Source organism: Zea mays, chromosome 8 (assembly GCF_902167145.1).
Source record: "Zea mays cultivar B73 chromosome 8, Zm-B73-REFERENCE-NAM-5.0, whole genome shotgun sequence".
NCBI lineage: Eukaryota > Viridiplantae > Streptophyta > Magnoliopsida > Poales > Poaceae > Zea > Zea mays.
In genome coordinates, this window is record NC_050103.1 from 124,738,176 (window position 1) to 124,809,456 (window position 71,281).

Sequence of the window (71,281 nt, forward strand, 5' to 3'; positions counted from 1 at the left end):
CCCCGGGGGTCCCTGGACCGACGAGTAAATTGTCGCCGCGTGTCCCAGCCCAGATGGGTCTGCGCGAGACGAAGCACGAAGGGGGGCAAGAAGGAGACAGGCAAAAGGGGGAACCCGTGGCCTTCGTGTTGTCCTGCGCCCAGGTCGGGTGCGCTTGCAGTAGGGGGTTACAAGCGTCCGCGTGGGAGGGAGCGAGAGGCTTATACGCGTCGTCCCGTTCTCCCGCGCGGCCAACCTACTCGTACGAGAGCCCTGGACTTTCCTTTTATAGGCGTAAGGAGAGGGCAAAGGTGTACAATAGGAGATGTAGCAGTGTGCTAACGTGTCTAGCAGAGAGGAGCTAGCGCCGTAAGTACATGCCGTCGTGGCAGCCAGAGAGGTTTTGGCACCCTGTTCATGTGATGTTGTGGCCGTCGGAGGAGCGCTGGAGCCTTGCGGAAGGACAGCTGTCGGGGCTGTCGAGTCCTTGCTGACGTCTCCTTGCTTCCGTAAGGGGCTGAGAGCCGCCGTCGTCATGGAGCACGCGGAGCGCCATCATTATTTCTTTACCGGGGCGAGCTAGATGGGACGCCAGTCTTGTTCCCCATAGTCTGAGCTAGCTAGGGGTAGGGTAATGATGGCCCCCCTGTGACGTGGTCGGTCCGAGCCCTGGGTCGGGCGAGGTGGAGGCTCCTCCGAGGTTGAGGTCGAGTCTGTCTTCCGAGGTCGAGGTCGAGTCCGAGCCCCGGGTTGGGCGAGGCGGAGACCATCGTCTGAGGCCAAGGCTGAGTCCGAGCCCCGGGGTTGGACGAGGCAGAGTTCGTCGTCTTCCGGAGCCGAGGCTGAGTCCGAGCCCTGGGGTCGAGCGAGGCGGAGTTCGTCGTCTTTCGGAGCCGAGGCTGAGTCCGAGCCCTGGGGTCGGGCGAGGCGGAGTTCGTCGTCTTCCGGAGCCGAGGCCGAGTCCGAGCCCTGGGGTCGGGCGAGGCAGAGTTCGTCGTCTGAGGCCGAGACGGGGGCCGAGCCCTGGGGTCGGGCAAGGCGGAGCTTCCTATGGCGCCCGAGGCCGGACTTGGCTGCTGTCAGCCTCACTCTGTCGACTGGCACAACAGTCGAAGCGACGCAGGCGGCGCTGTCTTCTTGTTAGGCCGGTCAGTGGAGCGGCGAAGTGACTGCGGTCACTTTGGCTCTGTCGACTGAAGGGCGCGCGTCAGGATAAGGTGTCAGGCCATCCTTGCATTAAATGCTCCTGCGATACGGTCGGTCGGTGTGGCGATCTGGCCAAGGTTGCTTCTCGGTGAAGACTGGGCCTTGGGCGAGCCGAAGGTGTGTCCGTTGCTTGAGGGGGCCCTCGGGCGAGACGTGAATCCTCCGGGGTCGGCTGCCCTTGCCCGAGGCTGGGCTCGGGCGAGGCGAGATCGTGTCCCTTGAGTGGACCGAGCTTGACTTAATCGACCCATCAGGCCTTTGCAGCTTTGTGCTGATGGGGGTTACCAGCTAAGATTAGGAGTCTTGGGGGTACCCCTAATTATGGTCCCCGACAAGTATACTTTGTCTCCGAAGTTCTCAGTTTATCAAAGAAAAACTATACAGAATTGGAGAAGGTGCTATATGCTGTCTTAATGGCCTCCAGGAAGCTTCGACACTACTTTCAAGCATACCATATAATTGTTCCTTCATCACAGCCTTTGAAGGATATAATGAGGAACAGAGAAGCTACTGGAAGGATTGGAAAGTGGGCTGCGGAACTCAACGAATTCAGCATTGATTATGTGCATAGATCCTCAATTCAGTCCCAGGCGTTAGCAGACTTCATCGCTGACTGGACGCCAGGGGCTCAGGAACAAGAAGCAAGTAAAGATGCCGAAGCTTGGACAGTGTTATGCGACGGTTCCTGGGGAACCTTCGGGGCAGGTGCAACCGCTGTTTTAGTTGCACCTTCCAAAGTTAGAACATGCTATGCAGTGAAACTTGATTTCAGCTGCACAAATAATATTGCTGAATACGAAGCTTTGCTTTTGGGGCTTCGAAAGTTAAAGGCAATGGGGATAATAAGGGCGGTTCTCAAAACCGATTCCCAGGTTATTTCTGTTCATGTTGACAAGAGTTGTAAAGCAAGAGATCCGAAGCTCGAGAAATATTTGGATACAGTTCGAAGGCTTGAAGCTTCTTTCGAAGGGTTTTCTGTCAAGAATATTCCACGAGGAGAAAATGAGCACGCTGATCTGCCTTTACCTTCGGAAGTATTCTTTGAAACAATAGAAGCACCTTCGATGGAACTTCTTGAAAGAGCAGTGCTCAATATATCTCTTGTTCATAGTGAAGATTGGAGAACAGAGATTATATCTTTTCTCCTGGGCAACTGCCTTTCAGATAACGAAGCTTATAACAAGAGAATAGAGGCAAGAGCCCGACCATATGTAATAATAGAAGGGGAGTTATATAAACATGAAGTATGTTCTCCATTGCTCAAATGTTTATCCAGAGCTGAAGGTATAGAATTGATGAAGGAAATACACGCAGGCCTGTGTGGATCTCACATCGGATCTAGGCCCTTGCTGGGAAAAGTTTTTTGTCAAGGATTTTATTGGCCGAAGTCAGCTTCGGATGCAGCAGAATTAGTCCAAAAATGCGAAGGTTGTCAAAAATGTGCAAGGGATCAAAAACAGCCTTCGTCTCTAACTCAATTAATACAACCCACTTGGCCGTTGCAAAGGTACGGCCTTGATTTGCTAGGCCCACTTCCACCAGCACAAGGAAATTTAAAATATGTTGTGGTGGCGGTAGAATATTTTTCCAAATGGATTGAGGAGAAACCTTTAGCCACAATAACTTCGGTCACGGTTCAGAAATTTTTCTGGCAAAATATTGTTTGTCGCTTCGGAGTGCCGAAGGCTATTATTGTGGACAACGGAACACAGTTTGATGTCAAAGCTTTCAAATAATTTTGTGAGCAAATCGGCACGAAGATCCATTTTGCATCTGTTAGACATCCGGAGTCAAATGGACTTGTCGAAAGAGCTAATGGCATTATAATGACAGGAATAATGAAGTTAATTTTCAATCAGCCCAGGGGAAAGTGGCCAGATGAATTGATCAAAGTGGTGTGGAGCCACAACACAACGATGTCAAGGTCAACAGGCTTTACACCATTCAAATTACTGTTTGGTGACGAAGCGATTACCCCGGAAGAAGCTAAAGCAGGATCGATAAGAACAGTGGCTGCGGCAGAGGACGAAGCTGATTATTCTGTGGCAAAAGATGCTATAGAGGGAATTAGGCTTCAGGCTGTGGAAAACATCAATAAATATCAAGCCGAAACAATAAAATGGCGTGATAGAAAAGTTCGATTAAAAAATATCAGGCCAGGGCACTTGGTACTTCGGAGAGTTGCCAACCCAGATACAGTAGGCAAGCTACAGTTGAAGTGGAAAGGACCTTTCCTAGTAGTATCTTCGTCAAGACCCGGTTCTTACAGATTGAAGGATATGGACGGCAACGACATTCCTAGATCTTGAAATGCGGATGAGCTTCGGCGATATTATGTGTAGCTTGATGTAATCTTTTTATTTTTACTATGGCACCCTTTTCCTTTCCAAAGGGGGAGAAAGGTTTTTAACGGGGCCATAGCATGTAATTTCTCTTTTTCTTGTTTCAGCTCTACAAGAGCAATATCCCCCAAAAATGTAAATGTAAAAGCTGAGCATGCACCATCAAGTGCAAAGAGAAAAGAAAAAACAGGGAGAAGCTCGAAAGACGTCCCTAAGGGGATGCAGAACACGACGAAGCTACAGAAAAGCCGTTCCTAAGGGAGCGTAGCTTAAGTTTTCTGCTCAAAAGTCGTTCCTAAGGGAATGCAGAGCTTACAGCGAAAAGTCAACGGTGATTCCTCTAAATATAAGGCGAAGCGCAAAAAGTCAACGTGATACCGCCGAAATAGAAGGCGAAGAAGTTCAAAAGACGTTCCTAAGGGAATGCAGAACTTACAGCGAAAAGTCAGTGTTGATACACCGAAAAATAAACGGTGAAGCCGAAAAATAAACGGCAAAGAGACTTTGGTTGTTCCTAAGGGAATGAAGGCTTTGGTTATGGCTTCGTATGTGTGGGTTTGGACATTCATTTGCACGGTACATTACATCATATATTTGCATTCATAAACATTCATTTAGACATACATAGGATCGTCATCATCATAACATAGACAGTTACTTCGGCTCTAAAGAGAAGGCTTCGGAAAAAAAAAAAAGAAGCAGTGTTATGCTTCGCTATGTACGAAAAGAAGGGAAGGTGTTTTTCGCCTTCGGCTCAAAAATGCTAATTTCGTTCACATCAAAGCACTTTATACATTGATGGAAAGGTAAGAATATATTACAAGGTATGGACAAAGTCCACGAAGTAAAATTTAATTACATCATTCTTTACACAAGTTATTACAAGAGTTTTTAGAGCTTTTTCTACAGACTATTCAAGCTTCGTCAGTATCCATAGAGCTTCGTCTTTTTACTCCTCAGCTTCGGCCTCGGCTTCGTCATCCTGTACGTATTAAAGTATTGTAAGCAAAATTCAATTTCGAAGGAAGAGGTGAGTACAAGGTATGATTTTGTTACCGACTTAAGATGACTCCGAGCCTCATCACCAGCTTTGCTTCGTCCATCCTTTGTCCATACCAATTTTATAAATCTATTTGCTATGCTTCGAGCAAGGTTGGGAATGTTATCCAAATCTGCTTGTGATAAGCTGAAATTGGGTCTATTGATAACCTTTCCGTGTTCGCAGCCAGACTTCAGGAAGGCAACAGCTGTGCCCCGAGAAGCTACCAGGGCACAGAAGTCACCATGTCCAGCTATAACTTCGTCAAGGTCATCAATTTCACCTTTGATATGTTCGAAGGCCCCTGGCAGGTCTTCAGACGAAGGATTAAATTTTTCGCTGCTGGCTCCAACCGAATAGAAGACCTGCTTCAGCCGTTGAACACATCGATTACTGAATTCCAAACATTTGTTTTGAAGGCTTGTCAATGATTTTTTCAAATCTGAATTTTTCTGGACTTCGGCCTCAAATTTTGCATTAAGCTCTTGCTTTTCTTGTTCAAAGTGTTCTGATTGGCAGAGAAGCTTCGAACTTAATTCTGCTATTTTAGCATCAGCTTCTGCCAATAAGCCTTCGATTGTCTGAAGCTCGAAGTCTTTCTTTTCAATAGCAGCTGATTGCTCCTTTATTTTGCTCTCTAAATTCTCAATTATAACCTCGTGTTTTTTATCTTCCAAATCATGCTGCATTTTCAAAGCTTTGCTCAGCAGCATACTCTGCACATAAACAACCTTCGTTAGAAAACATCTTCGTTATTAAAAACAATAAAAGTCAGAGAAAAGTCGTTTACCTTGAAATTGGATTAAAATAAACTACTGACGATGTGCTGCCGTCGGTAGCGGCTGATATCTGTTTCGAGCTTCGGGAAACCGATACTCTTTGATAGAGTACCGATAACCTTCGCACCGGTCTAATCCCGGACGCAGCTCAACCTTTCGTCATCAATGCCACCGAAGAGAAGTGCTCCCGGCCGATATCCACAAGATATAGCATATTCTTTTAGCTCTTCTTTTTCAGCCTTTGTCAGTTCCTGACCAACTAAGTTTTGAAAGTTAAAAACTTCATCTTCCGAAGTGTTTTCGGCTATTTCTTTCTCCTTCTCGGGCTCTGGGGCCGTAGTCTCTTCGGTGGCTGCGGCAGATTCTTCTGCGGCCATGTCTAGCAGTATTTTATCTATATCAGCAATTGTGCTTTCTAAATGAATATCTTCGGCTCTGGTAGCTTTGGCATTTGTGGCTTCCGAAGGTGCAGCTTCAGTAGATGTCGTGCTTTCAACAGCCGGTGCCTTCGGAGCTGAAGCTCCTGGTGGTGTCCCTTCGATGGCTTCTGTCACTGTAATGATTCTTTGCTTTTTTGGCCTAGATGCCTTCTTCGTTTTCGCGGGCTCCTTTTCCTTCTGAAAAAGCTTTGTCAGATGTGGCCCGAGTGGACTTAGATTGACAAGCAAAGATTCAGTCATTACCTTTAAGATTTCCTCTACTTCGGTAGCAGAGGGTGTTGCAGCAGATTCTTCTTCTTCATCAATTGCTTTCTGCTTCGGAGCTGTAGCTTTTCTCTTCTTCGAAACACCTATTTTCGGCTCAGGCTCTAACTTTTTCTTCTTTGGTTGTTCTTCATCGTCTTTATCCAGAGCATCCATTACTCGATTTAACCTCCGCTTTGGACGGGTGCCGAAGGCCGCAGTCATCAATTGATCTTCTTTTTTAGAATAATTGCCGAGTATTTCATTGCACATTACTTCAATTGTGTCCAGCCACTCTTGGCAAGGCACTTTGAAATGTTTCTTGAATTTGTAATGGTAAGGCAAACGAACAAATTCCCCCTTCTTCTTTTCCCCCTTCAGCTTCGGCATTTCCCATTCCTTCAAAGTTGGGAACACTCTGAAGGCCAAAAACTCTTGCACTACGTCCCTAGTGCCGATATGATCTGCAATAACTCGAAATTCAGCAACGGCGATTTGGCTCGGACTCCCTGGTGTCATGTCGCACCGGGGTCTAGTCTCTCCGAAGATCAATTCCAACGGACTCTGGACTAGCTTCTCCTTCTCTTCATCAACTTTGACGTAGAACCACTCAGACTTCCAGCCAGCTGGCCACTTGCTTCGGTAGCTAATCACTGGAAATTTTGTAGTCTTGTGATAGGCAAAGTTGTAGCAGCCAAAATTTTCATGTAGTCCATCTCCTCTAGCTTTCGTCTGGTAATGGAGCTCGTGCACTCGGCTGAAGCCTTCACCAATTGGCTCCACCCCTTGGCTTCAGAGAGCCCAGATATAAACATAAGCCTAACGATAGCGTTAGGAGTTAGCTGATGAAGGTAGATCCCAAACTTATTCAATACATCAGCAATCATCTTGTTCAAATGAAATCTCAAACCAGCCTTAAAGAAACTTTTAAAGACCACTACTTCATCCTTTCCTGGCTTCGGAGTAGTCTCTTCCCCACCAAAACGAACCAGCTCTTTCTTCGCTTCATTGAAATAGCCCAAATTTAACATCTTAGGCAGATCATCTTCGGAGATGGTGGATTTCTCGAAATCTAAGTGGCTCGGTTTACTTGGCACTGCGCTGTAATCATCTTCAGACTCAGTCTCCTCAACATCAGCTTGTTCTGCTTCAGTGGCAGGTGCTTCCTCCGATGCTACCAGCCCTGAGCGCTTCATCACTTTGGAGATTGGGACAGTTTCTGCACCTTCGGCTTCTTCTCCGTCGCGCGTAACCCTAGCTGTGGAACGCACTCTGGCCATCTGATGATTGAATTTCTTATTTTTTGAATGAAGTTGAAAATTTTTCTTTACTTTGCCGAAGCTTTTTCGTTTTACGAAGCTTGAGCAAAGTAAATAGCTTCGGCTTTGGTCAATATTTTGGCAGCAAAACAGTGCGATAGCAATGAATGCTGTGGTAACTTCATACCTACCCGTCTGTTTATATAGTGCCGCAGGTGGGAAGGTGAATCGTAAAGGTTTTCCGCACCGGACAAACAGTCACTCGCACTCACTGAACGGTGGGCCACAGAGTCCAAGAAGGTGAATTGCCAGGGCGCGCGTAACTGCTGCAAGATGGGGGCACTCCGAGCGCGGAATATTTTAATCGTTTCTCGCCAACGAGCTCAGGGAAGGTGTTTTTCGGATCTTCGGCATCCCGAAGCCTAGAAGACTTTTTCACGGATCAAGCTCGTTACGAAAAACGATCTAGCACCGCGAAGGGGCTACTGTTGGGGGTATGCTTCGTAGCCGAAGATCCTAAAGCAAGAGAACATCTTCGGCAGATTCTCTCAGAAGCAGCGCCGAAGCTATCACCTATAAAGCTTCGGCATAGTGACAGATCTCAAGACGAAGGGGTGAACCGACTTAAAGATAAAATGACTTAAAGACCCATGATGTTTTGTGTCATTATTGTAGTCGATTGTAAAGGGCATAAATGTAATTTTACACAGGCTGCGCCTTGTGCCTATAAATAGATGAACAGTACCCCTGTACTGTTCACGCAATCTTGCAATCGCCGACACGTTACGCCGGAATTATTGTTTTCTGCCAAGACGAAGGTATAAATGTACCTAAATATTATGTTTTAATATTTAGGTTTGTGTAATAAAATATGTGGATAATATTACCTGTTTTTGGTATATCTTTCTCCAATGTTTCATATTTTTTATTTCATTCTTCATTGTCTTATAAGTCTGACCACGAAGGTGTGACCTTCGTGATATTTTGTTTATGGCTTTCGTCCGAAGTTCATTAAATCCTCGGGGAGATAATGCTTCAGCGGACGAATGACATTAACATTTAACATTTTATGTTGCCTTGTTCTTGATTCATAGCATTTGAGAACAAGTCCCCAACACTTAGATTCAATTTTTGAGAACCGAAATGATTTCAAATAAAAAAGTTGTTAACTATAAAGTTTCATAACTTTTAGAGATCTACAACTTTTATTTTGATGGTTTTAACATACGAGGTCGTTTGGAAAACTCAAAAAATTAAGGATAAAAATGATTTATAGTGGCGATTCCTTAAGAAAACCGCCACTAGAAATCATAGATTTTTACAAGCGGTTTTCTTGAGGAACCGTATATAGAATACGATTTTTAGTAGCTGTTTTTTTAAAGAACCGTCACTAAAAATAGTACAGTCGGTTGATAATCGAATCTGTGGGTAAAAATATATCGTCTCGCAGGCTTTGACCCTTTTTCTACTGGTGCCTGACGACGACGCATGGCTGGCCTTAGCGCTGTAGCTGCTCATGCGAACGTCCGGTCCAAAGGAGTTGGCCACGCAGAGATCAGAGATGGATGGATGCCGGATCAAGGGAACTAGCTAGGGAAGGGACCGACCGATCGGGGACAAAGGCGCCGAGCTTTTGCTCGTGACAACAAGCTAAGGGGGCTAGCCTATAGAGGCTAGGGGCGCTAAGCTGCTGCCTAGCTAGCTCGGACATGCATGATTGTTCCCTTTGCTGCCGTTTTAGCCAACAGTATCTTTCTTGATTTCGCCTAGCGGAAAGGCGCACTATCTCTCGATCTATCTTATTGCTCGATCGCCTTCCCTTTGCTCTCTCTCTCTGTCTGTCTTCTGGCTACCAGTAGTTTGCTTCCCATATCTTTTTTTTATGCACTGTGAAAGAACAGCTGCAGTATCTATCCCATCCATTTATATAAGCAACGTTGTCGCCCCTCATCCTAAATGACCACCAGAAGAGAGAGAGAGGGATGCATACTCCGTACTAATGTTCCAGAGTTAAAGATGCGTGGAGCCAATGTAAAAGCGAACACGATATAGGCACTAATGCACTACTGGAATCAGGTGCTTTGCCGAGTGCTTGCTCGGCAAACCCTGAAAAACACTCGGCAAAGCCTTGCCGAATGTCACACTCGGCAAAAGAGGGTTCGGCGAACGGTGATGGGTGTAAAATATGTGGCTAGATGGATTGGAACGTGATGGCCTTTAACTCAAGGTTCAAACCCCCCCCTTCCTCCCCACGTGTACAAACGTGTGTGAATTTATGTGATTACCATAAACACCGAGTAGACGTGGTATTCATGATCGTAAAAACTTTAGGTTTAAGCGTAAATAGTGTTAAAATATAGCGTAAGTGTTGTTATAATATCCAACGCAATGTCACGTCGGGGTCTCTGCGCACGGAACCGTCTGCCTCGACCGCCTCTTCGCCCAATCCTTGAGCCACATCACCCGATTCGGTCGCCGCGGGACGCCTCCTCGCTGGATCAGTCCGCCACCTCTCGTCGAGCCGCTGGGGGGTCTGGTCCGGATCGGTCCGCCACCTCCTTGTCGAGCCGTCAGGGGATCTGGTCACCGTGGGATGCCGCCCTCGCTGGATCGACCCGCCACCTCCTCGTTGAGCTACCTAGGGTGACTGGCTGCGCCTGCCATCGTCGGGTATACATGTATAGGAAGCACAAAGCCCGAAAGGCCGACTCGAAGCCCATTTTTGTGGCCTGGTAAGAGCCTGACCATGCCCGCTTTATACGGGCTCAGGCACATCAGTTACGAATAAGCGGACCATGTCCGGACAGAAAAATGAGCCCGACGTGTTGGCCTGACCCGTTTAATGCTAGGGTCACATAGCCTGCCTTTTGGTCCGTTTAGCCCACTTTTTGGCCCATTTAGCCCACTTTTTTCGTGCTCGGCTTGACTCGTTTAGGACCGTACCGTGCCCCGCCCATGCAAGAAAATGGACCCACGGGCTTGGAAGGTCTGGCCCAGTTTTCCAACCGTGTCTGGCGGGCCGGGACCAAATTGGCTCGGACGACTCGTTTGTACACGTATACCGTAGGGGGCTCAGCTCAGGCTCGCCACTGGTCACTGCACGCTCGCCCGTGCTACAGTTGTGCCTGCCTTACCGCGACACCGTTGTAGCTCACAGTCGTGGTTCTTGCCCTATATAGATAGCATGCGTACAAGTTACAAGTCGGTCATTGTTCGGCTGCCCTGCAACCGCAATTAATGCAGCTGTAATCCATATAGACAAAATATTATAGAAGTCGCATCCGAAGTCGGATTAAAGCCACAGCAAACCATAGCGAACAAGCCGAAACTCCGACAATATCAACACATACAAGGTCACGCACGATCCTACGACCCCTTTTGAAGTGCCCGTTCGTTTTAATATATGGATTGGAGAGGGTTGGATGCGTTTAGAGGGGGATTGAGTGGTATTTCACGATCGCCTTATTTCTGACTCCAGATATATACGTGCAGATATATATTCCTTAATCATGCATGCACACCTGCAGGGGTGGTGGGTCACAGCAGAGGTAGCCGTGCACGCACGTGCAGGAGGGGGAACATGTGGGGTCTAGGCCTGCTCATCATCCCAGCAACCATGCACGGGCGGTAGGGAGAAGAGCGCAGTGTCGTCGTTAGGTGATGCACGCACGCATGTCGTCGTCGTTCCCGTTTGTCGCGAACCAACGTCCAGCAAAGCCCTGCCCATGCATGTCCGCGGTTCACCCTTCCAAAGTTCCAATCTCCGGTCCGCCGTGTCCATCAGCAGCTGCAGCTGCATGCATCGATCGGACCACCCTCCTCGCTACAGGTGCATATACGTACGCACAGGCACAGTTCAGTCGACACGTTCCTCCGCCGCATCCAACGACGACAGTGCACGCGCGCGTGCTGCTAGCTAGCTAGCTCCACCGTACGTACGTGCACCAGCAGTGGTCGCCTACACAGCCCTACATCTGCATGTGCTTGGCGCGTCGCTGTAGTGCACAGAGCAGAGCAGAGGTGGTGGTAGGACTTGCTGTCGCGAGTCGCGTCGCGACGCACGGATAGATGCTTGCCGGCAAGCGGTGTCGCCGCGTAGCCCGAGGAAACGAGAGGGGAGCTAGCTATAGCGCGCCCCGTGCGACGGCGACGGCGACGCGCACGCGCCGGGGGACATTCCGATCTCGCCTGGGGATTCCCGGCCGTCGCTGGGTCGCCACAGCCCTCTACTAGTAGCCCGGGCGGCACGCGGCTGCCGCCGTTTTGCACGCGCGCGGTCTGATCGATGATGGGGATGGCCGGCCTGCAGCCCAGCGACTGCACTGCACTGCACTGCACCGGCGTTTTCTTCAGGCCGGCAGACAGCAGGCGCTACTGCTACTGTTGTTTCCGTCTCGTGTAATAAATTTCAGTGTGACAGGGCGCGACGCTGTGCTGTGCGTCCGGACTCCGGATGGAGGCACGCACAGCGGGCTAGTTTGTCGGGCTACGGCCTGTAGGCCGCGGCCAAAGTCGTCGGCCGGGCCTCGAGACGTCGCACGTCAAGTTGGGCCCAAAACATTCGACCCAGTTCGTCAATGCCGAACAGTCCGGCTGAACTGACCTGAGGTGACGGTAGATTGTTTCGTTCACCACCCCATTCATCATTTCGGATGAGGCCAATCATCCTGCCTGCCCTTCCGGCGGTGAACAGAGAGGTCCTTTCGAACATTTCCTTTCCTTATCTTTAATGCAGGACAGAAACGACACATATGAGTGTATCCACGTCAGCTCAAAACTTCATAGTCGTTGGATCGTCGTTGGTTCATTTTCCCTCGCTTGATTTCCCGTGCCCTCCTCGTTCTCGTCACCTCTGGAGACTTCCACACGCGGCTTAAGCTCCTCGTCACCCCTCGGCTCTCGTCCTCGGAGAACGCGCGCTCGTCTGACGGCGGAGATGGCGCTGCAGCACCTCGTCATGGACCAGAACAACTAAGCCTCGGACGACGCCTCGTGGTCCAACCCCCTCAAATCCCTCACCGACGCCTTCCTCGGGCAAGTCCTCCAAGATGCAGCCTCAAGTAAGCCTCCGTAGCCACCTCAGTGTCGTCATCAGTTCAGCAGTCTCAAGCCTAGAGGATTAGCCGATGCCGCGGTGGCTTGGATCGTACCGCTTAGTCTCAGTGGTGGTTGTGGATTCACGGAGCGATTGAACTGAACTGGCCCTGCTGTTTACACGCGCCCAAGAGAATTATTACTGATCTCACACTTGAGTGCCTTCCAAGCTTCCAGATTCCGGTTAGTATCAAATTAGAAGTCGTTGTCTCCCGTGAAATTCTCTGTAGTTCAGGAGTAGCAATGGGACAAAAAAAGATTTTTGCTTCATTTGGCACCATGCTTAATTTCCAACAATTCAGTTGCTCATTGTTTAGCGATCCCAGTTGAGAATGACCTGATCGGTACTAATCCTACCATATATGTTTCCGTGATGGAGTGAATCTATATATCTCTCAATGGTTGATATTTAAATGCTTTATATGTTGCAGTAAACACCAACGTATATTTCTATAACTACACCTTTTTATTTGTGCAGTTTGCAGTCAATAAAGGGAATTCTTGGTTCTATTATTGTTCCATCTACATCTGACTTGAGTGTGGCCCCTCCCTTGTCAAAAAGCTCTAGTTCAGAAAATGAGTTCAAAGAAGCCCAGCGACCTTTTGTGCAGGTATGGGTTACTCTAAACATTCTTTTTTTTCCTTCCACACGCTCCTAAGTCCTAACTGTAATTCAGCACCCGCAGGGCCTCGACTTTATTCATGTTGGTCCTGTTAATGATTGGATTGAGTCATTTCGGCTTCAGGATTCCTGAACTTGGTGGAATAGAAGCAACATCTATGATAGTCGCCTAGAGGGGGGGTGAATAGGGCGAAACTGAAATTTACAAATATAAACACAACTACAAGCCGGAGTTAGCGTTAGTAATAATAAACGAGTCCGCAAGATAGGGCGCAAAACAAATCCCAAGCGAATAAGCAAGTGAGACACGGAGATTTGTTTTACCGAGGTTCGGTTCTTGCAAACCTACTCCCCGTTGAGGAGGCCACAAAGGCCGGGTCTCTTTCAACCCTTCCCTCTCTCAAACGGTCCCTCGGACCGAGTGAGCTTCTCTTCTCTAATCAAAGCCGGGAACAAAACTTCCCCGCAAGGGCCACCACACAATTGGTGCCTCTTGCCTTGATTACAATGGAGTTTTGATCACAAGAACAAATGAGAAAGAAAAGAAGCAATCCAAGCGCAAGAGCTCAAATGAACACGGCAAATCACTCTCACTAGTCACTAGGATTTTGTGTGGAATTTGAGAGGATTTGATCTCTTTGTATGTGTCTAGAATTGAATGCCTAGCTCTTGTAAGTGGTTGAGAAGTGGAAAGCTTGGATGCAATGAATGGAGGGGTGGTTGGGGTATTTATAGCCCCAACCACCAAACTTGACCGTTGGCTGGAGGCTTCTGCTCGATGGCGCACCGGACAGTCCGGTGCACACCGGACAGTCCGGTGCCCCTGCCACGTCATCACTGCCGTTGGATTCTGACCGTTGGAGCTTCTGACTTGTGGGCCCGCCTGGGTGTCCGGTGCACACCGGACATGTACTGTTTGATGTCCGGTGCACCGGCATGGGCGATTCTGACTTCTGCGCGCGCTGTGCGCGCATTAAATGCTCCGCAGGGAGCCGTTGGCGCCGCAGGGAGCCGTTGCTCCGCTGGCACACCGGACAGTCCGGTGCACACCGGACAGTCCGGTGAATTTTAGCGGAGCGGCTGCCGCGCGAACCCGAGGCTGGCGAGTTCAGGAGGCCGAGCTTCCTTGGAGCACCGGACATGTCCGGTGCACACCGGACAGTCCGGTGAATTATAGCGCGCCGGCTTCCGAGAATTCCCGAAGGCGAAGAGTTTGAGTCTGAGTCCCCTGGTGCACCGGACAGGTACTGTTCACTGTCCGGTGGCACACCGGACAGTCCGGTGCGCCAGACCAGGGGTGCCCTCGGTTGCCCCTTTGCTCCTTTATTGAATCCAAAACTTGGTCTTTTTATTGGCTGAGGGTGAACCTTTTGCACCTGTATAACTTATACACTAGAGCAAACTAGTCAGTCCAATATTTGTGTTGGGCAATTCAACCACCAAAATTATTTAGGAACTAGGTGTAAGCCTAATTCCCTTTCAATCTCCCCCTTTTTGGTGATTGATGCCAACACAAACCAAAGCAAATATAGAAGTGCATAATTGAACTAGTTTACATAATGTAAGTGCAAAGGTTACTTGGAATTGAGCCAATATAACTACTTACAAGATATGCAAGGAATGTTTCTTTCTTATATAACATTTTGGACCACGTTTGCACCACATGTTTTGTTTTTGCAAATTCTTTTTGTAAATCCATTTCAAAGATCTTTTGCAAATAGTCAAAGGTAAATGAATAAGAGTTTGCAAAGCATTTTTAGGATTTGAAATTTTCTCCCCCTGAATCAAATGCTTTTCCTTTGACTAAACAAAACTCCCCCCTAAAAGAGATCCACCTCTTAGTGTTCAAGAGGGTTTTGATATATCATTTTGAAATGCTACTTGCTCCCCCTTTGAACACAATAGGATACCAATTGATAGATACTTCTTTGAAAATACTAAGTTTTTTGAAATTGGTGGTGGTGCGGTCCTTTTGCTTTGGGCTCATTTCTCCCCCTTTTTGGCATGAATCGCCAAAAACGGAATCATTAGAACCCTTGAAGTAAGTTCTTCCTCTTTGGTCATAAATGAATGAGTTAAGATTATACCAAAGACGAAATCCGGTCCTTTTGCTTTTGAGCTTTTATTCTCTCCCCCAAGGATGAAGTCCTTTTCTTTGATGCTCATTTCTCCCCAAGGAATAGAGAGTTGCTCGGAGTGATGGCGAAGTATGAGTTACGGGGTGGAAGCCTTTGTCTCCGCCGAAGACTCCAATTCCCTTTCAATATACCTATGACTTGGTTTGAAATAAACTTGAAAACACATTAGTCATAGCATATAAAAGAGATATGATCAAAGGTATTCAAAAGAGCTATGTGTGCAAGCTAGCAAAAGAAATTTCTAGAATCAAGAATATTGAGCTCATGCCTAAGTCTGGTAAAAGATTGTTCATCAAGAGGCTTGGTAAAGATATCGGCTAATTGATCTTTAGTGTTAATGTAAGAAATCTCGATATCTCCCTTTTGTTGGTGATCCCTAAGAAAATGATACCGAATGGCTATGTGTTTAGTGCGGCTGTGCTCGACGGGATTGTCGGCCATTTTGATTGCACTCTCATTATCACATAGCAAAGGGACTTTGGTTAATTTGTAACCGTAGTCCCGCAGGGTTTGCCTCATCCAAAGCAATTGCGCGCAACAATGTCCTGCGGCAATGTACTCGGCTTCGGCGGTGGAAAGAGCGACCGAATTTTGCTTCTTTGAAGCCCAAGACACCAAGGACCTTCCCAAGAACTGGCAAGTCCCCGATGTGCTCTTCCTATTAATTTTGCACCCCGCCCAATCGGCATCCGAATAACCAATCAAATCAAATGTGGATCCCCGAGGGTACCAAAGCCCAAACTTAGGTGTGTAAGCCAAATATCTCAAGATTCGTTTTACGGCCGTAAGGTGTGATTCCTTAGGGTCGGATTGAAATCTTGCACACATGCAAACGGAAAGCATAATGTCCGGTCGAGATGCACATAAATAAAGCAATGAACCAATCATCGACCGGTATACCTTTTGATCCACGGACTTACCTCCCGTGTCGAGGTCGAGATGCCCATTAGTTCCCATGGGTGTCTTGATGGGTTTGGCATCCTTCATCCCAAACTTGGTTAGAATGTCTTGAGTGTACTTTGTTTGGCTAATGAAGGTGCCCTCTTGGAGTTGCTTGACTTGGAATCCCAGAAAATACTTCAACTCCCCCATCATTGACATCTCGAATTTCTGTGTCATGATCCTACTAAACTCTTCACATGTAGACTCGTTAGTAGACCCAAATATAATATCATCAACATAAATTTGGCATACAAACAAGTCATTTTTAAGAATTTTAGTAAAGAGTGTAGGATCGGCTTTTCCGACTTTGAAGCCATTAGCAATAAGGAAATCTCTAAGGCATTCATACCATGCTCTTGGGGCTTGCTTGAGCCCATAAAGCGCCTTAGAGAGCCTATAAACATGGTTAGGATACTCACTATCTTCAAAGCCGGGAGGTTGCTCAACATAGACCTCTTCCTTGATCGGTCCGTTGAGGAAGGCACTTTTCACATCCATTTGATAGAGCTTAAAGCCATGGTAAGTAGCATAGGCCAATAATATGCGAATTGACTCAAGCCTAGCTACGGGTGCATAGGTTTCACCGAAATCCAAACCTTCGACTTGTGAATATCCTTTGGCCACGAGTCGAGCTTTGTTCCTTGTCACCACACCATGCTCATCTTGCTTGTTGCGGAAGACCCATTTGGTTCCTACAACATTTTGGTTAGGACGTGGAACTAAATGCCATACCTCATTTCTAGTGAAGTTGTTGAGCTCCTCTTGCATCGCCACCACCCAATCCGAATCTTGAAGTGCTTCCTCTACCCTGTGTGGCTCAATAGAGGAAACAAAAGAGTAATGTTCACAAAAATGAGCAACACGAGATCTAGTGGTTACCCCCTTATGAATGTCACCGAGGATGGTGTCGACGGGGTGATCTCGTTGGATTGCTTGGTGGACTCTTGGGTGTGGCGGTCTTGGTTCTTCCTCATCCTCCTTTTCTTGATCATTTGTATCTCCCCCTTGATCATTGCTATCATCTTGAGGTGGCTCGTCTTCTTGATTTTGCTCTTCATCCTTTTGAGCCTCATCCTCATTTTGAGTTGGTGGAGATGCTTGCATGGAGGAGGATGGTTGATCTTGTGTACTTGGAGGCTCTTCGGATTCCTTAGGACACACATCCCCGATGGACATGTTCTTTAGCGCGATGCATGGAGCCTGTTCTTCACCTTCATCAAGATCAACTTGCTCTATTTGAGAGCCGTTAGTTTCATCAAACACAACGTCACAAGAGACTTCAACTAGTCCAGTGGACTTGTTAAAGACCCTATATGCCCTTGTGTTTGAGTCATAACCAAGTAAAAAGCCTTCTACAGTTTTAGGAGCAAATTTAGATTTTCTACCTCTTTTAATAAGAATGAAGCATTTGCTACCAAAAACTCTAAAATATGAAATGTTGGGCTTTTTACCGGTTAGGAGTTCATATGATGTCTTCTTGAGGATTCGGTGAAGATATAACCGGTTGATGGCGTAGCAGGCGGTGTTGACCGCTTCGGCCCAAAACCGGTCCGGTGTCTTGTACTCATCAAGCATGGTTCTTGCCATGTCCAAAAGAGTTCGATTCTTCCTCTCCACTACACCATTTTGTTGTGGCGTGTAGGGAGAAGAGAACTCATGCTTGATGCCCTCCTCCTCAAGGAAGCCTTCAATTTGAGAGTTCTTGAACTCCGTCCCGTTGTCGCTTCTTATTTTCTTGATCCTTAAGGCGAACTCATTTTGAGCCCGTCTCAAGAATCCCTTTAAGGTCTCTTGGGTTTGAGATTTTTCCTGTAAAAAGAATACCCAAGTGAAGCGAGAATAATCATCCACTATTACAAGACAATACTTACTCCCGCCGATGCTTATGTAAGCGATCGGGCCGAATAGATCCATGTGGAGTAGCTCAAGCGGCCTATCGGTCGTCATGATGTTCTTGTGTGGATGATGGACTCCAACTTGCTTCCCCGCCTGGCATGCGCTACAAATCCTGTCTTTCTCAAAATGAACATTTGTTAATCCTAAAATGTGCTCTCCCTTTAGAAGCTTATGAAGATTCTTCATCCCAACATGGGCTAGTCGGCGGTGCCAGAGCCAACCCATGTTAGTCTTAGCAATTAAGCATGTGTCGAGTTCAGCTCTATCAAAATCCACTAAGTATAGCTGACCCTCTAACACACCCTTAAATGCTATTGAATCATCACTTCTTCTAAAGACAGTGACACCTGTATCAGTAAAAAGACAGTTGTAGCCCATTTGACATAATTGAGAAACAGAAAGCAAGTTGTAGTCTAAGGAATCAACAAGAAAAACATTGGAAATAGAATGGTCAGGAGATATAGCAATTTTACCCAATCCTTTGACCAAACCTTGATTTCCATCCCCGAATGTGATAGCTCGTTGGGGATCTTGGTTTTTCTCATATGAGGAGAACATCCTTTTCTCCCCTGTCATGTGGTTTGTGCACCCGCTGTCGAGTATCCAACTTGAGCCCCCGGATGCATAAACCTACAAAACAAATTTAGTTCTTGACTTTAGGTACCCAAACTGTTTTGGGTCCTTTGGCATTAGATACAAGAACTTTGGGTACCCAAACACAAGTCTTGGAACCCTTGTGTTTGCCCCCAACAAATTTGGCAACTACCTTGCCGGATTTGCTAGTAAGCACATAAGATGCATCAAACGTTTTAAATGAAATGGCATGATCATTTGATGCAATAGGAGTTTTCTTTCTAGGCAACTTGGCACGGGTTGGTTGCCTAGAGCTAGATGTCTCACCCTTATACATAAAAGCATGATTAGGGCCAGAGTGAGACTTCCTAGAATGAATCTTTCTAATTTTGCTCTCAGGATAGCCGGCAGGGTACAAAATGTAACCCTCGTTATCCTGAGGCATGGGAGCCTTGCCCTTAACAAAGTTAGATAAGTTCTTTGGAGGAGTATTAAGTTCGACATTGTCTCCCCTTTGGAAGCCAATGCCATCCTTAATGCCAGGGCGTCTCCCATTATAAAGCATGCTACGAGCAAATTTAAATTTCTCATTCTCTAGGTTGTGCTCGGCAATTTTAGCATCTAATTTTGCTATATGATCATTTTGTTGTTTAATTAAGGCCATATGATCAAGAATAGCATTAACATCAATATCTCTACATCTAGTGCAAATAGAAGCATGCTCAACATTAGATGTAGAGGGTTTGCAAGATTTAAGTTCTACAACCTTAGCATGCAACATTTCATTCTTAGTTCTAAGGTCGGAAATAGTAGCATTGCAAACATCAAAATCTTTAGCCTTAGCAATTAAACTTTCATTCTCTAATCTAAGGCTAGCAAGAGATACATTCAATTCATCAATCTTAGCAAGCAAGTCAATATTATCATCTCTAAGATTGGGAATTGAGACATTACAAGCATGTGAATCAACCTTAGCATTTAAGATAGCATTTTCATTTCTAAGGTTGTCAATCATCTCACGACAAGTGCTTAGCTCACTAGATAGTTTTTCACATTTCTCAATTTCCAGAGCATAAGCCTTTTTAACCTTAACATGTTTTTTGTTTTCTTTAATTAGACAATCCTCTTGGGAATCCAAAAGGTCATCCTTTTCATGAATAGCACTGACCAATTCATTCAATTTTTCTTTTTGAGCTATGTTAAGGTTGGCAAAAAGAGAACGTAAATTATCCTCCTCATCACTAGCATTATCATCACTAGAAGATTCATATTTAGTGGAGGAGTTAGATTTAACCTTTTTCCGTTTGCCGTCCTTTGCCATGAGGCACCTGTGGCCGACGTTGGGGAAGAGGAGTCCCTTGGTGACGGCGATGTTGGCGGCGTCCTCGTCGTCGGAGGAGTCGCTAGAGCTTTTGTCGGAATCCCATTCCCGACAAGCATGGGCATCGCCGCCCTTCTTCTTGTAGTACCTTTTCTTCTCCTTTCTTCTCCCCTTCTTGTCGTCGCCTCGGTCACTGTCACTAGACATAGGACATTTAGCAATGAAATGACCGGGCTTACCACATTTGTAGCAAACCTTCTTGGAGCGGGACTTGTAGTCTTTCCCCCTCCTTTGTTTGAGGATTTGGCGGAAGCTCTTGATGACGAGCGCCATCTCCTCATTGTCAAGCTTGGAGGCGTCTATTGGTTGTCGGCTTGGTGTAGACTCCTCCTTCTTTTCTTCCGTCGCCTTGAATGCAACGGGTTGAGCTTCGGATGGCTCGCCAAGCTCGTTGATTTTCCTCGAGCCTTCTATCATGCACTCAAAACTTACAAAATGCCCGATAACTTCCTCGGGGGTCATTTTAGTATATCTAGGATTACCACGAATTAATTGAACTTGAGTGGGATTTAGAAAAATGAGAGATCTTAAAATAACATTTACCACTTCGTGGTCATCCCACTTCTTGCTCCCGAGGTTGCGCACTTGGTTTACCAAGGTCTTGAGCCGGTTGTACATGTGTTGTGGCTCCTCCCCTTTGTTAAGCCAGAACCGACCGAGCTCCCCCTCGATCGTTTCCCGCTTGGTGATCTTAGTAAGCTCATCTCCCTCGTGCGCGGTTTTGAGTACATCCCAAACCTCCTTAGCGTTCTTCAACCCTTGTACTTTGTTATATTCCTCTTTGCTTAGTGAGGCGAGGAGAATTGTTGTGGCTTGTGAGTTGAAGTGCTCGATTTGGGCTACCTCATCCTCATCATAGTTCTCATCCCCTATCGACGGTACCTGTACACCAAACTCAACAACATCCCATATACCTTTGTGGAGCGAGATTAGATGAAATTGCATTAAATCGCTCCACCTAGCGTAATCTTCACCATCAAAAGTTGGTGGTTTGCCTAACGGGACGGAAAGTAAAGGTGTATGTTTGGAAATGCGAGGGTAGCGTAGGGGGATCTTACTATACTTCTTGCGCTCTTGGCGCTTAGAAGTGACGGAGGGCGCATCGGAGTCGGAGGTAGAAGTTGATGAAGTGTCGGTCTCGTAGTAGACCACCTTCCTCATCCTCTTGTGCTTGTCACCTTTCCGATGCGGCTTGTGGGAAGAAGATTTTTCCTTCTTCTCTTTGTGGTGAGAAGAAGATTTCTTCTCCTTCCCTTTGTTGGAGGAGCTCTTCTTCTTCTCCCTCTTTTTGGTGCGGGACTCTTCCGATGAAGTGCTCCCGTAGCTTGTAGTGGGCTTTTCGCCGGTCTCCATTTCCTTCTTGGCGTGATCTCCCGACATCACTTCGAGCGGTTAGACTCTAATGAAGCACCGGGCTCTGATACCAATTGATAGTCGCCTAGAGGGGGGGTGAATAGGGCGAAACTGAAATTTACAAATATAAACACAACTACAAGCCGGAGTTAGCGTTAGTAATAATAAACGAGTCCGCAAGATAGGGCGCAAAACAAATCCCAAGCGAATAAGCAAGTGAGACACGGAGATTTGTTTTACCGAGGTTCGGTTCTTGCAAACCTACTCCCCGTTGAGGAGGCCACAAAGGCCGGGTCTCTTTCAACCCTTCCCTCTCTCAAACGGTCCCTCGGACCGAGTGAGCTTCTCTTCTCTAATCAAAGCCGGGAACAAAACTTCCCCGCAAGGGCCACCACACAATTGGTGCCTCTTGCCTTGATTACAATGGAGTTTTGATCACAAGAACAAATGAGAAAGAAAAGAAGCAATCCAAGCGCAAGAGCTCAAATGAACACGGCAAATCACTCTCACTAGTCACTAGAATTTTGTGTGGAATTTGAGAGGATTTGATCTCTTTGTATGTGTCTAGAATTGAATGCCTAGCTCTTGTAAGTGGTTGAGAAGTGGAAAGCTTGGATGCAATGAATGGAGGGGTGGTTGGGGTATTTATAGCCCCAACCACCAAACTTGACCGTTGGCTGGAGGCTTCTGCTCGATGGCGCACCGGACAGTCCGGTGCACACCGGACAGTCCGGTGCCCCTGCCACGTCATCACTGCCGTTGGATTCTGACCGTTGGAGCTTCTGACTTGTGGGCCCGCCTGGGTGTCCGGTGCACACCGGACATGTACTGTTTGATGTCCGGTGCACCGGCATGGGCGATTCTGACTTCTGCGCGCGCTGTGCGCGCATTAAATGCTCCGCAGGGAGCCGTTGGCGCCGCAGGGAGCCGTTGCTCCGCTGGCACACCGGACAGTCCGGTGCACACCGGACAGTCCGGTGAATTTTAGCGGAGCGGCTGCCGCGCGAACCCGAGGCTGGCGAGTTCAGGAGGCCGAGCTTCCTTGGAGCACCGGACATGTCCGGTGCACACCGGACAGTCCGGTGAATTATAGCGCGCCGGCTTCCGAGAATTCCCGAAGGCGAAGAGTTTGAGTCTGAGTCCCCTGGTGCACCGGACAGGTACTGTTCACTGTCCGGTGGCACACCGGACAGTCCGGTGCGCCAGACCAGGGGTGCCCTCGGTTGCCCCTTTGCTCCTTTATTGAATCCAAAACTTGGTCTTTTTATTGGCTGAGGGTGAACCTTTTGCACCTGTATAACTTATACACTAGAGCAAACTAGTCAGTCCAATATTTGTGTTGGGCAATTCAACCACCAAAATTATTTAGGAACTAGGTGTAAGCCTAATTCCCTTTCAATCTACAAATTTTAATCAAATTTATGACAATACAATTTTGGAAATGCAATCGCTGTTAACAAGCAGCGCCCGCAATAAAATAGGTATGTTCCTGTTAAATGTTGTCTACATACAGACATAAAATAAATAATGTTCTTTGTAGTTGACTGATGTCTAAAAATGATGCAGGTCAAAATGTGCATATGGCTGTTTAACCGGTTTGCTACTTAGAATGTAATAACTCGCCTTCACCTCTAAAAATGATTACATGATTATATATGTTCCAAATAAAATTAATGTACATGTAGATTCGCTATCCTGAACTGTTGTTTACGACTGACTGGTTTTAAAAATGATGTTTAAAAACAATGCATATATAAATGTGCACACGGCTGTTTAGCTACCTTTCTACTAATCAAATAATAGTTCACCTCATTCACCTCCAAGAATGACTACGTGAATGCATATGCTTCAAAATCAAATTTGTGGACATGTGGTTTAGCTATCCCATAATGTAACGACCCTTCCAATGATTACATGTACCTCTGATTTATTGCTTCAACTCCACGTGCCTCTGATCGCGTTTTCCCAGTTACGGGACATAATTGATGTTTATATTTCATTTGAGTTAATGTATCTGCTCTCATAATTGGCTCGCCAGACGCTCCATGGCTAGGCGCCTGCTACCTGCTACAATCGAACACGACGGAGGCATTATCAGACGGGTGCATCGCTGGATGGTGGGAAGAAATGGAGCCTCGCTATCGCCGACTTCTTCTCACGCGCCTGTGCGCTTCAGCGCTTGTAGTTGGTGTCAAGATCAGCACGACACCCAACAAAATTAGTATTTGGAGCATATGGTGTGATGCAGATTATGCAGTGCTATTGCTAATCATTGTGCCCTACCTAGGGTTTTACTCTAACTTACAGTTCGGTATACATTCCTAAATTCAGGATTGCAAGATTTTATTTTGCATGATGCAGCACATTTCATATTACATGCACACTAGCAAGCAAGCACTCATCTTTCATCATCCAACGTGCATTCATCAACTGTATCACTCAACTTGAATGCATCCTTTTAATTTATTTTATCTGCTAACATCACAAATGCAGAGCATGCGTTGTGTTCTTCTCTGCCTTGCCATGAGATACGAGGCTCTGTTGCTTCCAGATGCTAAATACTGCAACGACCTTCACTTGCAAGTGTCCCATTTGGAGTGGCTAACTTTTACAACGTATTGTCTTGATAATGGTTTCTACACCATTGTCTCCAAGGTAGTTTTACTCATCGATAACCTTTGTTGCAGGTAATTCCCATTCATTGTTCTTATTGATTAACATGCTGACACTTAAGCTAATGTGTTCAGTGTTGCGAGGAACATAATCCAATAGAAATCTTCAAGTTTGAAACAGAGATTTATTACAATTTGTTTAACCTGAAGATCTAACAACTCTATCAAAACCTTTGTTTCTTACATGCCTACCTGCTTTACATTGTAGCCTCCCCATCCATCCACCCACCCACCAAGAGTGAAAAAAATTCAAATTCCATCATTTTTATCAAAAATGTTATATTTTTAGTGCTTCCTTTGTTAAGCACCTGAAGTGACATCTTTATTTCTTCCAAAAAATTGTTGTGTTATACTCGCAGGCCCCTGTTCCTCTATCCATTTTTCAACACACTTCATTTCCCAGTTATACAAAAAAATCTTTCAATGCATTTTTTGGTGAACACGAACATATTTACAGAAATTTGTTTTAATGAGTGTTGTCTTATGTTATTCCATGTGGCATGCTATATTGTAAATATCAAGTAATTGTGTGCTTCTTCTATATGAATATGCGCATCAATTCTTGCAATAGTTAAATCTATATGTACATTTTTACATATCTATATATGCATTCATCTGCCAAACGTTATGTGTAAAGCTATTTTACAATTTATTAACCACAATTCATACCACATGCAAGACATTTTTTCCAATCACTATATGCTCATGTATTCTTCTGAAATATTGATGTGGTATGCAAATAATGAAAATTCAGATCAACATAAATATGTTTAGTAGTGTGTGCTTACTGTTATGTTACTTTCTATTTAAAAAGTATATTAAAGGTCTATATGATATTGATCATAGATGTCAATTGTTTGTAGGAGGCTACATAACCCAAATATGTATTGATCATGGCCAAATCGCGCATATTGTTTAGTTCTACCAAAATGAGGATATTGTACACCTCTTACAGATCTTAAGAAACAGTCTTAGTAGTTATCCTCTAGTTGTTTCAATTATCTACGTCTCAAGCAAAGGACAATGGTGACTTACCTAGAAGAAAAGAGATAAAAAGCACGTAAGTTATTTACTAAAAGAATAGTTTTTAGTTAGTTAGATTCTTTTCTGCTAAGATATGTACGTCTATGTTAATGTTTTGTCTTATTTAGCTTTTTTTAGAAAAAAATAGCTCGACTACAAATGATCGAGTAAATCAAATGAGATACCTCCTTTATGAAAAATGTAATACTTCAGTTTTTCTCTTTGTCACCACCTTAATCTGTACTACTACGCTGTTTACAACTATAGATTCGTCAAGTATTGCCCTAATTAAGTTATATTTTAAGATACTATAATCCCATTAAACTGTCTAGGTTTCTCTAACCAATTTAATAGTTAAAGAAATTTTATGATGCATTGTATTTGTAGAATTAAATGTTCGTATGCTATTCTTTTAATAGCCAATAAAATTTATGCAATTAACTTTAATAGTCAAGAAAATGTTATGTTCCATTCTATCTATAGAATTAACTGTATACTGATTGTTTAAAAATCAACAAAATCTATCTAGCATATATTCAAATGTTTTTTCCATCAAAATCTGAAATGTCAGCGTTACCTAGATCTAGCTTATCAATTGGTTTACCACTCTAATTATATGCCTTTTTCTGTCGTAGATATATATCTTCTTCAACGATATTATTCACTACGGGTCCACTTCTAGAAGGTATGTATCTGAGAAATATTTTCCCCGTCGCAAGGTAAATAATAGTTATACCTCTACCAAGTTTCAGATGTAGTCTTATTCTTTTTTTAGTTTTTATCGTTAATTTTTATTGCACTAATAATGTGTTACCTCTTAAGATATTTGTCAAACCAATAATTTTGAATGACATTTATCTTGGTACTTTGTCAAATCTATAAACTTGGGAGTTAGGATCACATCTGTTCCTATAAACCAAGTTCGAAGATTGTTATTTTATTTTGAAGATCACAACTCACTGTAATTGTTCATGGTAATTATTTGTAAACTGAAAATCCAATTATCTCGCTATCAAATACCTTCAAAGAAATAAATTATTTCTCGCGCGCAGGGCGCACGTTAGGTACTAGTTTTTTTTTTCACGGTGGAAGGAAGAGACGAGAGAGTAGAGACCAGCAATGACAGAGGAGAACCGACCAGGGACCAGGGTTGTGTATTCTCACTATCGTTTACTAAGATTTTGGCGAGGGGTCAATCAGGCAGATAATTTACTAGTCCCACACCCATTAGCTCAGCTCTAAACTCCGTCTCCAGCCGGCCGTTCATCTGACCTCCGTCGTCTGCTTGCGCCTTGCTGCACGTTTGGTTTGGAGATGACATAGGGTAGATCTCCGGGCTTTATTTGATTGGGCACTCACAGACATAATGGAGATCGAGCTCTCTTATCTCTTACTCCTTCCGTCCCAAACTAAAACGAACTATATTTTGGTACGTAGGGAGCACTATTTTTTTTTCATTTAGATCTCTTTATTTCCTTAATTTATACGTGCAACTTGCGTAGATTTCCAGAGAACAAAAGTTGAACGGAAAGCGGATATACGATTCCTCTTGATTGCGAAAAACCTACAAGTTGGAAAAAGGACATCTGTTTTTAAACAACTATTTTACCAATCTGTTGGATGAGATTTTTTATTTCTGCTAAAAAAAAAATCAAAATATGGACTTGGAGTTGGAGATGGTCTAGGAACCTATTTGCAATACGGGAATGTGTTCTCATGTTGTTGTGTTTTGCAGTAATTCCTAACATGATCCATGTAAAAATCCTACAGTAGGTGCCAAACATCCCCTATCCGTACCAATGCCTTTTTTTTAACCCTGTAAACAAGTTACCGATGGCATGCCCTTTGCACCTTCCAGTCTTCTACGTGGCACGGCCCAAGTAAGCAGGCCGAGACACGCCATACATGAACACTTGACCGAGCCGGCGATGGACTATAGGTTACTTCCGAACGCCCTGCTATGTGGGCCGAAACAATGAAGACACTTGTTCCATTCGATACCAAGCAAGAGGAACATAGGAGCACCGGTCACATGAATGACGCCATAATTATTAATTAATATGGGTCCGATTACCAAATTTCACACAACAATACAATCGAAACCACCACGAAAACATGGAATGCATATCATACCTCGTGTACATGTAATAACGAGGACATATCTGGTGTACATGGAAGCTTAGTATATATGGTGCACATATTAAATCATCACTATTTATTTTAGATTTAACGTCTCTAGTTGATCATTGCAATTTATAAATAATATTTTCCACCGCTATACTTCACCACGTCGGAGGGTGTTCTTAGCAAAATATACCAACAACTAGAGACATTATATCTAAAATGAGTAATGCTGATTTAATATATGCACCATGTACACTAAATTTATATATGCACCAGATATGTTCCCTATAATAATTATGTATACGTATAGGAGGGTGCGAGCGATATCAGGCGGAGCCGCCCTTGAGCCTCTTGGCGATGCCGGCGAAGTACTTGCCCTGGTGGAAGGCGTGCTCCAGCTCCAGTTCCGTCGGCCACCGCGACCCGTCCCCGGCGAACGTGCCCGCGCCGTACGGGCTGCCGCCGTGCACGCTCTCCATGTCGAATATCTTGGCGCCGAACGTGTACCCCACAGGCACGAACACCATCCCGTGGTGCGTCAGCTGCGTCACCGCCGTCAGCCTGGCCGCCACGCCAAGGGGGAAACGTTACCCACTGCTTCTGCGATTCGATCGGTTGGTGCTGCAAGGGGAAGGAAACATGTTGTGAAAAAAGGAGAGGAGACGGCTGCTCACGGCGTGGTCTCCTGGCCGCCACCCTGGGAGCCGGTGCTGAAGAAGAGGCCGGCGGGCTTGCCGGCCAGGCTCTGCTCGCGCCACAGCCCGCCGGTCGCGTCGAAGAAGGCCTTCATCTGCGCCGCCATCATGCCGAACCGCGTGGGGAACCCGAAGAGGACGCCGTCGGCCTCCGCCAGCTCCTGCGGGGTGATGACCGGCGCGTCGGTCTTGGGTGGCGCGCCCATCTTGCCGAGCACCTCCTCGGACAGAATCTCCGGGACCTTCGCGTGTGAAAGTGAAACCGATGGGAATTTGGCGGTGACCATTCCAGACTCACACAACACATTGGTTCTAGCTAACTCGAAGATTGCACCGTTGCTGACAGACACTGACCTGCCATACTTTGACCTCCACGCCTTCAACTGAAGCGGCGCCTTTCTTCATCTCCTCAGCAAGCTTGGCAACGTGCCCGTAGGTGGAGTAAAACCTGTTGAGAAAATGGGAGCGCTTTTTACTGATGCCCGATCGAGAAGAGAACCAAAACAATCTAGTAGTACAGTACACAGGTCAGTTTCTCACTTTCAGTAAATACACAATTCTCATTCATCAATCAAGGAACATTATGAATAGTAAGTGTCAAATAGATTTCGGCGTAAAGATGTACTGGAAAGAAACAGGTGTTCGACATCTTCTAATCAAGGGTTTCTAGATGCTCTTGCTTTTTGGGTAGTTGGACAATCTCATTCAGGCAGGCAGCAAAACTAAGGCATGGGTGTAATATTATTTACTTATACCAAACGGCATTAGAGTGGTTGTCTATCCTTTTAACCTGTCATATAGATGTGACTACAGCCAAAGATCGAGATGCGTTGTGGATTGAAACCTACACCGTGGGTTACCAATAACAATATGATGCTAATTTTTTGCTGCTCAAAAGCGACATCATGTGAGGTGTGTGTGTTCCTCAAAACTGAAATGCTGCCTGTTCCATGGTGAATCGTACTCAGAAGACGAATGGACCCGCATGCCATGTTGTTTGGATGCTAGTTTTCTACGAAACAAATACTCAAGAGAAGCAAAACTGTCCATCAAGTAAAGGGTCCATGAGTGTGATGCGAAAGTTGGAAGCAACAGCAACGAGAGTCAAGAGGTAGCAAACCAAGCATGCATGCCCATCAGCAGACAGAGTGGAACTGCACTGTTGTAGTGGAAAATACCTATCAACAGAAAAAGGGCATCTGTGGATTGCATAATTGCCCACAAGAGAAAAAAGTAATGTGTCGTTGAGGTGGTGCATTCTAGAAGTTTGCGTGTACAGACGGAGACTCGGTCACACAAAAAAACAGGAAAGAGTATATTATTACGACTGATGCATTTTTTTAAATCTTTTTGAACAAAAGAGAAAGTGATGCATTATTTTTATCTTTTTGAGCAAAAGAGAAATCGGTATCATTTTCCATTGTAGTAGGAGTAGGTTTCACGTCCATGCTTGGATTTCCATCTCAAACAAAAGATAGAAAGTAAATATGATAAAGATCCCTGATAAGTGATAGATTAACCTCGAGTTCAGTTACTTGGACATGTGGTTCACTCTGCCTAATACAAATGTAGGTTCCATATTTTAAATGTTGAGTCGTCCTTTTATATGTATATAAATATAAAAAAGGGGGGATGTTCCGTTGTACTACGTACTAGCAGCAGGAGGGAAACAAAAAAAAACTAAAATCGCATCGCTAAATCAAATGCCCTTATGCTCTCAGCAGCTGGTGGGAGCAAGGAGTTGGTGAAGATGTCATACATGACCAAATGAAATGGTTTTCAAAGCAGCCGTCCTTGATAATAATGATAGCAGCAACCTAATCAATCGGCATAGAGCCCCCGCCTATTAGGCTGAGCGACAACAACGCCAATATCATCAGGACGTTAGCGCTTCCACGACATATATTTAGAACCCCTAGCCAGCTAACAAACTATTAGCCATGTAATAAACTAATTGTTTGCGTAACCGAGAAACCGGTAAAATTTACCGTTCTCAGCGTCATTGTTATTAAAACGTCGCTTAAACGTCGTTTAAACGATAAAACGTAGTTAGAGTTTAGAACGTCCGATCGTTTTAGCAAAAACACGTAGAACGTCCGTTTATCACGTTTAAACATCGCTTAAACGTTGTTTTCTCGTTTTCGAACGTTCTAGGCGTGTTCAGGACGTTCTACGTGTTATTGGGCCTTTCACAAGCCAAAAAATACACAGGGCTGCCAGGCGTCCTGTGCTGACAGCCTCCCTCCTCTCCTCTCCTCTGCCCCCTCCCCCTCTCCATCCCCCAACAGTCCAGCACTGCCAGGCCAGTGAAGCGCCACCCTCCCTAGTTTTAGACTTTCAATCATCAAGACTTCCAAGTTCAGTCTTCCAGTTCAGACAGTGGTGCCCTCCCTAGTTTCAGACTTTCAGTCATTAAGAGTTTATGGTTACTGATCATATATACAAGTTGTAACTGTGTGATTGAATTTGATCTGTTTCATTTTGTTTTGTAAACTCAAGTACTCAACTTATATATGAACATATTCTATAATTGAAATTTTATGTAATGTCTAAAAAGACGTTTCAACGTTCGTTTAAATGTTTAAATGTTAAAAAGGTGGTTCATAACGTTTTAACGTTTTACCGCTTTAATAACCATGCTCAGCACGGACCGAGATATGAAAACCGGTCTGGTTTTTGTGTATTCCGGTTTCAAAATTTAAAAAAAGAGAGAGTTAAACTTCGATCGACAAAATGGTTTTTTTGGAAATTACGAAATGAAAATGTAATATGTGGTTGTAGGCAAGCTAACAATTAGTTAGGATATTAGCCGAGAGTTGTTTAGAAGCTAACTTTAGCCGCTAACTATTTAACTTCAGAGCCTAAACCTACATAGCCCATGGCTCGACTAGTGTCGGTTCACGATACACGTTAACAGATGGGCTAAGCCCTACCCAACTAAGGTCTTGTTCGGTTATTCTAAATACACATGGATTGGATGAGATTGGAAAAATTTCTTAAAAAGTTTGACTTGTTTGGGATTCAAACTCATCCAATTTCACTCAATCCACATGGATTGAGAGCTAACCGAACAAGCCTTAATAAGTTGGTTCCCGAATTATTCAACAGCGTAAACCCTCCCCAACTGCCTAGGTTCATTGATCCTGGACACGGTCGCGGCGGCGGCGACCGGAACCTTCTAGACGTATCACGGGACTTAGCAGAGCAACTCTGACAAAAGGCAAATAGGAACATGGCTGCGTGTAGTTTCTGAGCACGAGAGGACTCCGGTCGACTCGAAACAACCAAGTTCAGCGCTCACGCGGTTTGATGTGAACCTAACAAGGCATCGGCGGCTTTGTTGTATATAATTCGTGACGGGGAGATTTAAAAAAACACGAGTAGCTAGGGAAATGGAGCGGGGCGGTGGCGCATACTTACACGACGTAGACCTTGACTGCCATTGGAGAAGGGCTGGAGCTACCCGGATGGCCGGATCTGGGGCCTGGAGGCAAGGGGGGGGGGGGGGGGGGGGGGGGGAGGCGTTTGCCCGCTGGGGTTCTCTCTCTGCTTGTTTTCGTGGGATGGGATGCAGTGTGCGGATGCGGGGCGGGGAGAGTATTTGTAGGACCACTGCACTGCCCGGGCTCGCGTCCGGTTTGACCTGCAGGCGCCAGGCTATGTGGTGCCAATCGTGGCGGGCGCCACAGCCCAGCAGCACGTCACGGTTGCATCACCAGAACCCAGAAACTCACCTCGAGAATCAAGATAATAAAATGGAGGAAGCAGGAGTGAGACAAGGTAATCTAGAGCTTCCTTTAGATCATAACAAATTCGGTATTTCCTGTGTCTCCAAGCTTTGTGGTAAAAATAACTCCCTGCGCTAGGGCCTGGTTTAATACTTCCACAGTGTTTTGTATCTATGCATTATAATGAACAGCTAGGTTTAATTCGAAACGAACAGGTTTAATGGAAGCACAGAGAGAAGTAGTAGACGACAGGATGTGCCCACCAACAACCATGGCGGTGACAGGCAAGGGTCTGTTATGGCAGGTGGCAGGTAAAGGATGCAGGGATCGGACTCCCCTTCAGTTCTTCAACCAGTTCTTCAACCATGGTTAATAGTCCATGCAAAGGACTGCTTCGTTTCAACCGCACGCAAAACAAAGCTGAAGCTATCAGTTTAGCGTACTGGATGGAAGGCCAAACTCGTCCTCATCGCCACCTGTAGCTGTCAAGCCAAGGACATCTTTGCCTTTCGATGATCAGTAGTAACACATACTCCCTTCGGTGCAATAAAAGAAGTCATCCTGCGCGTAGGTCTGGGATTTAGACGTTGTTGCCCCTAGTAATTGCACAAAAAAAGATGCATTTAAGAATCGAACTTGAGACCTCCAGTCTAGAATGCCTTGGAGCTGCTGCAGCAACCAATCAAGCCTAATTGTTTTAGTGACGTTAATGCACCCATATTCCTATTTAATAGGGGCAAACAGGGAAAACTCTATGATAATTAATCACTCCTTGGTATGCACAATCAAGTCCTAAACGACTACCTTTACTGCACTGGAGGGAGTACACAGCAGCAGGACACGAGGAGATTTTAAGGCTCTCGCTGTTTCCCCAGGAGGACCGATCGAGGCCGTCCGTCCTTGGCACCTTGCAGTTGTTCGATGCGTCGGCTCGGACCGGCGTGCAGGAGGGCGATCATTCCATTCCATTCCAGCCATGTGTCCCCCCATCCTATCCTCTGACGTATCTTTGTTGTAAAGCGGCAGCCTCCATCAATGATGCCCGCCGCAGGCAAAGGAGAACCCGTGCCGCCGGCGGATTGGCTGCTGCTGGACCGGCGGTTGCCCGGTCCCTCGGCGCCCCCAAAAGACCGGGGGCCACGCAAGGCGAGTTGACGCGTGCATGGATCATGGATGTGACGACCTTCGTCTTCCCCGGCCTGTGGGGTGTGGCTTCGCCCTCAAGCCTGTCTCTGCATCCATCATTCGCGACGGATTTCTAGCGCAACAGAGCACACCTAAGACTTCAAAGTTCAAAACTACGTAGTTCAAAAGCAATGGGCCCTGTTCTCTCTCTCTCTCTTTTTGGTCGTCCAAGGGAATGGCCCAGTTATGGGAAGAGCCGACGTCGTGACATGGAAAGAAAGTTGTATCAATGTATGGCCCAGATTGAGCTAAAGAGGCCAGATATAATGCTACCGAAACTCGACCAGCCCATCGCAGCCCGGCTTACACTTAAGCCGACGGGTCTGTTCGTATGGGCCTGATCCGAAGCCCAGATCTACCACTAAAACTGCAGTGTCCGTCCCAATGGCAATGACGGACTGACCAGACGCCTGACCACGACACGAGCCAACCATACGGGTGCTGTCATCTTGTCCACCCCGTGCGACTGCGAGCTCGTTGCTCCGCTAGTTCACTCGCCGCGACGCGATGGTTCTGACTCTGCTGCTGCTTCTGCTTCTCCCCGCGGCTTCCCGCGCCAGGGACACCATCACGCCGGGCCAGCCGCTGCGGGGAAACGACACGCTCGTATCGTCCGGCGCCGGCAGCTTCGTGCTCGGCTTCTTCTCCCCGCCGGGCTCCAACAGCACCTACGTCGGGATCTGGTACGCCAAGGTGCCCGTCCGCACCGTCGTCTGGGTGGCCAACCGCGCCGCCCCCGTGCGCGGCGCGGCGAGCGAGAGCGCCGGCGCCACGCTCTCCGTGTCCAGCGAGTGCGCGCTCGCCGTGGCGGACGCCAACGCCACGGTGGTGTGGCGGTCGTTGTCGTCGTCTTCCCCGCGGCCGTGCGCGGCGCGGATCCAGGACGACGGCAACCTGGTGGTGTCGGACCAGCGCGGGCGGGTGGTGTGGCAGGGGTTCGACCACCCCACCGACACGCTGCTCCCGGGGATGCGGCTCGGGGTGGACTTCGCGGCGGGGGCGAACATGACGCTGACGGCGTGGGCGAGCCCCTCCGACCCGTCGCCGAGCCCCGTGGTGGCGGCCATGGACACGTCGGGCGACCCGGAGGTGTTCATCTGGAACGGGCCGGCCAAGGTGTGGCGGTCGGGGCCCTGGGACGGCGTGCAGTTCACGGGAGTCCCGGACACCGTCACCTACAAGGGCATGGGCTTCAGCTTCCGCTTCGTCAACGACGGGCGCGAGGCCACCTACAGCTTCCAGGTCCGGGACGCGGGCATCGTCTCGAGGCTGGTGCTCAACAGCACGGGCGTCGGCGGCGGGCTGATGCAGAGGTGGACGTGGCTGGATGTCGCCGGCGCGTGGGCCCTCTACTGGTACGCGCCCAAGGACCAGTGCGACGCCTTGTCCCCGTGCGGGCCCAACGGGGTGTGCGACACCAACAAGGTCCCGGCCTGCTCCTGCCTCCCCGGGTTCACGCCGCGGTCCCCGGCGTCGTGGGCGATGCGGGACGGGCGGGACGGCTGCGTCCGGGCCACGCCGCTGGACTGCGCCAACCGCACCGACGGCTTCCTGGTGCTGCCGCACGCCAAGGTGCCCGACGCGACGCGGGCGGTGGTGGACTTCAACTCCAGCCTGGAGCAGTGCCGGCAGCGGTGCCTGAGGAACTGCTCCTGCACGGCGTACGCCAGCGCCAACCTCACCGCCGCGCCGGGGCGCCGCGGCTGCGTGATGTGGACCGGCGGCCTCGAGGACCTCCGCGTGTACCCCTCCTTCGGCCAGGAACTCTACTTCCGGCTCGCCGCCGCAGACCTCGGTACGTGGCAACACTGCTCGTCTAGACGTCGATACATGCACATTGCACAGTCGGAGTAACAAATAATTTTTTCCGTCCTGCCGTACTGTACAAAGATGCACGCGCTTGGTGAGAACTTCCACGTTGCTCCGTCCGTTCACAAAATAAGGGGTGTTTAGCGGAGCCTCCCAGCGACAATCACTCAACCCGGCCAAACAGTAAAAAAATGAATTGCTCCGTGATAGAAGCAAAGTGAATCTAGTCTTTATTTTGTACGGAAAAGTGGGAGAAAAAAAAACCTATTTCCCGCCACTCTACTCTCCAACCTTTACAAATAATTTCACACACTATTTACGAAACAGTTTTCGCTACATAGATTCACTTCGACTAGATAATCATTTAGAATCACTTAATCGAAGAATCAGCTCTCGAAGCTAGAAAATTATGGAGCAAAGCTCTACTAAACGAGTCCTAATTATCGTTTTAAATTCGACTAAATTATATTAATACTATTTTTATATTTTTAATAATTATTATAAAATTATATTTAGTAATTAATACAATATATCATAAATATTAATAATTTCTTATATATATATATATATATTTGATCAAAGTTAAAACATCTGGATAGAAGAATGACACTTAGTTTTAAACTATCTCCAACAACTTATCCATCTCTGTACCCATATTCAAACTTTACTCTACGAACAGTGTAGTCTACAGTGCAAAATAGTACTTTTGAGTAAAATTTAGGTAGACTGCTGCAAACGGCCTTAGCGGTAGCGGACCGGAGAGTACGTTCGTTCGTATGGGAGAGTGTGAGCAAAAAAAAAAACCTACTTCCCGCCGCTCTACTCTCCAAACTTTAGGAATAATTTCACACACTATTTACGAAACAATTTTCGCTAAATAGATTCACTTCGACTAGATAATCATTTATAATCACTGAATCGAAGAATCAGCTCTCGAAGATAGAAAATTATGGAGCAGAGCTATACTAAATGAGTCCTAATTATCGTTTTAAATTCGTTACAAATTTCGACTAAATTATATTAATACTATTTTTTATATTTTTAATAATTATTATAAAATTATATTTAGTAATTAATATAATATATCGTAAATATTAATAATTTCTTATATATATTTGACCAAATTTAAAACATCTGGATAGAAGAATGACACTTAGTTTTAAACTATCTCCAACAGCTTGTCCATCTCTATACACATATTCAAACTTTACTCTGCGAACATTATAGTCTACAGTGCAAAACAGTACTTTTGAGTAAAATTTAGGTAGACTGCTGCAAACGGCCTTAGCGGACAGGAGAGTACGTTCGTTCGTTCTGTCGTGCAATGATGCAAAGGGAAAATAGAGAGACTCGTTAGTATCATTAGCAAGAAGAAAAATTAGAGACTCGCTAGTATCATTAGCAAGAAGAAAAATAGAGAGACTCGTTAGTACCGTCTGATCCGGACCATTCTGTAGTTTGTCCCCATCAATCTGTGACGAAGGAACACCAACATACTGTTCGCACGTCCCCTTCAGTACGTGCTACGGTCATCGTCATTATTTGGATGCACAATCCTCTGCCATCGACACCTAGCAGATGGCAATAGTAACTTGCCATTTGCCCATTTGGTAGGCCGTACAGCCATACGTTTGGCAAATAGCCAGCTAAATCTATCTCATATTTCAAATTTCACTATATAATTAGGGCAATCTATAGCATGAAACTGTGTTTGACACGGCCATATACACAATCAGCTGTCCATAGCCTAAATTCAGTTTTCTGACACACATAGCCTAAATTCAGTTTTGAGTCAAGTATAACTAACAGACAACTGATGTTGTACGCCAGTCCTCCGAGTCTACAAGCCAGTCATCCATCCGTATCGCCTTTCAGATGCGAGTGCGTCCATGATCCATCCCCGACCAACGTCACCTGATGTTCCAACCCAGCGAACGAAACAGATTCCATTTTCCAATTTCTAACCAATTCCGGCTCTCTCGAGAAGACTCAATTCTGGTGCCTGTCGTAATCATCACGCGGACACACCACACAGTTCGTGATCCACACTGCTGCACGTGACGGCACAGTACAGTTGATTTCAACGACGTAGCTTTCATAGTGTGCCCATGCCCATCAGATGTCGGTTTAGCTCTATAGCGTGCTAGCTGCTGCTAGCAACTGCATGATTATTCCAGCACCGCCCAGTCCCAGTCCCAGTCCCAGTCCCAGTCCCAGGCCCAGGCCTCGGCCCTGCGGATATCAGCACGACATTTCCGTGACCCGCGTGACGCGAAACCATGTCGCGTGGTTCACGGGGACGAAGCCGGCAATGGCGAGAAGAGCGATGGTGGTCAGGTTTCCATGGGACCGCCGTGACGCACAACAATAATGAAACATGCAACGGATCAGTACCAACCAACCAACCAAACGTGGGGGAACGGTAGAGAAGTTTCGGCCGGGGTCTCTTTCTTCTCATTACGAGTCAAAATCAAACAAGAGACTACAGCTTCCTGGCTTCCTGCCATGGGGAACCAATCATTACGAGTCAAAGTCAAAATACCCTTCCTGGCTTCCTGCCATGGGGGATAGAGACTACAGCTTTTTTTAGCTATGTATTGTGAATGATATTCAACTAGCCAACTAGGGGAAAAAAGAGCTAAATTTTGCAATGCGTGCTGTCTGACTGAAAGAAATAAAGATATATTGGGTGTATAAAGGATAAAACCTGAAATGTTTGCCTCTCTGTCTGCTGCAAGCCTGCGGCTAAGAACTTGAGAAATTGCATCGCTGCAAGGAAGATCACACTGAAGCCGTCATGGTGCCTGCAATAAACAAGAAAGCTGTTGCAATTAAGTAGCGGTAGCATATAGGGTGTTTGGTTTGAGGAATAAGCTAATCCATCATCTTCTCACTCCTCACTAATTTTGTTTGGTTTGTGGAATGGAATGAGTTGATCCATCATCACCCCATTCCTCATAGTTAGTTAGTTAGTACTAATATAAGGAATGAGGTCATCCCACCAAATTTGAGGAATGAACTCATGATGCACCACCTCAATTTAGATGTAGTGATTCCTTAAACCAAACACACCCATAGTGTATGCCCCCGTTTTCAACATAAAAGAAATTAACGGTGTGTTTGGTTGAGAAGTCGAGCAAAATGGAGCCGAACACACAGTAGAACGGCTCCATCCTTAAAAACTGGAGTAGAGTCACAACATTCTAGTTGACTCGCCAACCAAACATATCATAAATCATCAAAGAAAAGTAGCTGACCATGCACGGGCATGTACCAGGAACAGATGTTGTATTCGCAGGCTAATATATCATTATATCACAAGCCTAAGGGCTACATAGACATCAATTTAAAAAACCCTATATAATAATGAAAGAAAACAGAATATCATGGTCCTTCCTGCAAATGTACTGCAAGAATGAAAAGGGAGAAGACTTTTTTGTTTGTTTGTTTGCTACTTAAGCTCATCTTGACTATACGGGCACTCCAGGGACCCGTTGGTAGAACAAGTCCTGCTATATGTGCATGAACACATCTTTCTGGCAGTGCAGTCCTCTTTGTTTTCTAACACCATCACACGATTTAAAGGCTAGGCAATAGGCACAGGTATTTTCCCTGCCTCCTTCCAGCTGAATTGTTGGTACTGGCTACTGTGTATGGAAACCGAGAATTATTCTTGAACATAGCAGCATCCGTTTCCATGTCTAATTTCTGCACTGTTTCAGTGCCATTATTTTTCGTGGAACGGCCCATCTCTGAAATGCTAAAATTCACTGGTATGCACCACATGGAACCGGACCCGTCCTATAAGGGCCATAAGCAGGCCAGCTCATCATCATGCAGATACTTTGAATGAGAATCAAGTGTGCCAACAGTGGTAACATCCATCTTCTCTTTCCACCGCAATATCATGAAGAACCCTTTTTCCATATGAACATAGATTGTGAATCATATGCGAGGCATCCCATGTTCATGGTCCAGGGTAGGTGTGTGTGCCCTCTGTGTCGCAAGCTGTGTTCAGATTTCAACGTACCTGGACCACAAATTTAAAGGTTTTGATAATTGAGCAGGACACGATCACCAACTGTAGTTGATCCCATTGTATCCAGTTATCAACAAGCAAAGGCTGCATAGATTACTTGATGCAACAAAGTATTCCATCCATTGTTAAGAATGCTCTGCAGCAATCAGTAAGAGAGCACTTCAAATATTATGCAGCAATCAAGTACTGGAGGCTCCCACATAAGTGAGGTCCGAAGAAGAGATAATCCGAGGCAAACCTTTCACTCGTAAATGTGGAAGAGGCTACTTTGAACCCACTGACCTAGTGACTTAGTGAGATAACTCTCACCACTAAACCAAGCTTCTCCTTCATTATGCACCATATATAAGATAAGAAATGACAGACCCAGTGCTAGAGGCTCCACATAAGTGGAGTCTGGGGAAAGAACAAACCAAGGTAATCCTTTCTCCAGCAAATACAAATAGGTTGCTTCGAACCGGCTACCCGATGGGTGTGATTCGGTGAGACAACTCTTACCATTGAACCAAACCTGCCCTTCATTATGCACTATATATTAGATAAAGAAGGCAGGCCTAGTACAGAAGGCTTCCACATGAGTGGGGTCTGGAAAAGGGATAAACTGAGGGAAGTCTTCTTTGGTGACTTAGTGAAACAACTCTTACCACTGCGCCAAGCCTGCCTTCTACACACCATATATTAGATCTGGTCCATCAATTTTGTATCATGCAATACCAAATTTCTGCTGGCAATGGACCTGAAATAATATTTCTAGATTCACTCACCTCACTTTTAATGTAGACTGATATTCTAAACTAACAAATTTATCATGAAGCCTTCATTCTTAGCCGAAGCAATATGCAATTCTACTCTCTTGGCAAATACTCTCACGGTAGCCCTGTCAATGATTACATATTTATCAGAAAATGTAATGTTCACAATCCATGAATAGCTTCAACATAATTTCTAAGCCAGATAGAAAATGGTAAGTGTAAAAGATAAGTCTATCATTAAACTTATTATTTATGATTTGGTGTGCAGCTTCAAAAGGCAAGTCAAAGAAGGTCAGTATTGTGGTTGCAATTGCTGTCAGCATAACTGCTGCCCTGGCCGTTCTTCTAGCAATCACAGGGTTTTACATTTGGAGAGCAAATAAAACAAAAGCAAGAAAATCAGGTGACATACTATCGCTACAGAATGTTGATCTCCCCAAAGGGGATGGAAAAACATATTTTATTGTATCAATGTAAATTTTTTGGTTGATGCAATTCTAACTTCGGTATTTTCATAGGATCATCCATATGGGCAGCTGGTTCACACAATAAGGATGGCAGTGAAGGAAAGGATAATGGGGACGACCTGGAACTGCCAGTATATGATTTCGAGACAATAGCAGCAGCCACGGAGGGTTTCTCAGCTGAGAACAAGCTTGGTGAAGGCGGCTTTGGGCCTGTATACAAGGTATATGTCTCAACCTAAATGGTAGTGTAATACTGTAATGTACTTACATCTTAAGCATTTTGAAGCCATTTGAAGTGGCACCAGGATGGCTCAACTGCTGACTAAATTTAGCAGCGGCATTTCCAAGCATTTCCAAGGCATTATTCTTTATTGTGAACTTAGTACCTAATTGGACATTCATAATTACAGGGTAAGCTTGAGGATGGACAAGAAGTAGCTGTTAAAACACTTTCAAGAACATCAAGACAAGGTCTTGAGGAATTCAAGAATGAGGTTTTGTTGATAGCTAAACTCCAGCATCGGAATCTTGTTCGACTAATTGGATGCAGCATTTCTGGACCAGAAAAGATACTTATATATGAATACATGGAAAACAAGAGCTTGGACTTCTTTATGTTTGGTACGCCCACAACCTTTCTTAGTGAAAAAAAAATCAATATCTATCAATAAACAAATAACAGCCTATATCTTTGTTACCAGACACGACCAGGAGCAAGCTACTTGACTGGCAAACACGATATCGTATAATCGAGGGAATTGCCCGAGGTTTACTGTATCTTCACCAGGACTCGCGATATAGAATCATACACAGAGATCTCAAGACAAGCAACATTCTTCTGGATAAGGATATGACTCCCAAAATTTCAGACTTCGGCATGGCTAGAATGTTTGGCAGTGATGACGCAGAGATCAATACTCTCAGAGTAGTTGGCACATAGTAAGTAACTAGAACAGACATGTCAATCACCTAGTATTGCCTGTGCAATTGAATGTCCTAAGAATGGTGGAATTTACATGGTTTACAGTGGTTATATGGCTCCCGAGTACGCAATGGATGGGGTGTTCTCGGTGAAATCAGATGTATTTAGCTTTGGCGTTATAGTGCTGGAAATCATTGCTGGTAAAAGGAACCGAGGTGTCTACAGATACTCTGGCCACCTCAACCTTCTAGCACATGTGAGCATCCATCCAGCTCAACAATCGTTCACATGTAAAAAGACCGTTAAATTTAACTTGACATCAATTTTGTAACTATTTCTGAATCTTTACCAGGCCTGGAGCTTATTGAATGAGGGGAATGGCTTAGATTTAGTCGACGAGAATCTGAATGGCTCCTTCAACTCAGATGAAGTGCTAAAATGCCTCAAAGTGGGGCTTCTTTGCGTGCAAGAGAACCCAGACGACCGTCCCCTGATGTCTCAGGTGCTGATGATGCTGGCCAGCACTGACACTGCCTCGTTGCCGACTCCCAAACAGCCAGGCTTCGCTGCAAGAACTGCGGCCGCTGAAGACACGTCGTGGAGCAAGCCTGACTGCAGCATCGTGGACAGCATGACCATCACAATGGTCGAAGGTCGGTAGAAAGCTACTCCCTCCGTCTCGTTTTAGTTGTCGCTGGATAGTGCAAAATTGAACTATCCAGCGACAACTAAAAAGAAACGGAGGGAGTATATCAGAGCACAAGATGTATGTATACTCATGATATCAGTCAGAGCAAAAGATGTATACTGTAGAGTAGTAGAGTGGCATCTCTTCCTTTGTTATCTTATTTGACAAGTGTATAAATGTTTCCTCGAGAAAAATGAAGAAATCAGGGAAACTAAAGTTTTGCGGGTTGTGATCGTTTACTTCTGATAACGAATATAATGTGCAATCAATGCTAATATTGAAAAGAACATATAGATTGTAGAGTAAAACTGAAGGCGTTGTCAGAGTGAAACCTCAACTCATATTGCATTGCAGGCGGTGCCAAGAGACCAATAATCCGCTATCTCCTGGATTCAGTTCCCCGTCTCATCAACCGATCTACACAATGAGAAGCTGGCGAAATTGCGAAACGACATTGATATTCGAGCGAATCGGGATACCTCCTGCGCATCCCCAGAACTGCATGATATTCGAGCGAATGAGACGCGCACCTCAGCTATTCACCTCCTCTCCTCGCGCGTCCGTCTCCTGCGGTCCTGCCCCGCAGCCACATCCCTCTCCGATGTGCGCCACAATCCAACATCATCCATCCAAACATCCCCCCCCCCCCCAAAAAAAAAAAACAACAATGTGCCACAGTCGTGCCCAGCGACGGGTGTTGGTCCCTGGCGCGTTGGACTGCGGGCAGTGGCGTGAGGCCACTGGCGCATTGAAGTAGGGGTGGAAAGGAGTATCATAATTTGTTAGATTCTAAATTAATTTAAATTCAAAAATAATAAAAATAAAGCATCGTCCAAAATCGATCTGATCATTAAATTTTATAGTCTAAAATTTATAGCTTATTTGTCACACCTACATGGGAAGAAGACATGTCGCGGTCCATAAGGCCTTTATTGCCTAGAAATGCTTGTTCTAGCTGATCAAATATTATATAAATTTAGATAAGTAATTTAGCGATTTCGCGATTTCGTGAAAATCGAATGTGCTTTAGGACCGATTCCAACAATTTATTCTTTCATCTCCCTATTTATACTTTATATTCGTTATAAAATACCTACCCTATCACACCTCTCTAATCATCCCCTTTTCAACTCCTCATGCACATTTTAACCAAACTATTCTATACTATACTTAAAGCATCAGTTTCAACGGTCGTCCCGCGTTATTTTTTTATAAATAACCCCTCACAGTTATTTCAAATTAACCCGCTGCACGCCTATAGATGGCCAAACGGCGGCCCGGCATGGGCCGGATGCCCGCGAGCCACAACTCTGGCCCAGACACGTCATGTCGGCCTGCTAACTGTGCCGGGCTAGCCCGTTAGCCTGGCGGCCCATTTGATTCAACCAGTGCAAAATGTTAAAAAACAGTGCAGGAGGTGGGGTTCGAACTGATGCCTTGATGGAAGAAGGACGAGAGACACTAGATGAAACTGTCTAACCAGTAGAACATCATGCTTAGATGTTTTTTAATATTGAATATAAAGTGTATATATGTATATACGTTTTTTGTAAAATAAAAATATATAATCGTGTCGGGCCGGGCCAACACTACGGGCCGAGGCTACAGCCCAAGCACGACACAATGTTCTTGGCTCTTGCAAGCATTAGGTCGTTTCTGAGACCACATTGGCGCAATGGACTCCATGGTGTTTGGGTTGCTGAATTGGATGGAGAAACAATGATTTGTCACACTAACAGTAAAATGAAAAGTTATTTGTTGGTTTTAAACATTAGTAATTGTTACGAAGTAGCATAATTTATAGAGCACATCCAGTTTTTATTGATGCTGACTTTAGCAATCACTCCATATTTTGATCTATCTTTTTTATAAATTTGAGTTCATGTGACTTATTTTAGAAACTTGAGCTCACAAACATTTTCTTATTTGGTCTATGTATAGTGGAATTATGTCATTTTATAATCTCTATTCGTTCAGTCAGTCGTTGTGAACTCTCTTCTAATCGTTCACTTCATTGGTTGTGTTGTACCAAAACATATTGGATGGAGTAAACAATAACATCAGTTAGCCAAATCAAAAAATACTATACGGTGAGCGGAAACAATCAATAAAAAATCTTGATTTTTTTGGTGGATAGTTTATATTGGTATTGTTGTAAACCGTCGCAACGCACGGGCAACCGACTAGTTAACTTTTATATATCAGTTTTTAGAGTTTCAAAAAATTATACAATATTTATAGTATCCTAAAACATATTTTTATTAGCTAATTACATTTAAACGTATTAATTTTATAAATAGAATCACTGATTAGTGAAGCGGATTTTCTTGTCGAGGTGACCATTGGGCCTATTAAGTCATTTTATAGAGGGGGGGACATTGGATGCGGCGTAAAGGCGGCCTTGCCGCGATTGTTTTCTTCTCTTTTCTTTAGGAACGTATGATGCACTCATGTCGGCAATTTTTCAATTAGCCCTTCTATATTAGCTCTCATATGTTTTCTTTACTTCTATAAAAACATCGGTTTATATTGTCATGTGTCGTGCGCTAAGCGCGTATATTATTGTCCTTTTCCTCCGTCACATGGGCGACACCATGCCCTGGTTCGCGAATCAATCTCCATGTAGTGAATTTTTCCTGTTCGACATGTGCATAGTTGAATAGCTATTATAAGTGCCGGCTGCTTATTGCTTAACAGTACTAGTCCTGTTTTGTTTGTTCACCGTTATCCCTTGGAAAATTCTGATAAACTGTTTTTTTTCTTCTAGGACAGAAGGATAGAATGAAGTATTTTCTTTGGTCTATGAAATTTAGCTCAATGCGACAGAAGCCCAGCTAGATGACTAAATATTCTTACAAGTTTGCAAGAGCTTGTGTGCTATTTGGAAGAAATTTTAGACTTGTGTAATTAAGTAATTTTATTTACCTGATTAGTTGAGTCATGCGATAAATCTAATCTAGGGCTAGCTAGTCCTCCTTCCTCGATCCTGAGGTATTGATAATGCAGTTTACTCATCCTCATTCCGATATTCAAATTGCATTTTGCAAATAGTACAATCTACAGTAAACATAATATTTTACGACTACATGGATAACCTGCTGGATCAGATGAAAAGAATCAATTCTTATTTTGCCAATTCTGTACGCGTGTTGTTAAGCATTGCTTGATTTCTTTAGGTAGTGTTTGGTTCCGGAGTAGTGTGGGATGGAGCCGCTCCGCTCTCAATTTATTGTTGTTTGGATTGATTCCATGCAGAACGGAGAGGTTCTAAAAATTTAAAAATATGATTAAATGTTGAACCATTTGGCTCCTCAAAATCTTCCGGACGGAGCCGCTCCATCTCAACTGGCTCCGGAACCAAATACTACCTTAGTCACCTTCTGTCACGCCGTTTGATATTTTAGCAGCTAAAAGTGACTGATCTTTAGTCACTAAAGCATAGGAGACTGGAGGCAAACAAGGTCTTAAGTTTTTGTTAAGGTGGCACGGAATGGTGGTTTTGCCCCTCTCAAGCAAATGATGTGGAATTTGTCTCCTTCGATGCAACATGTACCTTGTAGCTGAGACTGAGAGCTGTATATCAGCAGAGAATTTAGTACTTGCCTGCCTGGTTTTTTTTTTGTATATTACGTTGCCGTGCGTCTTTGTCTGGTCTATGCAAGCAATGGAGGTATTCTTCTTCTGGTCTGGTGCCTGGGAGATGTTGGTGGCCACCGTGGGCGTTCAGGGCTGGGTTTCCTTCTTCGGCTGATTTCTTTTGGACAAGCCCATAAATAAGTTGATGGGAGCTATGCGTTCAACCAAGTCGTTGTAGTATAGTGGTGAGTATTCCCGCCTGTCACGCGGGTGACCCGAGTTCGATCCCCGGCAACGGCGATATTTTTTTAGTTCCTTCTTGGCATTTCACTTCAGCTTTTGTGGTGGCTGCATTTTGCATATATCAATCAGAAACAGATAATGGAGCGTAGACCACAAAGCAATGCTTCAGCTTTTTTCTGACCAGCTTTTCTGAAAATCTAGCTGTGGGGAGAATCTAAGTATCATTACGATTACGTATGGAGGAAGATAAAGTTGTTCATAGGGCTCAGGATCTAGAAAGTGATAGATTCCTACTATTACAACGACTCAACCGATTATGTGTTTATGTTGATTTTGGATGGTTTTTGCCCCAACGAATTTTATAGAAGCTGGCTGAAAAGCTGAGCGTTTGACAGTCCGCAGCAGCTTTTGGTGGCCAGAAGCTGCCAGAAGCTGAAACAAACAGGGGCCTTGTCCAGTTTCTCATGCGCGCGGGCACTACACAACTACCCATCCCCGATACCCATCTATCTATATGCACGTTTGCCTAGTCTCTCACAGTTTCAGTTTTCTCCCCATTTCTCACAGATTCAGAAGCAAATCGTGCTCTTCTTCTGCTGAGAAGAAACATCACTCCACGTCCTTGACTTCAGCCTCCACATCCACGATCGTCTCAGAAGGCGCCGCGTTTCCTCCTACACGTAGAAGCACAATGTTTTATAAGAGTTCATTGCCAGTCCAGAGACTAAAGTTTAGTTAGAAGACTAAAGTTTAGTTCCTTTTAATCACCTATTAAGAGACTAGAGACTAAAACAGTTTAGTCCATGTTTTAGTCTCACCGTTTGACAATTTATGAACTAAATGCGACTAACTAAACGGGGCCTAACTAAACTTTAGTCCATGGGCTAAATGAACCAAACAGGGCCTAAGTCTAGCCATACTAGGTGTCTAGGTTTATGCCTTATTTAATGTATCAATGCAGCAAGTACCTTTAAAGGGTAAGTCAAGCCGTTCCAATTATTTTTCAACAGACGGAATGAGAAGAGTTTGGGGCAGGATAGGTGGGTGGGTGAGGGCGAGGCTAAAAGTGGACTGAATTCTTTTATTCACGATGTTCACTAAACAAATGAAATTAGTCACTTTAGATGGTTCAAATGCAAGCAAAGAAAAACAGAGAATAAACAGAATTATTTGGGACCTCTCATGTTGCGGTTGAAGAACTCATTGAACACTGGACCATTTGTAGCAGTAGCAGCCCTCCCAGATGAAAATCTAGCAGATTCTCTAACAAATTTGTTGCCTTGAACTGCAGCATGTACAACCATAGGTTCAGTGAAATTTTGTAATCAGCATTACGAACGTTATATACCAAAACACAGAGAAAGAGGGTGGTGTGAGGAAGCTGTTGATTAAAAAAAAATTGCTTACCGGAGAAAGGTTGAGTGCAATAGGGACAGAGTTGTGGGCCATCCTTCAAAGCTGACCTATAAGACATTTAAGCTAATCAGAGTTCATTAAGTATAAATCTGTGATAGGAGGAGACGAGGAGTTCTATATAGTGCTGTTTATGCTCACTTCAGTATCTGGAAGCTTTTTCCACAGTTCGGACACTGCCAACAAAAGGAAACCATATGATTATCAGAACATTTACACAATCGTCCACGGAGACAACAAAGTTTCTTCTTCCAGTTTTGGGTGTCAATGAGATAATCATACTACTGCTAATAGGCATAAGCTAAGGAACTTTAAGAAGCAATGTTTTATAAGTGGGGAGGATGCAATGTTTCATAAAACTCAATCATTAGAAAAGAAGCAATAGCTGAATGACAAATTTATCGGGAGACTTACATCGCCCTGCAGTATATCTTGTCCTGCAAAGAAGAAAAATGCACCGAGAGCCAGTACAGGCAGCAGTATTGTGAGGAGCTGTTTTCAGAAGAGATGTAAAATCCAAATTAATGACAGTTTAATCAACTAAAATCATGTATTGAATGAATAAACACAAAGATTGTATGGCATTTTGTGGTATGCACAAACTCAATTATCAGATGGACAAGCTTATAAATGTTAGTTGAGCCATAGAGTAAGCTAGCTAGACCAAGGTTCCATAATTTCAGTGTCAAGATTCCACGGAATCTAAATGCTCAAGTTTTTCATGAGTCTACGACACAGTGCACAATCGAATACTATCAAGTGCATAGTAGTACAACTCCGCCAAACAACATTACTTGGTGAAACTGTAAATTGACTGGAAATCTCAGGTCAGTTGAAAAACTACTACAACATGAACAGCAAAATGATGCTGTTAAAAAGCAAGGCGTTCTTGGTTGAGCAGTTCTAGGTATCAACCTAAGCTACCTAGTCCAACACAAGGGATGACATTTTTCAGCCGAGCTAACATTTATTTCCTATAGTCAGTCACCGAAGAAGCAAAATAAACAAGCTAGAGCCAATCCAAAATATTTTCATCGAAGAAACAAATCAAACACCCTAGCGCCACTAATCCCAAATGTTCTCATAGAAGAAGCAACTTATAAGCAATTCATTTTAGCAGCGAGAATTCTCGTACCCAGAGAGAGACGATGGCGTCAATAACCCACCGGAGCTGGCCGGTCACGGCGAGGTACGTCACGACGGCGGCGAAGGCGAGGTTCCCCACGACCCGGCTAGTGCCCTTGTCCATACGCCTCCCGCCGCCGCCAAAGAAGGGGCCTCGCCCAGCTCCGGTGACGCCAAGCAGCCGCCCCTTTCTCCCCGCCGCTCTCCAAGCCAAGCCCCCGCTTTTACCCGCCAGCTCGCTCCGGTCCGACGCCCTCGCCGTGGAACAGCAGGCCCCATTTGAGAATTTGGGAGGCAGTTTCAGGAACCCTGGGTAGAGGAGGCCATGCGAGCAGCAGCAGAGCGGGGGAGGAGTGAGAAGAGTAGGCTGGAGCAAGGCCATGGACGCGAGGGAACAAGTGGGGAAGATTTCTTGAAGAAAGTATATCCCGCAAATGGTCTTGTAAAACCGTTTTTTTTTCGTGCTTTTTTGCTACTGGGTTGTATGTTTCGACATTTTTGTGGTAAAAACGCAGCAGGGGTGTGCAGCGGCAGACATGGCCTTGGAAATTGGAACGCTGGAAGCCTGGAACTTGAAGCAACCGGAAGTCCGGACTGGGAAGAGAAGTCTCGGCACTTCGACAGTCGACGTAAATGTTTCAGATACGCTCGTTACTGCACGGACAGTCGATAACCAAAATTCGATGGGTTTTTATCTCATTAGGGTACAGGTTTGGATCAATATTTATATTTATATGTTTGTTAACCTGCATAAATCTATATTCGACGGGTTAATATATATGATTTTGTTTCTACAGTACCAAAACCTGTGAACCTGTGGGTTTTTAAACCTGACCAAACCTAATGCATATTGTCGTTTTATTTTATAAATGAACAACAAACTTGTTATCTCCCTATTTGCTTCCTATTTTTTAGCAAATGATGAATGTACAAGTAGCTGATGAGAGTGTTGCTGACTTGCTATTATAGTTTTTACTAGCATTATATATGTGGTGGATAAATAATTTAGTGCAAGATCACTTGATTATATAACTTATTATTCGTATTTTATTCTCTCTACTAATAATTTTTATACCAAATTATGAACTTGTTGTTCATCACATAAATTTTGGACCACGATCTCATTGATCATTACTATATTTATTAATTATGAGAAGAACCAGCATATTAGAGATAAAACCCGTGGGTAACCCATGGGTACCCGCTAACCCAATGGGTATTGGGTTTGACAAATTTTCAAACCTGTCATGAGTACGAGTTTTTTAATAGGTATATGGCAAAACCCAGCGGGTTTGTACCCGTTGCCATCTCTACTCGGGAATGTAGTTTGCCAACTCCATATTTTTATATGGCTTTTGAAAATGTTTTTTTGTTGCTTCTCTATAAACAATCCGGTATTTGAAAAAAAACAAAAATAATTTATGTGTCACGCCATCACACCATAAAAACTGAAAACTGCACTACCACAACAAGTGTGTTTGTTTCACGATTCATCATTTTTATAAGAATCGTTTCTATAAAAATCACTAAAATCCGTCGAATCATTTCAGCCTATGTACTCCATCTTTCTCATGTCACCTATATTATCCACAAATCCAGATTTTTAGAAAATCTCTTTTAAAAAATTTGTATCAAACGCCAGGACGGAGATAGACCAAAATCTAAATGGAGGCCTGTCAGAGAGGGAATTCTCCAGCCGGGTGGCGGAGTGCACCCGCCCTAAATCCTAAGATGAGGAGGGGGCTTAAGCGTTTTGCCTGTTGGTAGATGAACGATTAACTCAGGAACACGCAAGGGTTTAGAGTGGTTCGGGCCGCCGGAGCGTAATACCCTACTCCACTGTGTGATGTATTGAGCTTGAGAGCTCGTATAAACTTGTGAGCCTGAGCTGGGTCTAAGTCTAAGTTCGGTCTAAGTGTCCGTGTGTGTCCGTCTGTAACGTTGCATGCCTCCCCTTTTATAGCTCAATGGGGGCGCGTACAAGGGTGCTGAGCCCCGACATGTGAGCCCAGAAATATAATGGATGTAATACTTGGGGCTGCTGGAGCAATCTTCTTGCACCCTGACATCCGCGATTTGCGTGGTATTGGCGTGCAGAGGAAGCTTCCCTGGCAATGCATAAGTGATGATGACCACAGTCCACCTTGCAGCACGGGCGTACTGTTTGGCAATGAACTGGACAGGCACGCCGCCTGCAGGATGGCTTGGACGCCGCCTGCCAACTGAGTGGACAGGTCACAATAAATGCTGAGGTGGCACATCGCCTGTCAGCAGGGTGGACAGGCGGCGCGTCCTCTCCGCAATAAATGCAGACACCGCGTGGCCCAGAGGCCTTACGTCAGGCTCCGCCCACTGGCTTACGTCACGGGCAACAAGCCATGTATCAGCATCGGGTCTCCGCCAGAGCGGGGAGCGCATGCGCACAGGATAAAGCCTGGACACGTGTCATTACCGGACCCTTGCTTAGGCCAGGGTATCCCCTATCCCTGGACCTCGTTATGGATGGCCCGGACCTTACTCGGAGGGATCCAGACCCCATCCAAGGGACCCGGCACGCTTACTTGGGAGTCCCGGACCGTATTCGGGGGTCCAGGCTGTGCGTACAGGGGTCCGGTGCTTCCTCGTGGAGGTCCGGTCCAACTGATTGCACCCTAGGATATATCATCTTTTCTGGCCACGTGGCGCCCCTGGAGCCGTCCACGTGGTGGGGTCGGGTGATGTTTACCGCGCGGCTAGAGATTGCCGCACGGGCACCGTTTCTTCATACTGTAGTAATGGGTACCCCTGATTCAGGGTACCGACAGTGGCCCCCGAGCCCGCCTTAGGGGAGGGAACGAGCCTGCAGGTGGGGCCAAAGTTTGATTGGCGATTGACACACTACTTCCGCGCGCTTGCTGTCGTAATTGCTGCCTGTTCACGCCAACTGTCAGGCCTGTCCCCGCGGCTGACTGACCCGTGACTTCCGTACTTGATGGTTTCGCTGGGTCATGCGTGGGGTGCCTCGATACCGCTGCATTGGTTTTGAAAATTCACCTTCTCAGTCTTCTACAGTGGCCCCGAGGAGGCGCGGTACTGGCGCGAGCGGCGGTGCGACTTCTCTGCACCCAGGAGCCGGCGCCCAAGGAGGATGACTCGTGGGCCCGGGCCCTAGTGCCAGGGACTAGGTTGTTGGTTTTGGCGGAGGCGAAGAGACGTACTACCATAGGCAGAGGCACGCTCTTCACGCGTCGGTTCGCCTTCTCCGCACACAGAAACCGGCGCGCCAGGTGCATGACATGTGGGCCTGGGCCCCCATGCCAGAGGTTGGACCGCTGGTTGCGGTGAAGACGAGGGGCGCACTACCGCGGGGCGGTAGCACGCTCCTTGTGCGGCGGTTCGCCTTCTTGACCGTTGGTCGCGGCGAAGATGAAGGGGCGCACTACCGCTGGGCGGTAGCACGCTCCTTGTGTGGCGGTTCGCCTTCTTCGCACTCGAAGACCAGCACGCCAGCTATATGACTTGTGGGACCGGGCCCCCGTGTCATAGGATGGATACCCAGTGTGCATTGGGGGAGACTTCTCGCGACGTTTCGAGGCGGGAGCGGGGGAGTCTGCCTTTAAAGAGGGGTTCATCCCTTGACTAGCAGCCATGCCTTGCTTCTCTCCCACTCGCGGTGCCCCTTCGCCTTCGAGCTTTCTGCGCCCCTTTGCCTTCAAGGTTTCTGCTTTGTGTCGCCATAGTTTACCATGGCCTTGTAAGTTCATCTCGAGCATGCCCAGACTGAGTGGGTGCTCGACATGGTGTGCCGCCTACTTGGATGGGATGCACGGCGTTCGGCGGAAGGATTTGCGCCGGCACCCTCCACCTCGGTTAACTTGCCGCTGGAGAGTTCATGCCTTTTGTCCTCCCCAGTGGGTTGGTGTTGCTGGTCTTGTCTTTCCTCTGCTAGAGGTGTGCGACTGAAAGTCGCCTAGAGGGGGGGTGAATAGGCAAATCTGAAATTTATAAAGTTTAAGCACAACTACAAGTTGGGGTTAGCGTTAGAAATATAATCGAGTCCGAAAGAGAGGGCGAAAACAAATCACGAGCGAATAAGAGCGGATGACACGATGATTTGTTTTACCGAGGTTCGGTTCTTGCAAACCTACTCCCCGTTGAGGTGGTCACAAAGACCAGGTCTCTTTCAACCTTTTCCCTCTCTCAAACGGTCACTTAGACCGAGTGAGCCTTTCTCTTCAATCAAATGGGACACTTAGTCCACTACAAAGACCACCACAACTTGGTGTCTCTTGCTTTGATTACAAAGAACTTGGAAGCAAGAATAGAGGAAGAATAAAGCCAACCAAGCAACAAGAACAACAAAAGAACACAAGCCGATCTTCTCACAAGTCCTAAAAACTAGAGTTGAATTGTGGACTTTGATTTGATCGGAGGCTTTGATTTGTGTCTTGGAGTGTTGTGTATTGCTCTTGTATTGAATGAGGAGTAGTGAATTCTTGGATGCCTTGAAGAGTGGTGGTTGGGGGGTATTTATAGCCCCAACCACCAAAATGGCCGTTGGGGAACTCTGCTGTCGAAGGGCGCACCAGACAGTCCGGTGCGCCACCGGACACTGTCCGATGTGCCAGCCATGTCACCCAACCGTTGGGGTTCGACCGTTGGAGCTTCTGACATGTGGGCCACCGGACAATCCGGTGGTGCACCGGGCAGGTCCTGTTCACTGTCCGGTGCGCCATCTGCGACTGCTCTGACTTCTGCGTCCTGTTCACTGTCAGGGATAAGGTTATTCCTATCGGCCGCTGACGGGAATAATTAATCCCCGTCGGCCATCACAACCGACGGGAGTTATTAATTAATCCCGGTCGACCAGGTCAGCCGACGGGAATTAACTATTAACTCCCGTCGGCCAGGTCAGCCGACGGGAATTAACTGGGCCAACGGGAGTTAACCTATAATTCTGCAACAGCGACACAAATTAGATATTTCTCCACAATTGCACACATAACATACACAAAACATACACATCACAAACATATTGATATCACACATACACATTGACATCACACATCACAAACGCATTGATATAATTCACACATCACAAACATTTCAGATACGAGAGTGGTTACACAAACATAACGTCCACGAGTTAAAATACATAACGAGCACGAGTTCAAGTGTTTAGAGATAACCACCACTTGGGTGGTTAGAGCTTTGACCGCTGCCGCCACCACCACCAGGAGGAGGGAACGCGAAGAGCGAGTCAACAAATCTAGTCCCTGCTACGGGATCAGACCCACTACCACCCGTTTCGGGCGTAACCTATGCAAGTTAGCAAATATCAACACGTTAAATGCAAATATCAAAAAGTATACAAGTGTATAAATTAATCGACAGTTATCAAACGTACCCTATCTCCAGGTGCAGGTATATGTGTCGGAGGGGTGTTGAACTGTGGTGGCGGAGCTGGTGTGTTTGCAAACTGGCTCCATTGTGGTGGCGGTGGAAAATTTGTTGCCATACCCTGTTGCTGCATTAATTGTTAAACATATGTGTTAATATTGAAGATGTTGTATTGAAATATAATAATTTAGAGTTTGGATTATGTATACTCACTTGATACATCGCTTGGTTATGTGCATTGCATGCCTCCATAAATTCTCGTTGTTGTCTCATCTCCTCACGCATCCACATAATCTCCAACTCCTGCTCGTTCGGTCGACGAGAGCATGAGCTACGGGAAGACGAACCCATCCTTTGAGATCTCACCGACGACGAGTCAATGAATCCGTCGAAGAGTGCGTATCTATAAGTGATTCAAAAAATGTGATTACTGCATAATCAATTTAGTGTCAACCATATAATTTCATAAGTTAGAGCTTACCGTCCATGCGCTTTGCCACCACCACTTGCGTACACCACCGAGGGATCCACCGGTTCATGGCGCCAGTCGAAGTCAGGGCCATGGCGATGAACCATCTCCTCCCCATATGCCGCCTATACATCATTCACAACCTTACAAATGCAGGAATTTCTATACTTTGAACGTTTGTACTTTTTGGCCAAAACTCACCAGCCGATCCGTGGCTGTCTGGCTGCAGAGCTGGTCAGGGTTGTTCGGGTCTGGTCCTTTGTGGCCCTCCTGGTAGACCTCAATGTCACTAGGCTTTTGGCCACTCGTAGCTTCCTGTATAAACAAAAAAACATTCATAAGCAATCGTATTATTTGCTGATCGACATAGATAGATCAAACTTACCATTCTTTTAGCTTTTCGTATCATGTCGTCATCGCCAAACTTGTGGTTAGGATTGGTTCCTCGACATTGTCTGTGATGCGCTGACGCTTTCTGGAAGCCTTCGGAAGCCCAATATCGACACCAAGCATAGTATGCATCAGGCACGGGCGCCATCCATGGAACCATCACCTGCACACACAATGTTACATATTATATCAATCACAACAATCAATATAAAGGGTAAAACAAATTGAATACTAACCTCACAATATTGATCCTCAGTCAAATATATCTTTGAGGACCCTTCCTTTTTATTCAAGGTGCCTGCTTCTTCCGGATGCTTTTGAAAATACAGGTTTGTAGCCTGAATTCTCGCATAGTATATGGCATCCTTCACCAGCTTCTTTGCATTGTTTTGGAAGACACGTTCAGCGTGCCCCATGTAATCCTCTCCGTCAGGCAACCGATATCGAAGCTACAACATAAAGAATATAAATACAATGGTATAAGTCATAGATTTACAATATTAAGAAACATAACAAAAATAATAAAGAATTCATACCCAAAAGTCATTACGCACAAGTCCCTGTCTGTCGGTGTGGTTTCGTTCCTTTTTAAACTTGTACTCGTCCCAGGTACTGACGAGCACCTCATCCTCGGTATCACCGTTTGACACCTTCACTATACCAGGGTAGTGAAGGCGGCAAAGAGAACCCAACGTAAGGTTAACCTGAGTGTGGTGTCCCTTGCCGTCAAAGGATAGGTCCTCCCAATTCCTGCATTACACAAAAACATTAACAATACACATAATAGTTATATGAGATAAGTTAATATATTACACTAACCGATCTCCATGTGGCATGATTAAAGTCCTATCAGCCTCTCGCTCTATCGTGTGACGAGGCTTTACTGAGTGGCTTTTTCTTGAGCGACGTGTGTGTGTCGCTGAAGAGCCTCCCGAGCCATCATCCATCGGGTTGTCAGCCGGTTCGCCCTGTTGGCCCCACTGGTCCCACGCCTGTTGCTGCTCTCTCTGGTGGTCCCACTGGTCCCATGGCTAGTGATGCTGTGCGGCCTGGTCCCATGTCACGTGCTCCACCTCCTCATTGTGCTGCTCAGCCTCATTGTGCTGCTCCTCCTCAATGTGCTGCTCCTCAGTGTGCTGCTCATCCTGGTACATACAACTCAAGATTTATTTGTAAATATGTAAACAAATTTATTTGTACAAGATATGTTACCTCATCTCCATGTACCACGCTCAATAGCTCTCGACTTCTGCTGCTGCTCGAAGAACTGCCCTGAAAAAGGCCCAGGCCCTTGAACAACCCCTTCACTGACTTCTTTGATTTTGGCGGCATCCTGCATAAAAAATAAGAAATTATTCATTAGTGCATCAAAAATGACATTATACTTAAAAATATAAACAAATGAAATAACAAAACAACTTTACTTGTTAAATATCATCAAAATCAGGATCTATTTGTTCTCTTCTATGCAGAGGTCGCCATGTAACTTTTCTCCTAACAGGTTGTCTTCTCCGTCTCTCGGGAAAAGTTAAGTCGTTAACGTCTGCAACTAGTGAATCTAATGCCGGTGCAGGATCAATATGAAAACTAGTTGGCAACTCTTCTTCTTGAAACACCTCATCAACCTGCTCAAGGTGACCAATTTGATATTCGTCCTCACCAGGAGTGTATAGGCATTCGCGAGGGATTTACATTGTACACAACCCTCCATTTAGACAACTTTTTGCATGGATATGTCGAGAAATAAACTTAGTCTGCTTGATGTCGGTTGCCCTAGTAATGACTCCACTATTTTGAGTGGCGGCCATAGGATGACTTGATTCGAAAATGCTTGAACGAAAGCGATATCCATTGACGTCGTAACGTCCACAGCTTTTGGCAGTTACGCTTCCAATAGATAACTGACGTAAGTCATCATTCAAATTCATTTCCTCCCCAAATTATCAATTATGCCACAAAGCATTAGCAAATTCTGTAATATGAGTTAACTGAAATTAGCTCTCGGAGCCACATAATTACGACTTACACAGTCCCGAAGCCACATAATGAAATTAGGTCGCCCATGCATACCATCGCGTCGCAATTTGTCTATGTCTCTCGCTGTTGGCCTACCGAGACACCTCATGTTTTGTTCATCAAACTCGCTGTCAAATATTATTGTATGACATGAGATATTTGATAACATAAACTAATTCACATATGAACAGTTTAAGAAAATAAGTCTTACACAAAGTATTTCTCCACCTCAGGCATATTCGTGAACATGTACAGTAAAGCAGACTTCCGTTCTTCCATACTGAGGTGATATGCCTTGGGTGGACCAACGACTTTGTCGTTTGTCTGAAAAATCGAAAGATCACTACACGGAGGCATCTCTCGTTCATCATCATGGTACCTTTTCTTTCGAGCAAATACATTATGTTCTTCTGCAAAGTAACAACTTGTGAAGTGTGCTACCTCCTTTAGTTTAAATTGTTCCGCAATACATCCTTCAACTCTTGCCTTATTGCCCACCATTGCTCTAAGCTTCTTTAATGCTCTTTCTATATGAAACATCCACCTATACTGAACAGGACCACCGACCTTAGCCTCATATGGAAGATGTATAAAGAGATGCTGCATAGGATTGAAGAAACCTGGTGGAAATATTTTTTCCAATTTGCACAAAAGCACCGGTGCCTCTTTCTCCAGCTGTTCCATCACATCTCTTCTGATTTCTTTAGCACACAACTGTTTGTAGAAATAGCTAACTTCAGCTAAGTTTTCCACACAGCTTTGGAAATGTACCCATGAAACATTACATGCATGAGCCTCTCCATAATTATGTGGAAGTCATGGCTCTTCAGTCCATTCATCTTCATTGTCTTCAAGTTCACAGATCTTCTAAAACCAGCGGCATAACCATCGGGGAATTTAATATCCTTCATCCACTTCATCACTTCTTTCTGTTGCTTAGATTTCAGACAATAGTCAGCTTTTGGTTTGCCTCCGTTTTCTCTAAGCACTTGGGTTGGACGATCACATATCACTGCTAAGTCCATGCGTGCCTTGTCATTGTCTTTCGTTTTATCAGGGAAATCCATGCATGTATTTATGAGGGCTTGGCAAAAGTTACTCTCTTGATGCATGGCGTCGATGTTGTGCATCAAAATCAATGACTTAGCATAAGGAAGCTCCCACAAGCCACATATGTGAGTCCAGTTATGCTCCTCACCAAAACCTTGATACCTTTTCCCACTCTCGTCTAGGACAAGTTTCATATGCTCTTCTGTAATTTCTATCCCACTACGTCGCTTGGGTGGTCCCTTCGTGACAATGGTGCCCTTCCTAAATTCCTTTCTCTGCCTTCTGAAGGGGTGATTGAAGGGTAGAAAACATCTATGGCAATCAAAGTAACATATCTTGCCACCAGAATTAAGACGAAAACAATCTGTATCTTTAGCACAATAAGGACACATCAATCTACCATGCACGCTCCATCCAGAGAAAATACCATACGCCATAAAATCATGAACCGAGAACAGATATGCAACACGAAGTTTCAATTCCTGCTTCTTGAAGTAGTCATAGGCTTCCACACCTTGCCATAGCTTCTTTAACTCTTCAATCAGTGGTTGAAGCATCACATTGAGGCGTACGCCAGGATGCTCAGGCCCAGGTATAACAAGACATAGGAACATAAACTCATATTTCATGCAAAGAGTAGGTGGAAGGTTGTACAGTATGGCAATGACAGGCCAACATGAATATGTCACACCCTGTTTTAGAAGGCAAACCGAATGCAAACCATGTACGTGCCAGGATCAGTTATTCACGTACACAGCAGTTACATAATATGGACATCATCACACAGTGCTCAAAATAGTATTAATAAGGGAAATAGTCGGTTACATCATACGTCTGAGACGTCCATATAGTTCTTACAATAAATCAAAGTGCGGAAAAGAAACGTAGATAACTGCGGCCTTCACAGGCAGCCGACTGGGGGTTGCCGCTAACCCACTCCTAGAACTCGTCGTAGTCTTGGAACTCCTGGAAGTCTCCTTCCACAGCTTCATCTTCGCCTGAGCAGTGGTTGCAATGCTGACAACCTGGGGGGGGGGGTTTGGTGTGTAGAGCAAGGGTGAGTACACATCAACATACTCAGCAAGTATCCTGTTTGGCTGTAGTGGACTAGCTTTATGTGGGGATAAGTCAAGCAGTTGCTTTTAGTTGGTCAGATTATTACTTACTAGTAGAAAGCCAAGTTTTAGCATTACCCAAGTTATTAACCCGATGTACCCTTTCCAAACGGAAAGAATACCACTTACCAGCACCATAGTCATAACCAAAACCATCGATTCTCATAGTCACCTGTACCACAATGTCTCTGATCAAGTACCACTAATCACTGGAGCTCCCTTGGCCGCTCATAACCGTGAGCACGGCTGATATATCAGTTTTCAAACACTCTGCAGAGGTTGTGCACTTTACCCACAAGCCGTGATTCCCATTCTGCCCGGAGATCATGACTCTCCATTGATCACTACCAAGGTGACCCAGCAGGGCATCACTACGTAGCCTTTACAAAGATTCCCCGGGGCTGTAGCCACCCGTTAGGTTTCCTAAATGTACCGCACTCCTCCCCAAGGGACAAATCAACCTTGGCAGAGCGAGCCGCATACACCGAGCCCCATTGACGGCACGACGGCTAAGTGAACTACACCCCGGATCCTCTAATTATTCAGCTAAGGGCACCCCATTCTACCCTCATGGTTGCACTGTTTTCCCGGGCGGTCATCCATAGAACAGGTCCTTACGGAGAGGCACTCGAGAAACCGCTCGAGCCCCCTTGAGGCCACAAGTACAACATCATAATAAGAGAAGGGAAAACAGCGTATCATAGATAATCTCATCATGTTCATTGATTATAGTTGAGCAATAGCATAAAGCTAAACAGTAATAATCCAACCCAAGTAGGTAATCAAGGACAGGGATAACAAAAGCTAGTCAAACCTTAGGTATAAATATGTAAAGCGGGAGGTGAATTAAAGAATGAATAGGACAGAGATAGGTCAAGGGACACTTGCCTCCACCAACCGACTGCTGCTCAGGGGCTTCTCCTGCGAGTTCCTCGGGCTCTTCAACCGGATCGTTATCTATGCGAGCGCAAACATACATACATCCACATATTTAATACAAAAGAACAGTACACCATACAATAGAATGCAATAAGTAAACAGACGTTCTACGCGGGCTCGCGAGTACGGTTAAGAGAGAAAGAGGAAAAGACAGTCGAGAAACGATCACGTTACATGATTATAAATTAACTACTCGCTTAATGGAAGGAAATTTAATGTAGACACTATGTTTAGCGTAAAGTAAAGTCATGTTTCATGTCTAATTATTATAAGCAGGTGGAGATAAACAAAAAGATGGTCGCGTGGCGAGACGCGCGACAAAGCTCTCTAAAACAAATTAAAAAGTTAACGACTCGTCGCGCGACCGAGCACGCAACGAGACACTTCGCCTTAGTTACGAGGAGACGTTAAGCGTCGCGCGACGAAGCGCACGACGGCATACGTCGACTAAACTGAGTCCAAAGTGGAACGTCGCGTGAATACACACGCGGCGTTACACCTTAAACAACCTGAAACAAAAAAATGGATCGTCGCGCGACGAAGCGCACGACGCAACACAAGATAGAATCTGAATTTAGACAAATCCGCCGCGCGGCGAAGCGCGCGACGCAACACACTAATTAACGAATAATCACCGCGAGCGCGGGCGAGCGAAGATACGGTCGGGCGAGGCCGGGACGGGGGAACGGGCGGGCGAGCTGGGGCCAGGGCGGTTGAACCGGCCAGGGGGGCGGTTGAACCGGCCAGGGGCGGCCGAGGCCGGGCGGGCACGGGGCAGGGTGCGGGGGCAACCGAGCCGGCCATGGCGGCCGAGCTGGGTGGCGGGATCGCCACTGCGCGCGGGGGGAGGGGCGGGGAGCGCCGCCGGGCGGGCAGGGGCGAGCGGGCGCCGCCGCGGGCGAGCAGGGGCGGGCGAGCGCCGCCACGCGGGGCTGGGCAGGGGGCGGGCGGGATCGCCGCCGCGGGGAGGGGCAGGGGGCGGGCGCCGCCGCGGGGAGGGGCAGGGGGCGGGCGCCGCCGCGCCGGGGAGGGGTCGAGCGGGGGGGGGGGGGGGGGGGGGGGAAGGCCGGGGACGGGGAGCCGAGCGCCGCCGCGGGAGGGAGGCCGGGCGGGCGAGCCGGGGGCGGGCGCCGAGCGCCGCCGCGGGAAGGGGCCGAGCGGGGGGGCAGGGGCGCCGCCGCGGGGAGGGGCCGAGCGGGCGGGCAGGGGCGCCGCCGCGCCGGGCAGGGACGGGGTCGGGGTCGCGCGCGGGCAGGGGGAGAGGGAGGGCGCGCGCGGGGGGAAGAAGAGAAGGGAGAGAGAGAGAGAGGAGAAGGGGAGGGGAGGGGAGCTCACCTCGGGGTCCAAAATCCGGTGATCGCCGTCTCCAAATCCTAGGGCACCACGGGGAGAGAGAGGTGGGAGAGGGAGAGGAGAGGTTGTTGCGCGGGAGATCCAAATGAGAGAGAGAGAGGGGATGGGGGGCGCGGGGGGGGGGGGGTTTGGGCGCCAGGGGCGCGCAGGCCGGGGCGGGCTGGGCCGGCTGGGCTGGACTAGATTGGGCTGGGCCAGGCCACTTCGCGGATCGAAAACCCACGACGAGCGCGACCACTAAACGGAATTAAATCGCGAACTGAAATCCGGAACGGAACGAGACGAACACTCATCATCAGACAAAGAAATGTGCTTCGGCATGATGCAACACCCATGACACCTAGGTTTTGGTACATGACACGGACACCTGCCGCTATACTGGTTTGAAATTGGGAAGAAGGAGCAAACGGGGAAAGAGAAAAGAGAGTAACGCCCGAATTTGGTGAGAGAAAAGAAGAAAAAATTCTACCCCCAAATTCAGGGCGTTACAAACCTATCCCCCTTAAAAGAATCTCGCCCTCGAGATTCAGGGTTGGCTAGCAAAGAGCTCAGGGTATTTGGCCATCAGATCATCTTCACGCTCCCAGGTTGCTTCTTCTTCAGAGTGGTGATTCCATTTGACCTTGCACATTCTGATGGTCTTCCTTCGGGTGACTCGGTCTGCAACTTCAAGGATCTGCACTGGCTTCTCAACGTAGGTCAAGTCCTCCTGGACTTCAAGACCTTCCACTGGCAACTGCTCTTCTGGCACACGCAAGCACTTCTTCAACTGAGACACATGAAAGACATCATGCACAGCAGACAAATTCTCGGGCAAACTGAGCTGATAGGCCACTTCTCCACGTCTTGCAAGAATCTGATACGGACCAATGTAGCGGGGTGCTAGCTTGCCTTTCACTCCGAATCTTCTGACTCCTCTGATCGGTGACACTTTCAGATAGACAAAGTCTCCGACTTCGAAACTCAGCTCTCTTCTTCTTGTGTCTGCATAGCTTCGCTGTCTTGATTGAGCTATCTTCAAATTCTCTCGAACCATCTTGATGTTCTCTTCGGCTTCAAGCAAAATGTCTGGCCCAAACACCTGCTTTTCTCCAGGCTGATCCCATTGCAACGGAGTTCTGCAACTCCTTCCATAGAGCGCCTGAAATGGGGACATCTTCAAACTGGCCTGGTAACTGTTGTTATAGGAAAACTCTGCATAAGGCAATCGCTTGTCCCATCCGGACTGATCTTGCAACGCACAGGCTCTCAACATGTCTTCAAGAATTTGATTGGTCCTTTCGGTCTGGCCATCTGTCTGCGGATGATAAGCTGAACTGAAATTCAGATGCGTGCCCAAAGCTTCATGCAACTGCTGCCAGAAATGAGAGGTGAACTGCGTTCCTCTGTCTGACACTATCTTCTTTGGCACACCATGAAGACAAACGATCCGAGACATATACAATTCTGCCAATACGACACTGCTATAGTTGGTCTTGACAGGTATGAAGTGGGCTGACTTGGTCAAGCGGTCCACTACTACCCAAATGGAATCGTAGCCGGCTCGAGTGAGAGGCAATCCGACTATGAAATCCATACCAATTTCATCCCATTTCCACTGAGGGATCTGCAACGGTTGCAACAATCCAGCAGGTCTCTGGTGTTCTGCCTTAATTCTTCGGCAACTATCGCACATAGCCACATGCTCTGCGATTTCCCTCTTCATTCTGTACCACCAGAATTTCTTCTTCAGATCCTGATACATCTTCTCACTGCCAGGATGAATCGAATAGGCTGTCTCATGAGCTTCCTTGAGAATCAACTCCCGAATGGACTGGACATTGGGAACACACAAGCGGTCTTTGAACCATATCACGCCTTCTGCATCTTCTCGAAAATCTTTGCCTTTGCCATCTAGAATCAGTCGCCGGATCTCATTGATCTTCTCATCATTCTTCTGCACTTCTTTGATTTCGCGCTCCAAGGTAGGTTCCAACTCAACTGTGACTCCTCGAGAATTGTTCAGAAATCCGAGACTCAACCTGTCAAACTCCTTGGCCAACTCATAAGGCATCGGACGAGCAACCATCAGATTGACTTGACTCTTTCTGCTCAAAGCATCTGCCACTACGTTTGCTTTGCCTGGATGGTAATGAATCTCCAACTCATAATCTTTGATCAACTCTAACCATCTTCGCTGCCTCATGTTCAACTCTGACTGAGTGAATATGTACTTCAGACTCTTGTGATCTGTGTAAACATCGCATTTCTGTCCATACAGATAGTGCCTCCATGACTTCAGTGCATGAACCACTGCTGCCAACTCTAGGTCATGGATTGGGTAATTCTTCTCATGAACCTTCAGCTGTCGGGACGAGTAAGCCACAACTCTTCCCTCTTGCATCAACACACATCCCAAACCCGTGTAACAAGCATCACAATACACCGAGAAGGGCTTGTGCACATCAGGCAAGACTAGGACAGGCGCTGTAGTCAACTTCTCTTTCAGCGCTTCAAAGGCCTCTTGGCATTTCTGGGTCCACTTGAACTCAACCTTGTTGCCTAGCAACGCTGTCATTGGTTTCGCAATCTTTGAAAACCCTTCAATGAATCGCCGATAATATCCGGCCATTCCAATGAAGCTCTTGATTCCTCGAGCATCTGTTGGCGCTTTCCAGTTCAGAATGTCTGCCACTTTCTTCGGATCCACAGCCAATCCTTCTTTGTTGATTATGTGACCCAAGAACAGGACTTCACTGATCCAGAACTCACACTTGCTCAACTTTGCATACAACTGGTGCTCTCGCAATCTCTGCAATACCATCCCTAAATGATTTGCATGCTCTTCTTCGCTTTGAGAATAAATCAGAATGTCATCAATGAATACCACCACAAACTTATCAAGATAATCCATGAATACACTATTCATCAAGTTCATGAAGAATGCTGGCGCATTGGTCAAACCAAAAGACATTACTGTGAACTCATACAAACCATACTTGGTAATGAATGCCGTCTTCGGAATGTCCGAAGGTCGGATCCTGAGCTGATGATAACCTGACCTCAGATCAATCTTGGAGAACACACTGGCTCCTCTCAACTGGTCGAACAGATCTTCTATTCTGGGCAAGGGATACTTGTTCTTGATCGTGACCTCATTCAAAGCTCGATAATCGATACACATCCTCTTGGTGCCATCTTTCTTCTCCACAAATAGGACAGGGGCGGCCCAAGGCGAGGTGCTTGGCCGAATGTAACCTTTCTCTGACAGCTCATCAATTTGCTTCTTAAGTTCATCCAACTCTGGTCCAGATATTCTGTAAGCTCTCTTGAAGATAGGGGCGGTTCCAGGAAGAAGCTCTATAGCAAACTCAACTTTCCGCTCTGGTGGCATACCCGGTAAGTCCTTTGGAAACACATCTGGGAACTCGGACACAACCTTGATACTCTCAATTGGGTCTGCTTCACTGCTATCAACAGCTATCTGATAACAACTTCCTTTCTTTGGCTCAGGCGAGACTAACTCAGTCACCACTTCCTCTCCTAGTGGGGACACCAACTTGATGGTCCTTTTATCACAACTGATAACTGCCTGATACTTATCTAGCCAATTCATCCCTAGGATGACATCTATTCCCTGAGTACCCATTACTATAAGGTTGGCGGGAAACGCTATCCCCCTTATTTCCACACTTATATTCAAACAAATGCTATCGGCTCGAATTCTACCACCGGCTGAGTCAATTTGAATGGGGGTTGACATGGCAGTAATTGGAAGATTATGTGCTTCTACCCATGATGCAGTAATGAAAGAATGCGTTGCTCCAGTATCAAATAACACTTCTGCAATATGGGAGTCGACTGGGAATATACCTACTATCATGCCGGGGGTCTCCTGAATTGCTTCAGCCTCCAAGTGATTCAGCCTTCCATGATTATAGCGCGGCTGAGGGCGATTGCCTGCTCCAGGCTGAGGCACATTCTGCTTTGCTGGGGCATTGGGGCCTGACTGCTGCTGGGCTGCCTTCTTCGGACATTGCATCACCCAGTGGCCTTGCTCTCCACAATGGAAACATGCTCTGTTTCCAACCTGAGCTGGTGCTGCCTGACTGTTCTGTTGGTTTGCTGGGGCAGTAAGACGAGGTGCCTGCTGATTCTGCCTCGGAAACTGACCTCCTGACTGATTGTTCTGACGGTTCTGGTGCTGGTGCTGAGGATACTGCCTTTGGAACTGCTGATGCTGCTGAGGTGGACGCTGGTTCTGCCTGAACTGCTGAGGTTGATTGCCTGAGAAACGAGGACGATTGCTGCTTCCAGGCTGGGGTCCACTGATCTTGCGCTTACGATCTTCCATCTCCTTGCGCTTTCTCTCCGTCATGATTGCTCTGTCAATCAGGTGCTGGAATGTTGGGAAGGTGTGATTCATCAGTTGGTACTGCAGAGGGTCAACCAAGCCTCTCAGGAAACGGTACTGCCGCTTGGCGTCGGTGTTGACATCTTCAGGAGCATAGCGAGACAATTGCAGAAATCTGTCTCGGTATTCACTGACAGACGATGACCCTTGCTTGAGAGCCAGGAACTCCTCTTTCTTCACTGTCATCAGACCTGCAGGAACATGGTACTGACGAAAGCTACCTCTGAACTCTTCCCAGGTGATGGCGTCAGGGTGGGCATGGGTGGCGAGGTAAGACTCCCACCATGACTGGGCTGCTCCTCTCAACAGACGGGGGCCATACAGAACTTTCTCCCTGTCATCGCACTGAGCGGTATGCAACTCCCGCTCCACAGTGCGCAGCCAATCTTCAGCATCCATAGGGTCAGAAGAATGAGCAAACGTTGGTGGATGACCTCTCATGAATTCAGCACGCTTGTCTCTAGGCATCTGAGGCATCTGAGGCTGAGGTGGGGCCTGCTGCTGTTGCTGCTGCTGCTGCAGAATGGCGGCCAAAGTCTGATCGATGGCTTGAACTGCCTGAGTCTGCATCAGAAACATCTGCTCGATGGACATCGGGGGCGGGGGCGGCAGGTGCTGCTGCTGGGGCACCTCATCCTGCGGAGCGGCTCGCTCCTGTTGAGCACGCCTTCCTCCTCTGCGCCTGTTCTCTGACATCTGCAGAATGCAACCACACATCAGAACTGATCTGGCAGATCTTGCAGCATAAGAAAAGAGAATAGAATTCTTCAACAGCACTGAACAGATGAGCATCTTCACTGATCTCCAACACAGACCACACAGCTTCTCAGATAAAGAGGAAAGTGGAATAAGGGGTTTCCCAACTATATAACTAACTTTATTAACATAATAGGTAAACCAAAATGCAGGGGGTACCCACACTCTGGTGACAATCATTACAAAGATCCAAACCAAACATAGTTCATCATGACAAACATAAATGCACAGGATATAGCAAACTACCCTGTCTAACTAAGACTTAACTAAGAGCGAGACTACGCTAAGACTGAAGCTTCTATGTATATATTTCGTATTAATTACAAGATCCAACTCTAACGATCTATGGTTCTAGATTTATCTTGGTCTTGCAGTCGGGATTGCCATAAAACTGGTGTCCACGCTGAGGTGAGCGGTACGGGTGCTGAGTCCCGACGGGAGCAGGGGAACCACTATCCAAGTGACGACGTTCCGCGCGCTCAGCCCACAGCAGGGCGATCTCAGCACGAGCCCTACTCAGCTCGTCTAATGCATGGTCCAGCTCCGTGTTTAGCACGGCGGCTAGGTTGACTATGCTGCTCAACCTAGGATTGCCCTCACCGACAGGTGAGACAATCACGCCTCCTGTGCTGCCAGATGGACGGCGGGGGTAATACTTCAGGTCAAGACCGTCAGCTGCCCCACCGAAAACCGAGCAGTAGTGCGAAAGCGCACGCCGTGCAGCATCTTGCATGGCTGCCTCAGCTGAGTCCCGTTCAGAGATAGAATAGTGCTCTGAGCAGACCTCAGCACCCTGGAGACTATTCTCCGGACAGCGCACCAAGCAGGTTGCCTCCCAGCGGTCCGGGTAGACCCCGCGACTGTGCTGGTAGACCACACAGCGATACTCGACGGACCAAGTATGCCGGTCAAATGCCCGATGTAGCAGGGTGTCGAGCGCATCGTGGAAGTGACACCCGCGAGCAGCGTCGCGAGTGATGGGTCGAGCAACCCATCCTTCCGGCTCAAGGTTAGCAGAGAAGTCGGTGTCGTGGCTCGAGCTGTCGTCGCCATCTCCGTCGTCTGGGTCTCCTCCAGCAACTACTCCAGAAGCTGGGACACCCAGTGGTGGTGCAGGGGGCGCCTCCAGGGGAAGCACAGGGGAGCAGCTCCTCACAGACTCTATCTCCTGGTGGAGCGAGAAAGAAGAGCCCTGCTGCTCCTGTCGTCGACGTTCCTGCTCCTCATGCAGGCAGTGGTGCAGTCTTTCCAAGTGGCTGGACTGTCCGGCCACGGGACGGCGAAGCGGACGCTCAGCAAGGCGGGAGGGTAAGAAGGGGATGACGGACTTTCGTGCAGTGTGTCTAAGACGAGCCATCTATAAAAGACATCGCAAGCAAAAGGGTAAGAACAGAATCAATATGACCAGCAAATAATGAATCATAAGTGAATGAAGGATTAGAATAAAACATGATTTTCAGCAAGGTATAATATATAGTAGAACATAGGTTTGGTCGGTATGACCAACTTTTGAAGGGATATCAAAGTCAAGGAAGGGACAGAGGTCCATAGTCCTTAGAACGACCATTCTATTCTAGGTTAGCGGTCCTACAGTCAGCACGGCTTTGATACCACTTATGTCACACCCGGTTTTAGAAGGCAAACCGAATGCAAACCATGTACGTGCCAGGATCAGTTATTCACGTACACAGCAGTTACATAATATGGACATCATCACACAGTGCTCAAAATAGTATTAATAAGGGAAATAGTCGGTTACATCATACGTCTGAGACGTCCATATAGTTCTTACAATAAATCAAAGTGCGGAAAAGAAACGTAGATAACTGCGGCCTTCACAGGCAGCCGACTGGGGGTTGCCGCTAACCCACTCCTAGAACTCGTCGTAGTCTTGGAACTCCTGGAAGTCTCCTTCCACAGCTTCATCTTCGCCTGAGCAGTGGTTGCAATGCTGACAACCTGGGGGGGGGTTTGGTGTGTAGAGCAAGGGTGAGTACACATCAACATACTCAGCAAGTATCCTGTTTGGCTGTAGTGGACTAGCTTTATGTGGGGATAAGTCAAGCAGTTGCTTTTAGTTGGTCAGATTATTACTTACTAGTAGAAAGCCAAGTTTTAGCATTACCCAAGTTATTAACCCGACGTACCCTTTCCAAACGGAAAGAATACCACTTACCAGCACCATAGTCATAACCAAAACCATCGATTCTCATAGTCACCTGTACCACAATGTCTCTGATCAAGTACCACTAATCACTGGAGCTCCCTTGGCCGCTCATAACCGTGAGCACGGCTGATATATCAGTTTTCAAACACTCTGCAGAGGTTGTGCACTTTACCCACAAGCCGTGATTCCCATTCTGCCCGGAGATCATGACTCTCCATTGATCACTACCAAGGTGACCCAGCAGGGCATCACTACGTAGCCTTTACAAAGATTCCCCGGGGCTGTAGCCACCCGTTAGGTTTCCTAAATGTACCGCACTCCTCCCCAAGGGACAAATCAACCTTGGCAGAGCGAGCCGCATACACCGAGCCCCATTGACGGCACGACGGCTAAGTGAACTACACCCCGGATCCTCTAATTATTCAGCTAAGGGCACCCCATTCTACCCTCATGGTTGCACTGTTTTCCCGGGCGGTCATCCATAGAACAGGTCCTTACGGAGAGGCACTCGAGAAACCGCTCGAGCCCCCTTGAGGCCACAAGTACAACATCATAATAAGAGAAGGGAAAACAGCGTATCATAGATAATCTCATCATGTTCATTGATTATAGTTGAGCAATAGCATAAAGCTAAACAGTAATAATCCAACCCAAGTAGGTAATCAAGGACAGGGATAACAAAAGCTAGTCAAACCTTAGGTATAAATATGTAAAGCGGGAGGTGAATTAAAGAATGAATAGGACAGAGATAGGTCAAGGGACACTTGCCTCCACCAACCGACTGCTACTCAGGGGCTTCTCCTGCGAGTTCCTCGGGCTCTTCAACCGGATCGTTCTCTATGCGAGCGCAAACATACATACATCCACATATTTAATACAAAAGAACAGTACACCATACAATAGAATGCAATAAGTAAACAGACGTTCTACGCGGGCTCGCGAGTACGGTTAAGAGAGAAAGAGGAAAAGACAGTTGAGAAACGATCACGTTACATGATTATAAATTAACTACTCGCTTAATGGAAGGAAATTTAATGTAGACACTATGTTTAGCGTAAAGTAAAGTCATGTTTCATGTCTAATTATTATAAGCAGGTGGAGATAAACAAAAAGATGGTCGCGTGGCGAGACGCGCGACCAAGCTCTCTAAAACAAATTAAAAAGTTAACGACTCGTCGCGCGACCGAGCACGCAACGAGACACTTCGCCTTAGTTACGAGGAGACGTTAAGCGTCGCGCGACGAAGCGCACGACGGCATACGTCGACTAAACTGAGTCCAAAGTGGAACGTCGCGTGAATACACACGCGGCGTTACACCTTAAACAACCTGAAACAAAAAATGGATCGTCGCGCGACGAAGCGCACGACGCAACACAAGATAGAATCTGAATTTAGACAAATCCGCCGCGCGGTGAAGTGCGCGACGCAACACGCTAATTAACGAATAATCACCGCGAGCGCGGGCGAGCGAAGATACGGTCGGGCGAGGCCGGGACGGGGGAACGGGCGGGCGAGCTGGGGCCAGGGCGGTTGAACCGGCCAGGGGGGCGGTTGAACCGGCCAGGGGCGGCCGAGGCCGGGCGAGCACGGGGGCGGCCGAGCCGGGCGGGCACGGGGCAGGGTGCGGGGGCGGCCAAGCCGGCCATGGCGGCCGAGCTGGGTGGCGGGATCGCCACCGCGCGCGGGGGGAGGGGCGGGGAGCGCCGCCGGGCGGGCAGGGGCGAGCGGGCGCCGCCGCGGGCGAGCAGGGGCGGGCGAGCGCCGCCGCGGGCCAGGGGAGGGCGGGCGCCGCCACGCGGGGCCGGTCAGGGGGCGGGCGGGATCGCCGCCGCGGGGAGGGGCAGGGGGCGGGCGCCGTCGCGCCGGGGAGGGGTCGAGCGGGGGGGGGGGGGGAAGGCCGGGGACGGGGAGCCGAGCGCCGCCGCGGGAGGGAGGCCGGGCGGGCGAGCCGGGGGCGGGCGCCGAGCGCCGCCGCGGGGAGGGCGAGCGGGCGGGCCGAGCGCCGCCGCGGGAAGGGGCCGAGCGGGCGGGCAGGGGCGCCGCCGTGGGGAGGGGCCGAGCGGGCGGGCAGGGGCGCCGCCGCGCCCGGCAGGGACGGGGTCGGGGTCGCGCGCGGGCAGGGGGAGAGGGAGGGCGCGCGCGGGGGGAAGAAGAGAAGGGAGAGAGAGAGAGAGGAGAAGGGGAGGGGAGGGGAGCTCACCTCGGGGTCCAAAATCCGGTGATCGCCGTCTCCAAATCCTAGGGCACCACGGGGAGAGAGAGGTGGGAGAGGGAGAGGAGAGGTTGTTGCGCGGGAGATCCAAATGAGAGAGAGAGGGGATGGGGGGCGCAGGGGGGGTTTTGGGCGCCAGGGGCGCGCAGGCCGGGGCGGGCCGGGCCGGGCCGGCTGGGCTGGACTAGATTGGGCTGGGCCGGGCCACTTCGCGGATCGAAAACCCACGACGAGCGCGACCACTAAACGGAATTAAATCGCGAACTGAAATCCGGAACGGAACGAGACGAACACTCATCATCAGACAAAGAAATGTGCTTCGGCATGATGCAACACCCATGACACCTAGGTTTTGGTTTATACATGACACGGACACCTGCCGCTATACTGGTTTGAAATTGGGAAGAAGGAGCAAACGGGGAAAGAGAAAAGAGAGTAACGCCCGAATTTGGTGAGAGAAAAGAAGAAAAAATTCTACCCCCAAATTCAGGGCGTTACAGAATACGACGCAACGGTCATATTGAACGGCGTGAAACCATCAGTTGCCAAGCCGATACGAATGTTTCTTGCATCGCTGGCAAAATCTGGATCAAATTTGTCAAGAGCCTTCCATGCATCACCATCTGACAGGTGCACCATTAACCCATCTTGTCTGTCCGTACAATCTTTATGCCACCTCATGTGCATAGCGGTCTTTCTCGAGAGAAACAAACGTTTCACTCTAGGAGTGAGAGGCATGTACCGAAGCTGTTTATGTGCAACCTTTGTCACCACCTTCTCCCCATCTTCATTTACAAGCTCCACGTACCTCGACTTCCCACATTTTAAGCATTTCTGTTCTCTGCCATGTTCCTTCCAAAAAAGCATACAGTTGTCTTGGCAAACATCAATCTTCTCATACTCCATACCAAGACCTTCAAGCAATTTCTTGGACTGGTACATGTCTTTGGACATCTTGTGACCCATAGGAAGAACCTCGCTAATCAAATCCACAAGCTCCTTGTAACAATTAATTGAGAATGCAAACTTGGACTTGATTGACATCAGCCGGGTCACGAATTCGAGTACGGTCACGTCAGTGTGCCCGTGAAGAGGCTCTTCTGACGCTTTGAGTAGGTCGAAGAACTTCTGAACCTCCGGTGTAGGTGAATCATGATGATCTGGTGCCAGTTCAGGCTGCAGATCCTCAAGCATCTGGTCCATCCTATCAACATCATCTTCACCATCATCAACTTCTACTTCTGTTGCTCGTTCAACATCTTCACCGTGGAGATACCAGACCTTATAGCTTGGC

General features: G+C 46.8%; 3 protein-coding genes and 1 long non-coding RNA gene across 7 annotated transcripts; 1 reads left to right on the forward strand and 3 right to left on the reverse strand.

The window, feature by feature from the left end:
- Positions 1-27,009: 27,009 nt before the first annotated feature.
- LOC100285601 (uncharacterized) lies at positions 27,010-31,505 on the reverse strand. Of its 3 annotated transcripts, none has more exons than XM_035961501.1 (4): positions 31,221-31,505; positions 28,155-28,248; positions 27,780-28,042; positions 27,010-27,666 (listed from the first exon to the last, which is right to left on the reverse strand). In XM_035961501.1, exons 1-4 carry the CDS (start codon positions 31,241-31,243, stop codon positions 27,432-27,434), a joined length of 615 nt encoding a protein of 204 aa, XP_035817394.1. In that variant the 5' UTR covers positions 31,244-31,505; the 3' UTR covers positions 27,010-27,431. The 3 variants fall into 3 exon arrangements, with proteins under 3 accessions (XP_035817394.1, XP_035817395.1, NP_001353661.1); XM_035961502.1 differs by having other exon boundaries at positions 31,217-31,372; NM_001366732.1 differs by lacking the exon at positions 31,221-31,505 and adding an exon at positions 28,341-28,353 and having other exon boundaries at positions 27,339-27,666.
- A 1,624-nt stretch (positions 31,506-33,129) lies between these two features.
- Positions 33,130-41,598, forward strand: LOC100191473 (uncharacterized). Its single transcript, NM_001353503.1, has 7 exons — positions 33,130-34,508; positions 39,582-39,716; positions 39,832-40,001; positions 40,191-40,401; positions 40,482-40,719; positions 40,808-40,958; positions 41,055-41,598. The coding sequence occupies exons 1-7, from the start codon at positions 33,221-33,223 to the stop codon at positions 41,361-41,363; spliced, it is 2,502 nt and encodes an 833-aa protein (NP_001340432.1). The 5' UTR covers positions 33,130-33,220; the 3' UTR covers positions 41,364-41,598.
- LOC103635824 (uncharacterized) lies at positions 35,606-42,142 on the reverse strand. Of its 2 annotated transcripts, none has more exons than XR_002263984.2 (3): positions 41,921-42,142; positions 41,723-41,822; positions 35,606-37,326 (listed from the first exon to the last, which is right to left on the reverse strand). It is a non-coding gene; the product is annotated as an uncharacterized lncRNA (long non-coding RNA). The 2 variants fall into 2 exon arrangements; XR_002263985.3 differs by having other exon boundaries at positions 41,723-41,807; positions 41,921-42,111.
- A 3,438-nt stretch (positions 42,143-45,580) lies between these two features.
- LOC103635825 (uncharacterized) lies at positions 45,581-48,291 on the reverse strand. Its single transcript, NM_001353504.1, has 6 exons — positions 47,758-48,291; positions 47,037-47,114; positions 46,764-46,798; positions 46,617-46,672; positions 46,387-46,494; positions 45,581-45,883 (listed from the first exon to the last, which is right to left on the reverse strand). Exons 1-6 carry the CDS (start codon positions 48,127-48,129, stop codon positions 45,819-45,821), a joined length of 714 nt encoding a protein of 237 aa, NP_001340433.1. The 5' UTR covers positions 48,130-48,291; the 3' UTR covers positions 45,581-45,818.
- Positions 48,292-71,281: the final 22,990 nt, after the last annotated feature.

Coding starts and splice junctions, on each gene's coding strand:
- LOC100285601 (XM_035961501.1), bottom strand. CDS start 31,243: ATGGCAGTCAAGGTCTACGTCGT. Junction 28,249..31,220: donor GCAGTCAAGGTCTACGTCGT/GTAAGTATGCGC, acceptor TTTTCTCAACAG/GTTTTACTCCACCTACGGGC. Junction 27,667..27,779: donor GGCGGCCAGGAGACCACGCC/GTGAGCAGCCGT, acceptor CGTGGCGGCCAG/GCTGACGGCGGTGACGCAGC.
- LOC100191473 (NM_001353503.1), top strand. CDS start 33,221: ATGGTTCTGACTCTGCTGCTGCTTCTGCTTCTCCCCGCGGCTTCCCGC. Junction 39,717..39,831: donor AACAAAAGCAAGAAAATCAG/GTGACATACTAT, acceptor GTATTTTCATAG/GATCATCCATATGGGCAGCT. Junction 40,402..40,481: donor CTTGGACTTCTTTATGTTTG/GTACGCCCACAA, acceptor CTTTGTTACCAG/ACACGACCAGGAGCAAGCTA.
- LOC103635825 (NM_001353504.1), bottom strand. CDS start 48,129: ATGGCCTTGCTCCAGCCTACTCTTCTCACTCCTCCCCCGCTCTGCTGC. Junction 47,115..47,757: donor ACGCCATCGTCTCTCTCTGG/GTACGAGAATTC, acceptor TTCTGAAAACAG/CTCCTCACAATACTGCTGCC. Junction 46,799..47,036: donor AAGATATACTGCAGGGCGAT/GTAAGTCTCCCG, acceptor TTTTGTTGGCAG/TGTCCGAACTGTGGAAAAAG.